Source organism: Toxorhynchites rutilus, chromosome 1 (assembly GCF_029784135.1).
Source record: "Toxorhynchites rutilus septentrionalis strain SRP chromosome 1, ASM2978413v1, whole genome shotgun sequence".
NCBI lineage: Eukaryota > Metazoa > Arthropoda > Insecta > Diptera > Culicidae > Toxorhynchites > Toxorhynchites rutilus.
In genome coordinates this window covers 44,062,582-44,117,652 of record NC_073744.1, presented here as the reverse complement: position 1 = coordinate 44,117,652, position 55,071 = coordinate 44,062,582, and the positions used below count along the sequence as shown (strand labels likewise).

The following is a 55,071-nucleotide window of genomic DNA, read 5'->3' as shown; positions in this document are numbered from 1 at the left end:
CTTCCTTACCACCGAGCCGGGGAGTTGAATTTTTCCACACACTCAATTCTAATTTTGGAAAAGCATAATGGCTGACAATACCGAAAGTGGAATTGGAAAATTGTGCCCTCACATGGCATACCGATGCATAACACATCCACGAGTGCACCAAAATTAATAATACCACTTTGGAAAACTAAAATGCATGAGAATGCTGTAACTATCCTGGCTCTGATCCTCTGTAACACCAATAATACCTGGAGTCCAACTGAGGCACGACCGAAAAAAATCGACTGATTTTTCCAACGATGAAAATCAGACTGTAACCAACGGTGGAGTAGAATGCGAGAGAGACCACATCAGTTATCGATCGGGAAAGCTTTTCCCCAACATCCACAACAACACCCACACGACTCTGCACACATAACGCGGAAAACATGTGACGTCAGAAAGATAACCGAAAAGCGCTGGATGAGGACAAGCAACCGTTTAATGAGCACATAAAACTGAATGAATGCTCGAGCCGAGCGTGCTTCACAGGAAAAGAAATGCTAGAGGGTTGGTCCTATTGAGGGGAGGAAGAATTGGTGTGATTTCCATGAGAGTTTCGTGTGGGTGGAAAATAACGGGAACGTGAGTGGGGTAACTCAATATATCGACATAATTAGAAGAGTAAGTATGCATATAAAAGTGAAGCAGACTTTAACTATTTTAAATATTTGAGATGATTTTTTCTGAGCATTTGAATACCAACCAATTTGTATTTTTTTTTTGTCCTGATCACGCAAAAGAACAGTCTCCAGTAGTTGAGTTGAATAGTACGAATATAATTTTTATTTATTATCTGATCGAATTTATATTCATTTGATAAGTACAACTATTTGTAGTTCAGTCTACCGTAGAGATGGTAATCATCCTGAAGAATATACAAGAAATATCATTATTTCTGACTGTTTCTTGAGATTCGCGAGATTTGTTAGATGTTGTGAAAATGTCCACGTTTGTTCACGGTGAGGGGCGAAGATAGTATCCACGTGGACACTAATACATTTTTTTAAAAAAGTCACAGGAGTGTTGTGTTCGAGACACGACCGCATAGTTGCCGTAGGATTCCGTTAGGCTATCTGTTGCATTCTGATTTTGGATATGTTTGAACAATTACACCGTTAAACACTTTGGTAATGATTTAGTAGCCCTGACATTGTAGTTCACATGCTTGTGAATCGAAAAGTGTTAACTGAAGCAGAGTTCTCTTGTTCTTGTTTTGTGTCATGATTCGTAGCAATAAACGAATGTTGCTGGGGAAAATGACTTCTGCAAATGACGAATTTCATGCCAACTCGACTGGTCGTTGGCAGCACCATCTCAGATAGCAGTGAAACGTTGTGGGTGTGAAGACATGGGTCATTTAAGCAACTTTGCATACTTCAAATATTCGAAAAATACTTAGACAACATTTTGGAAAAAGCAAAATTTTTTTTTCTTAAATTTTTACAAAAATTTATAACTTAAAAACTATGATACCTACAAAATTCATGTCAAAGGATGAAATGTTGGAAATTGTTTAAAGTCAAGATAAGTCAAGTTGATTTTGAACAAAATTAGGATAAGTTGTATTTTTTCGAAGAAAATATAATAAAGTTGTTGTTCGAAAAACTTTTTCCCTGTCAAAGTGCCCATCTTCCGATGTATGGACGACTTGTTGGAAATTTTAAGGACTATTCATATGTGTATTTTTGGGAATTTTAAAAAATTCGTTTTTGAGAAAAATGAAATTTTTAAAATAATTTTTTCGTCAGCGAAATTGTTTTCCAAGATTTTTTTGGTATTTTTTTGTGAAAATTTGAACAATTTCCTACATTTCATCTTTTGACAAGAATTTTGTAAGTATCATAGTTTTTAAGTTATAAATTTTTGTAAAAAATTAAGAAAAAAAAATTTGCTTTTTCCAAAAAGTAGTCTAATTGTTTTCCGAATATTTCAAGTAAAATTGCTTAAATGAACCATGTCTTTACACCCACAACGTTTCACTACTATCTGAGATGGTGCTGCCAACTCCTAAGACGAGTTGGCATGAAATTCGTCAAATGAGAGTCAGTTATTTAGTGAAACGTTCACTCGACAAACACTGTTCACACTAGTTACTACCCGAAAACTGATGGACTAGCACTAGGAACCTGATATCCGTATCCAAACCAACACAAATTGAGCGTAGGCTGCATAGAAAGGGCTCAAGCTATCAATTCAATCCTGAGACGAGACATGAAAATAAGGGACCGATTCCGGACCACTTTTTCTGTCGAACTCGGACCACTCACAACTCGGTTCCCTATTGGTTGTTGAGGAAAATAATTGATACAGACATATACGAGAGGGGGATTTCCAAACTGTTCTACAGTGTTGTCAAAAATACTGAAAATTGAATAATAGTTGCATTCACATTTCCATTTTTATTGAAAATTAATACTATCGATTCTTTGTATATTTTCGCTTCTTTTGCGTCCTCTGTTCTGTTCCCTGAAGAGAGGGAAACTTTGCATCGCAAGTTCCACCCCTACGTATTTTTGAGATTCTCCTGCCATCTAGCATAGAATAATAGCGGTGGCCTAGCAGAGAAGAACATTCAATTATCATCCAACAATCAAATTAGGAGCAAATAAAAACGAACAACCACGGCCGCAGAAAAACTATTAGAAAACTGAAAATCATATTGAAACCTAAATAAACATAAATAAATAATCATACATACCGTTCTGAATCATATTTCGGGTACTCTTTAAAAATAACTTGAAATACTTAATGCCCTGAAATATGATTCAGAACGGTACACACAAAAAAAAGTTGATGGGTCTGAGCCTAGGGGCACGGACGAGATCTTGACATAGGATTGTGATTGTGTGTAGTAATTGCATTTGAATTGAGTTTTTTCATTGTTCAAAATCTGTAATTCTTGCTCTTTTGATACATCAAAAGGAAAAAATCGTTTCCTGTATGAATTTGTATCCTTTAACGGATTAGATGAGATGAGTTGTAGAATCCGGAACCACATTAGGTTCAAAAATGTACAGAAAATACAATTAAAGCCATTACAATCCTTTTCTTCTGTTTATTCAATTATGCAGAAGAAGACAAAAAGTCAACATGTATCATTTTTAAACACAAATCTAAGCAGTTAAGATCTTCATAAATATAGGCCCAAGTCAAATAAATCTATTACTACAGAAATAAATTATAGATAAATATAGCATTTTCTTCTTCGTCTCCACGTTGTCCGGAACATTGTTTGTAAAAACTTTATACCCCGGTGATGTACGTATATTGAGTATTCAATGACCATGAGCGCTCTCTTGCGGAGTTCGTTTAGCTGCTGTAGTGAATTGATCTTATTGGGTGCTAAGTTCTGCTTATGTATAGGAAATGGAGAGGAGAATGGGCATGTGCATTCGCGGAAATGAAGCGGGTTTTTTAGGAACACATATTCGGGGAGCATAATATTAGGATTGCAACTTCTCGATCATAATCTAATATGCGTGAGTATACCCTTTCGGTCTTCTAAATCAGCAGCCAGTTAAATTCATTAATTGCATTTTTTACATAACCACACCCAAACTTGCGTTGGCAGAAAACATGTCATCTTTGGCAGAAAAGATGCCATTTCCTGTTCATGAGAGTCAAATGCGCAAATAATGAGCTATTTTAAAAGCTTAAAAATGGTTTGTGTGTATGCGAGCAGACATCTCTTTCTGTTTTCTTTTCTCTTTTCATTTGGGATTGTGCAAAAAAAAAGTCCATATGACGTCAATGGGGATCGAACTGCAGCTGGAATGCAAAGTTACTTTACACGACCACGCTATCCATATAGCTGCCAGCGCTATTATAAAGGAGGGTGATAATATTACACCTCATTATAAAATGAAGTTAGAAGGTGTTTTCTAAGACGATAAAGAAGAACATGAACGAGAATATATCTTTCTCTGTCTGGGCCGTGTATTTGGCAACTATACGTAATCTTTCATATGCTTTCATTTAAATGTGTCTCCTGTTTCGCTCCCTCATATTGGCTCTAGCATATATATTATATTAGTGCTCCCTTGGCCGAGTGGTTAGCGTCACAACTAACATGCCGGGTGTTCGGGTTCGATTCCCGTTCTGGTCGGGGGAATTTTTCGTCAAAGAAATTTCCTCCGACTTGCACTGTGATCACGCGTATTCTAGAGCTTGCCACTCAGAATGCATTCAAGGCGTGTTACTTGGCATAGAAATCTCAACTAAGTACTAATAAAAATGACGCAAGTAATACTACGTTGAGACGGCGAAGTTCCTCTAGGAACGTTAGTGCCATTGAAGAAGAAGAAGATATATATTATACAAATGATATACATGTATTGGGAAGTAGAACATTTTATGTTATCTTTCAGCTCATTTAATGTAATAAATCGGGATGCCAGAACATTTGCTAAAAATTAACTTTGGGTGTATATATTCGTCATATCTCTGATGATTGGAAAAGCTTAGGAGTCTTTCTTCGGCTCGATTTATTATAAGGTCGAACCATCTTGAAAGATCTTCTACGAAGCATGCATGCAGTCGTGAGAAGTTCCGGTTGATTTTCTGTTTCTGCATAAAATGTCAATACTGCGGTTACTGTACCATTGCAATATTTTGTTACATTGCACACCTCCATCTTATCTTATTTATTTTGTTACGTTTTAAATGTTACGCTCGCCAAAATTTTTTTTGTTGTTCTCATGGCTGTGGACTAGAGGGCTCTATATTTTTTAATATTTTTTCTTGAAAGCTGAGGATTTTTAACAAAACATATCCAAAATCAGAGATGTAATTTTTTTCGTTTTAAATTATAAATTTTCAAATTCAATCGATGGTTCAAAAAATCAAATTTTTACCCCTTTTCCGAAAAAGACTTTTTTTAAATCATAACTTTTGAACAACTGCACCGATTCGACATATCAAATTAAATTCAATGATCTAGTCTTCTTTGAAAAAATATTACCCTCTGGATTGGATTTTGGTTTAGGTTATTATTGATTGTGTTAGTTTTTGATAGTTTTCTTGGTTAAAGATAGAGGGCGTTATATTTTTTAATATTTTTTTTGAAAGTCATTTTTGGAAAAAAAGCAAAAAGTTACTTTTCGGATCATCAGTTGAATTTGAAAAATCATTACTTGAAAACGACAAAAATCACATCTCTGTGTTTTGGATATTTCATGTAAAAAAACCTCAGCTTTCAAGAAAAAAAACATAGCGTCCTCTAGCCTAAGCCATGAAAACATCAACAATCAAAAACAATCAATAATAACGAAAACTAAACCCAATTTGTTTGCAAGTGTAATATTTAAAAAAAATACCAACTAGTTGTCATTGATTTGATTTGTATATCATCCAAATCGATCCAGTTGTTCAAAAAGTAATGAATTTTTGAAAAAAGTCATTTTTTGGAGAGAAAAAAAAGGGGAAAAAATTTATTTCTCAAATCACCCTAAAATGAAAATTGGCACCCTAATGAAAAAATTAAAAATACGGGTCTAATATTTTGCAATGAACAACAATTCCACCACTTTTCACGAAAATCCGAGAGTCACTACATCGGTTTCACATGGAATGCTTGTAGGTGTAGTGGAGGCAAATTGGACATGGGGGACAAAGTAGTCACCTGTTTGTTTGGTAGTATAACTATTGACTACATATACCGCATTGATAGTTACCTAATGTTTGAGGATTTTCATGACTTTGTAGGCACCATGTACTTCAGTAGAACTGTCGCATGTCAAAATATAAATGAAAACAGAAATCGTTCTCTCGGTAGTCTCTCGGTCGTAGTTTTATGCACATCGTATTTAATGATATTCTCGTGAAAAGTAGTTTATTCGACCTGATGTCTTCGACAAATCATCAGTTTTGACGACTATTCACATATTCTAGGTGAGGTGGAGAAATACTTTGTTTATTTTCAGTGATTAATTCGCATAGGAATTACTTTGATGTTTTGGAGCAAAGTGGACAGTGGTGGATAACGACTTACAATGTTATGTTTGCTAAAGCTGATATACCTCATCACATTCTGTTTTTGAAGGGGTCCCTTCTGTGGAAAAATATGCCACCCCAACTAAACTAAGCCTCATTATGTGAAACGTTATGTGTTTCTTACTACGTTTTTGTATGTATGAGAAATTTCAATTACGACTCTAGGTGAATAGCTCAAGCTTATTTTATACATGTACCTACTATTTCAATAACGATTTAAACAAATTCGGACAAAAAACGCAATAAATCTATCCCATTTAGCATGATATGTGTGGGTGACCACTTTGCCCCCGATAGGTTACTTTTTTTCTAAAAATTAAATATATACTTTTTTTGATTTTTTACAGTAAAAACCGTGTGCTATCTTGAATAACAATAAGTTGAACTGAAATATTCTTCCTAAAACGAAGATTGAAGCGGTATGTGGGCGCAGGAAATGGGCATATTTCTTAAGGTGACCACTAAGCACCCACTTCCCCTATATTTGTTCTAGGATATGTTTGAGAATTAGCTTTGAGTACTCATGGAACATATTCACAAGTTTGGTTTGATGATAAAGTGTTGCACCTCTATCTCACTGCTAACACAGAAACGAATCCATTCTCGTCGAGTATTTTCATCTTTGGGGAACCGATAGAACATAATCTCAGGATGAGTATCTTTCCTTCGTCCACAATTTAAAGCTTCACACTTCATTTCTTTTTTTTCCGATTTTATCTTCCACTGTTATTTTGGTATGCAATATATGGATGGGGTACATCGATGGGATATTTGGTTAATGTGTATTGTAATATATACTGTTCCTTAGAAATTCATTAGTTTTGGCCACCATACGGTATTGCATAAACAAAAACGAAAGTTTCAGCGTTCCAAACTTTCAAACAGTGGAAGTTAAAATCGAAAAAAAAAAGAAATGGAGTGTGAAGCTTAAAATTGGGGACGAAGGAAAGACACCCATCTTGAGATTATGTTCTATCGGTTCCCCAAAGATGAAAATATTCGACGAGAATGGATTCGTTTCTGTGTTAGCAGTGAGATAGGGGTGCAACACTTTATCATCAAACCAAACTTGAGAATATGTTCCGTGAGTACTCAAAGCTAATTCCCAAACATATCCTAAAACAAATATAGAGGCATTCCATGTTAAACCGATATAGTGGCTCTCAGATTTTAGTGAAAAGTGGTAGATTTGTTCTTTCAAGCTCATCTTATGTAGCACATACACAAGAACATCTCGTAGGGCTGATGGATTTGTTATCAAAACGACGAGAGGAGTGTTCAACTCGAGTAGTGAGTAGTGAAGCCACATCCTCGTCAAATTCAACTTCAACTTCATCAACTTCATCGAGTCGTGTTTTCTTGTTTCTGTTGGCGCAGGTTTATGTCAATACAGTGAATTTTTGTGCGATTCGCGTTGACGGCGGAATGGTGTCGACATCTGGATACGACACTAGTTTGTATGAGGCCAACTATTCTCTATCTATTCTCTATTGAATTTCTTTGGTGAGATTGTTCCATATCATCAGATTTAACAGAAAAACATGCTCAATGAATAACGAAATAATCGTCGGGTTAAATTATTTCAGAAGAGTTCTCTTGGTTACCTTCTCAGGTTACCCGAAGACAACCCCCTGTCACCACGATTGGAGTAGATTCTACGGTAGAATAAGGACAACGTGCATTGAGCAACGGAATATATCACCGGTTCGATTAGTTTTAAATAAGTTTCTTCAGTTACCTTATGAGGTTTCCAACAGTTAACTCCCTCATCGCGGTTGGGTCTCAATGAAAAGTACGCGCGATAAATAATAGAATATATAGCACGATATATTCTATTATTCCTATTTTTCAAATAATTTCATGGTTTTCCATCGCAAGTTACCATGAAATCATTTCTCCCGCCTGTTGTGACATGAGATTTGCAGAATTTCGTTTCATCGAATCGTCGATAGTTCGCGTTTATGTAATCACATCACTTAACTCAGTGGATACTGGTTTTTACCTCTCCCCACTAACAACTATCCTTCCCATGACAATCGCTGAGAAACCACGCTATAGGGGCGACTCTTCGAGCGGCGAATATCATACTAACATTCCTCCCCTTCCCCTGGTGACTGTAAGGACGTGACCGGCGTCGTTATTGACTATTTAAAGCTCGAATCACCGAAAATTGCACAATGAGAATGATTTGCTACTCACAGGCGTCATTCAGTGTGTTCTTTGTGCAATTTCGCTGGTTCAGGTCAATCACCGAGAGCACCCACGCAGTGTACAGTCTACCCAAGCTCAAGCTCATCGAATTTTTATGAATTTTCGATATATTGAATTTCTGAATTATTTTGCGAATAGATTATCTCTATATAGGGATAAACGGCATGATCCGCAAATTTTGAAAGATAGTGATGTACTTGGAAAAGTTGTTGGAAATTATAAGCAAATTCATAAAATTTCGTGAACATGACGGTATAATACGATAAACTTATTAAAAGGGAATATTGACTATAAAAATGAAACTTTTTTTAAGTATCTCGAGAATGGCTGCATTTAGAAGGAGATTGATAATGGGGTTTTTTGTTTTAAATCACATCAGGATTCATAATTTGTGCCTAAAATTGATTGTTAAAATACAAAAAATCTATGTTTCGTAAGTTCATAAAAATTCGATGTTCCACAGAGTTCGTCAAAAATAGTAGACTCATTTTTTGAATTTTCTACATGACTTCTATTTTATATGAAAAAAATTAAAAAAATTAAAAAGTCACAGGAGGGTTGTGTCCAAGACACGACCGCATAGTTGACGTAGGATTCTGTTACGCTATTTGCTGCATGCTTATTTTGGATATGTTTGTTAAACTCTTCGATAATGATTTGGGTCCGTTTTGTCTGGTTGTTAGGTATGGTTTGATCACTCCACCAGTGTCCATAACTGAGTGATGATGATAGAAGGATGGTGATTGGTCATTAGATGGTGCGTATCACGTGCCAAAGCCGCCCTTTGTGGTCCTGGACGAGATGACTCCTGTGTTATGTATGGATGAAATAAAGAAAAAAAAGCTCATCAATGTAATATAAGATAATTATCATTATCGAACACAAGCCAGACATATAAAATTATACATATACAATTATACATATACAATTTTACAATTACAGTTGTGCTAAAAGTTCTACAATACATGATCGATTTTTGATATAAAATTTCACGAAGCAACCAACATAAAAGTTCCAAATTTAAATTTTATTTATATTCTATCAAGCATAAGTTCTATTCAGTTCATTGAAACATTATTCTTCAATCAAGCCATCGGAAGATCCTTACTGGAACGAAAAAAGTCACAGGAGGGTTGTGTCCAAGACACGACCGCATAGTTGACGTAGGATTCTGTTACGCTATTTGCTGCATGCTTATTTTGGATATGTTTGAAGAATTACATTGTTAAACTCTTCGATAATGATTTGGGTCCGTTTTGTCTGGTTGTTAGGTATGGTTTGTTCACTCCACCAATGTCCATAACCGAGTGATGATGATAGAAGGATGGTGATTGGTCATTAGATGGTGCGTATCACGTGCCAAAGCCGTCCTCTGTGGTCCTGGACGAGATGACTCCTGTGTTATGTATGGATGAAATAAAGAAAAAAAGCTCATCAATGTAATATAAGATAATTATCATTATTGAACACAAATCAGACATATACAATTATACATATACAATTTTACAATTACAGTTGTGCTAAAAGTTCTACAATACATGATCGATCTTTGATATAAAATTTCACGAAGCAACCAACATAAAAGTTCCAAATTTAAATTTTATTGATATTCTATCAAGCATAAGTTCTATTCAGTTCATTGAAACATTATTCTTCAATCAAGCCATCGGAAGATCCTTACTGGAACGAAAAAAACATTTGCTCATCGCTCCCAACTTATTCGCCAGCACGTATGCAATCAGCAATGCCCACGCTAGTTACAATGAGCACTATCCATTTGTGCACGTCGTCTGTTAAACTATCGACCACGACGGTATTTACATGCTGATTTCCCCCAGACACCTTGGATTTGAAATCTCTGTTAGGGAATACATGTCTGTGGGAAAAAAGCTCCCCCTACTTTCATGTATCTGCAATGCCAATTTCCCTCAGGCAGCTTGGTTTTGATGTCTCTGTTAGGTAAACTGACCAGACGTCCCGCGTTACGCGGGACAGTCTCGCATTTCAACAAAATGTCCCGCGTAAGATTACGTCCCGCATTTGGCAAAAGAAACGAAAATGTCCCGCGATATCAATATATTTCAATATTACAATTTGATCATGTCGATTTCATTAAATGCATGAACCTCAAAATAACTCTTATTTGGAGCTTCCAATGCATCCAAAGATTAATACGTTGAGCTGGTTTCATTGCACCGACAGTGGATTTTCTGTTTAGAGAGTGTCAAATGGAAACGACAGCAACAAAATTAGAAAATGATTCTTGTAAAAGTCCCCTATTGATCCGCAGGGAACAACGTGAGTCAGACGAAAAGATCATTTTTGGTCCCCTAGCTCGGTCAGGGCCTAACGTGTTAAATGAGCCGGAAGAACTAGTGTATACGGGACAGGAAGAGGCAGGGTTGTTTGATGAAGTATCGTAAATGAAGCGTTTGGCGGCCTTACGGAAGTTGGCCGGAACCTCAACCATGGCCGATGAAAAGATGTATGATGGCGTGTTCTTTCACCTTTTCGTGGCTTTGGTGGTCGGCTGTCTCTCCATTTTGGCCATTCGCCGAAAAGTTTTCTATTGGTGCGAAAAGAAGTTTTTCACTTCTTTCACCGGAAAGAAGTTCTTCACCAGTACCTTAAGCTACTCCTTCTGGGTGATTGCCTGCTGCGCGTCTCGTCTGAGGCTTTCGCATAAATATGTCCATTTTGGCCAGATTCTCCTTCACCATTTGGCTGGTTGCATCGATCTCCCGGCTTAAGGGGCGGCAGGGAGAGGGTGTTGTATTTACCAGATTGGCTATATCTGGCGGACACAAAGTGCCTCAGGATATCCAACTCCTTCGCTGTGAGGTGGAGCTGGCAGTATGAAAAAAATCATCAAATTTCTTCACAGTGCCGCTGCTACTGCGAATCAACAACCTTGGATCATTTTTGTTGTAGGCTTAATATACGTTAGATTTAAGGAAAATTTGTTCCATTAAATTATCTTCTGTAGTTTTTTTCATCGCCATCCGAAAGTAGTCCAATTTTTTTTAATGTATACGTTAACGCTAAAATCTTTGAAAAATGGATTGGAATTTTCGAGCACTCCATTCGATAATTGGAAGAAAATTGTGGAATTTGAATCGTGCTTGCCACACTTAAATGCCTTGACTGAGTGAGTGATTTTCAGGCGTAAACAAAATCTAAACCAGAGCAAAATCACAAGTGAGTAAAGATACTTATAAAAAAAAATAATACAGATCAGGTTTAATTGCAAGGACACATGTTGAGAGTTTCACGAATAAATGAGACTCTCTAAACTATGGTTTATGTTCACATAATGTATATACATAACGTTTTGTTTTTTGTGTCCCGCGTTAGACCTCTGACCATCTGGTCACTTTACTGTTAGAGAACACATTTCGATGGGAACAAAAGCTCCCCCTACTTTCAAGTGTAATCCCGATTTCCCCCAGGCAGCTTGGTTTTGATGTCTCTGTTAGGGACCCCGCCACATGTGTCGTCAATTTCGACCAATCAGAAGTGGGTATTTCCGTTAGGATAGGGGTTGAGATTTTTCAATTGTTCGATAGTTATTTGCATGACATATATTATTTTATTCAATGTAAAAAATTGTTATGGAGTGCCGAAATTGATTGACGCAAAAATCTCATCAATCCATCCTGAAATGACTGAGCAATAAGCATTTGAAATTGGACAATTTTCACGGTGCGCTCGATTTTCGATTTTCAATTTATACCCCAATATGTTCCCGAAAGACGTAATCCTACGTCAAAATTACATATTTTAGATATTGCAAATAATGTTTTTTTTCGTAAAAAAAAGTACTATTTTTTTCAGTTTATATGTTTTTCACGTTCAACATCAATACTCTATAACTCTTTCTAGGACACTTTTTCGGTACAACTCATAGTTTTTAGTTCATCAAAGATTCTTACTAATTGATACGACCTATTGAAAAGTTGCACTCGAGTCAAAATATTTTCAATAGCTGTGGAAAATTCATATTTCCTCTAACCCAAACGGAATTCAAGCTTTCATTCGAATCAAAAATACATGTTTTTAAATTCTGTATTTTTTGGATGATTTCATTTGGAATTGCTCGTGTTTCTCTGTTCTACTCACGAACCACAACCACTGCCAGGAAACACAGTAAAATAATCTTACTACAGTAATTTACATTTAATGCGACATGTCGAGGCACCACTCAGTGTCGCATTAGAAGAGACTGTGACCTGTAATTGGACATTCACGCTGACAGTGGTCAGTGTCGACGTCTGGTGGCGACTTTCAATTCGGGCTCCGAACTAGATAGTATAATCTCTATTAGATTAGAAGGCACGAATGCAGTTTTAAAATGTTAAAATTTGAATGAAAATTTCTACATTATGTTATTTAATTACTTGAAACACGTATTTTTTACTCTTATTTAACCGTTTGTCCATACATTTTTGATATTTTGACTGAAACTTTTCATTAAAATTGAAATTGTCTTCAAACACAATTTTCGTATGAGATATTTTCACCACCTGTAAAAAAAAGTGTATTTTATTTAAATAGAATGCTAATTCGATACGGATAGGTTAACTTTTATTCATAATTGTAATTTTGAATACGTGTTCATTCCGCCTGAAAATTATTTACTATCTTCGACGCTCCCGAAATCGTGGAACAAAGCTCAGTGCCGTCAACGCGAATATCAACAAACACAGCACAAACGAAAAACAGAATGTGAAAAACAAGTTAGAACCAGAAAAGAAAAACAGCAAAATGGACTCAATTTTCGTAGACATTGGTGAAGGATACATGCAAGGAGAATATTTAGATGAACATTTAGAAGATCTACTACCGGCCAACATTCATTCGAGCTGTTCTATTGCTTTAGAACAAATCACCGTCAGCGAAGCTAACAGCAAGCCTGATCAAAATGACCGTCCAGTGAAATACAAGAGACGAAAGTATAATGTCCTCACCATCAAAGATAAGAACATAGTCTGTGAAAGCCTTGCCTACAAAGTCATTGGTTAGTTCTAGCGAAAAAACTGCACCCGGACGCAAGTCGTTGAAGGAGAGACTGACAATTACACCTTGCAGCAATGCAAGTGGTAGCCACAAATTACCATTACAAGTGCTTGGCCGCGCATCAAATCCTAGGTGCTTTAAAACGCAAGGCGTGCCTGATGGGATACACTATTTTTCAAATAAGAAAGCGTGGCAAACTAGTGCGACGTTTACTGATTGGTCCTACTCCGTTTTCGTTCCTGAGATCAAACGGAAGGCAGCTGCACAGAATAGACCGACTAATGCGCTTCTAATTCTAGATAATTGCACCGCACATTGCAGTAAAGATAAGTTTCAAGTGGATGACGCAGAAATTCAGGTGATCTTTCTTCCTCCAAATGTGACAAGCTTTCTTCAGCCTATGGATCAAGGAATCATCAATGCTTTTAAGGGTAATAATGTCATTACATTTTCGAGTCCAAGTTAGTGAATATTATTTTTATTTTTTAGTTATCTATAAATCGAAATATGCGCCGTGTTCTGTTAGAAACTGACAGCGATCGCCCAGTTACAGAAGTTATCAAATCACTTAGCCTTTATGATGCTATTCAACTAGCGACTGATGCGTGGGCCACTGTAACTCCAGAAACGATTGCTAACTGTTGGCGCAATCTCTTAAGTCAAGATCAAAACTATAACTCGTTCAAGGATTTCACAATTTCTTCACCAACAAGTGACCCCCGCGTGTTGCTTTCTAAAGTAGTGCAACTCGTTGATCCAAACTACGAACTGACCGAAGAAGAAGTTCAAGAGTGGCTAAGCAACTCAGACAACATAGATGTAGCGCAAATATATACCGACGAGCAATTGGCCAAGCCTCTGGTGGTGACTTTTTCGAGGCCGACCATGAAGAGCAAGATTGCGATGCTAACGAAAATGCTGAGGGTGATCTTAGTACTTCGGTTATATGTACTCTTGGAGCAGTCAATCCGAAAAACGCAATGATTATAAGTAGGCTATCAGCATCATGGATGTACTCAAAAATGTTCTTATTGCTGTTGGTGATGACCGTAAATTAGTGGAAGCCGAAAAATGAAAAAAACGAATATGAAAATGAAATTATTCGCCTTCTTGACGAATAACAATAGTGAATTTTAATTAAGTATATGGCATGATAACAAAAATACAAAATGATTGATTGTAACACCATAAATTGTTTTGATTGCAAAAATGGTTGAAAATACTCCTAAAAATTTATCGTGTTGTAAAAACTCGCACAATGGTATATTCGTGTTGACGGCATTGATTCTTCACTTTTAAGTTTATCGAACTGTTCCTGATAATCGGGCTGCTCTCGGATTAGTATTGCGACTGTGCCTCATTTCACACCCACTGCTGCTCCCAAGTCTTCCGACTCGGCGTATAGCAATATGGGATATTGCGTTTCTCACAAACAGATGGCAAGTGACACATGATTTCCACTTTTCTGCAGCGAAAATGACAATCCTGTAAAAATTGAGATGCGAATTAGAGACTTCCGATTAGATATTTGACTTTATTCAACTTTTTTATAAATTGCAACCTCCATTTCAACACACAATATACACATTGCTTTCCCTGTTTCATTATTCCGCGGACGCACTTGAACATCCTTTAATCCATATCGTAAATAAGATTTGTGTTTTGATGCTGCAATTAATTAATATAGATAAGAACATGCGGAAATAACATTAAAATATCCATCTAAACCTTTTTTGATAAGTTTATGAATGTTCTTGGTTAATTTCTTCGGCGCCATGGGCTGAGTGATTGCATTCGTATTTTTAAGTTTCACATCATATTCTTCCTTAACGATAGTTGTGTCGATTTCGGCATCTGGTTTCTCTACCTTTATATTTCCTATTATTATCTCGAAATCAGGGGATAGTTTAGTTGACCAACGCCTTGCAATACCGCAATGCTATTTCTTGCTTCTCGATTCCGTAAACTGTCGACCGTGGAAGGCCCGTTTCGTCAGCCACTTGTAGAACACTCTCACCACGATTTATCAAAATGTTATTCTGAGTCCATTTTGATGTTTTTCTTGTCTGGTTCTAACTTGTTTTTCACATTCTGTTTTTCGTTTGTGCTGTGTTTGTTGATATTCGCGTTGACGGCACTGAGCTTCGTTTCATGATTTTGGGAGCGTCCAAGATAGTAATTAATTTTCAGGCGGAATGAACACGTTTTCAAAATTAAAATTATGAATAAAAATTAACTTATTCGTATCAAATTAGTATTCTATTTAAATGAAATACACTTTTTTTACATGGGGTAAAAAAACCTCATACGAAAATCGTGTTTGAGAACAATTTTATATTATATATAATGAAAGGCTTCAGTCAAAATATCAGAAGTGTATAGACAATCGATTAAATAAGAATCAAAAGTACGTGTTTCAAGTAATTAATTAACATGGTGTACAAATTTTCATTCAAATTTTATTATTTCAAAACTGGCTTCGTGCCTTCTAATCTGATATAGATTACACTATCGAGTTTTGTCCCAAATTGAAAGTCGCCACCAGACGTCGACACTAACCACTGTCAGTACGGATTCACCTCTGTCCAATTAGATGTAAACATGTCCAATTAAACGTGTCGCATTACAGGTATGTCCAATTAAAAAAATGTCGCATTAAATGTAAATTACTGTATATGATTTAATTATAAAGTAGGCAAAGTCCCAGGACCATCCTCCCCTATTTAGCAAAAGAAACGTCCATTACAAAATAAATGCTAAAATGACATCTGTGGGCAATATGTTGCACTTCAATGCAAAACAATGCTTTTTCCCCGTGACGCATGCTCTACTGAACTTTTACGTCAAAATCCGGGAATATTGCCGTCAGCCGCTGTGTCAAAACAAGAAAATTGTGCAAAACTTGTGCGGGTGTGTGCGTCTCCATACGGACGATGCGCGACAAGTATTTTTTGTCTCAGATTCTACTCCATCATTGTCGTTTTTGTGTGTGCGAGTTGATATCTAGGCGACACTCGCACTCAATACAAAGATCATAACGAGTCAGTAAATTGCGACGGTAGCGAAATTCGCGTGTGAAAAATTTGCAATAACTTTTGGAATTGGTGAAATTTGTTCGAACAATTGTGTTGAACTGCAAGCTGCAAAACGGAGCGATCAGGTTGTGTAGAAAAGTAAGTGACAGACGTAGTTAGAAGATGGGAAAAATCGCAATTGCGGTTGATCAGCCGATAAATTTTCTGGATGCAAAAAAAATAATGGCTACTTTGTTATTTTTCTTACAAGTTGTCCGGTACCGACAGAAACATCTTTTTTATTTTGCTGAAACTTTTGTGCTGAATGAGAAATGATTTGCAAGTTACTATCGGACTATGGTATGAAAGGCACGAATTTTCTACAAGCTTTTTAGCTCTCTAGTAAACATTAGGTTTTGTTATCTTTATAAATCATATAGAAAAGTGATCAAGGGCGCTGTCTTGTACGGTTTTCTTGAGATAGTGTCGTGAATCAAATTCTGAAAATGACCTCCCATGCAACATTCCAGAGAGACGGTACAATCGGTATGAGCAGTGCGCTGTCAACAGTGCTCCCAGGGACATACAAAGAATAGGGATGGTATAGACTTTTAAACATATAACTCGAAATAAACATTCGTGGTGATCTTGGGATAAGAGTCTGTTTACGATTTCTAGAATGATATTTTGATTTGTACGCGAAAGAATTGATATATATGGGTCAGAGTTAAGAAATCTGTATTAAATATTAGAGGTACGCTAATATTACATTATTTAATAGATGGATGTTGGACTTCATACGGATAACTGATTGTATATTTCTGATATATTGGCTTCAATCTGAAAAGTTCGTTCGCCTCTAGTTTTGAAAAGGCTAACTAGAAGGTCAATGAAAGTAGGGTCTTGCAACTGAACACACGATCATCCACTTAGGAAGCAGACACACAATCATTTGGCTACCAAACTCTCTTGTCACTGATGGGAATTCTGTTAACCCGTTCACTATCACTATTTCTGGAAAATGCCGTTTTGCTGATCTTGAACCGAATCCGTATTTCTTCAATTCCAATTGGAGACCTCCGTAGCCTCAATGTTTCCGCGCTCGTTTATTAAGCGAATAACCGTGAGGTTAATCCCCGGATCCTCCATTGGTTGGTCATCTAAGAGACCGGCTAGACCGGCGAATGAACTTTGTAGTTTGAAGACGACCGATTTTGACGCAACCCACACCGATTTAACATACCGGTGAGAGATGTGTTGGTTCAGTTAGACCTTCACTATATGTCCCAAAATGTATGTTTTCCTTAATGCTATCGATCTTCGAGTGTGATTGTCTTTATATCTATATATTCTCCATTTCCTTTTCCTTCGTGAGAAACCAAATCCCTTCTTACTAACAATAGAATAAGATGAAATGTAAATACATATTAGATATAAAATAGGCTTAACAATTGAGTGTGAATATTGTCAACATATCCTTATATACCTTCCTTTCTCTGAAAAAAATATGCTACCCTTCTAAACTCGAGCAGACCGCGAGTAATCGGTTTTCTACATCGTTAACATTAGAGTTAAGGAAAAATGTTTATATATACTTGTAACAATACAGATAGAAGTTTGGCTCTTTTAAACTTATGTAACTGAGCCTGTGAAAATGAACGATTTAAAAAAAATACGGTGTCAGGTACCAAAAATTACAATTTTCATTATCATATGACAAATTTTAATTATAATTGATTTTTCATGAGGGCGTATGCAAAAAAAATATTTTTTTTTTACAAAAAATCTTAACAAATCAAAAAGTTGATTAAAATACGACGTACGGCAAAGTTAACGGAAAATAAGTGAACTATTTAGGAAAAATAATATTTTAAAAGAACTTTTAAAAGATATTACTCAAAAATTCATTCTAATGTTGAAAACTTTGGTAACGGGTATTTCAATAGGGACGCTACAAAAGTAGACCGATAGGAACAGCAAACGACGCCATATTTTGTTCCGCTCTCTTGACATTTCTCTTCAGTAAGGTTTGCCATTTCATAATGGAAAGATATACGATTCAACAACGAGTCGAGATTATCAAAATTTACTATCGAAATTCAGAGTCAATGGCCTCGACTTTAAGAGCGCTACGTCCAATTTGTGGTCGTCATAATCGTCCTGCCAGATCAACAATTGAGCGTCTAGTGGAAAAAAATTATCCACAGGCACAGTACAAAATGTTCCCGTGCCAGTGAGACAAAGAAGTGCCCGTGATGTCGAGAATATTGCTGCCGCTAGCGCATCAATTGTGGAAAACCCAAACCAGTCTGTCACACGTCGTTCTCAAGCATTGGGCATCTCTGTGACGTTGTTTTGCGAAAAGATCTTGGCTTACATCCTCAATCATCAATTTGACGCAAGTACTGAAGCCGCTTGACCACCAGAAGCGTAGTATGTTCGTGAATTGGGCTGAGCAACAATTTGAAAATGATTCTTATGTTCATCGAAAAATCATCTTCAGCGATGAGGCTCATTTCTGGCTGAATGGATTCGTCAATAAGCAAAATATGCGTTATTGGTCAGGCAGCAATCCACACGTACTCCATGAGTCACCATTGAATCCGGAAAAAAATACGGTTTAGTGCGGTTTAAGGTCCGGCGGCGAACGTGAAATTACAGCAGTATCGGCCGATTTATGCTAGAAAACCGTCGAAAATTGGGTTCAGCGCCTGGGCCTTTGCAAGCGTGCAAAAGAAATCGAGTTCCATATATAATGGCATCAAATGTACCTTCACATGAATGAAGAATTTCATTGATATCCAAAACTGTTTTTGTTTTATTTAAAGAAAAAACTTTTGTAGCGCTCTTATTAAAAAACCCGATAAACCCGAAGACTCACCCCACCTGTATTTTGTATTATATTTTTATTAGAAAACTCATTTAATTCAACATATTTTTACATACAGTAGTGCAGTGTCGCTTTCCTCTAATTGGAGTGATGATTTTCCAAAATAACCAAAAGCTATATATAACGTTTTATCCTAGAATAACTGTTTTCGATTTTTGATCAATTTTATAAAATGAAAATCATGTTCGTGAAAAAATATAGAATACATACTACTGCTTGACATTACGACTGAGGTTCCGACACTGTATAGAAATTTCACAAACATTAATTGTATTGAATGAAATTGGTCATATCTCGTGAACAGTTAGTCTTAGGATAAAACGTTATTTTTCATATAGAAGCAAATGTAGATTCCAAAACCTGGGCAAAATCACATCTCTCTCTCAGCTCAAATTTCTTCTTCATGCTCCTTCAGAGCATATGACGGTAGTCAGTACTTGCGAAATTACGAAATTAGTACCGCACTTTATCGCGATGCTTACATAGATTTTAGGTGACCTGGTTTTTATCTACGCGGATTTTCCAATTAACGCGTTCTTTTTACGCGGATTTTCCAATTAATGCGGGTTTTTACGCGGATTTCGAATAAACGCGGTTTTCTTACGCAGATTTTCCAGTTGACGCGGATTTTTTACGAGGTACGTATCCCCCGCGTAAAATAAAACCTGGGTGTACAAAAGTTTTTGACATTAAAATAAATTTTTGAGTAATATTTTTTAATTGTGTATTTAAAATATTATTTCTCTTAACACTCCTATACTCGCGCATTGGTCTGTCAGACCGAGAAATCAATAATTCGATCATTTCTCAGAAAATATCAACACTACGACTTTGCGATTCTCTCTAGCTTCGTTTTTCGTCGTTCGTCATCGTTTAGCGTATCGCATGTGTTGGTGCAAAGGGGACGTGTGCCACTTTTTTAACACTTTCGGTCTGACACACCGACGCGAGTATAGGAGTAACTTTTTTGGACAAGTGCCTTTTTCATATTCTAGAATATTGTTGAATGAAATGTATAAATTAATGTTAGTGGCGTGGAATATTTATTGAATATAATGCAGAAGATCATTACCGGACTATTCTTATTTGATTTCAGTCCCTTTTGTAACTGGATTGAACGGATCCATATATTAACTATTCGTCGTTAGATTCATACGTTCAAAAGCAAAATATAAATGTTTGACTTTCGTATAGTTATTCGCTAAATATAATGGTCATACATCTACACACTTGTGAAAGAATTTTACTTGTGGAAGAATTGTAAACAGTAAACTATAAACTAATCGGTAGCTTATGGTAATTTTTAACACTTACAGTTTCGGGGACACTTTTCTATAATGAACAATATCGACAAGAAAACAAGAAAAAGAAAAGGAAGTTCCTAGAAATCCTTTTATATCATCTTTTTATGCCCCATCTAGAAAAAGGCATTAATTCTTAGTTTACCAAGAAAACGGAGACAAAGAATATTAGAAATATGCAAACTTTATATTCCAGAACCTTTATCATCTGGTAATTATCTAGAAGGTCGTTATAAAAAAATGATGATGATGGTCCCGCCTCCTTCCCCTACAGAGATTTGAGCAAAACGAGTTATCTAAAAGATAATTTAGTAATTTTTTTTAGCATTGAAATCAGTTAGGCAAACAAAAAAAAACGAACTGATTTTATTTACAGATATAAGTTCAAAAAAATTGCAATGTCAAATGACTAGCCAATACTCGGTCATGTCCGCAACAGAGCCGATACGGTCCCGACGAGGCCCTTGCAGCCGAGTGGTCCACCAGAGCACAAGCCCAACCGCCAGCCTTGTATTGGATTGACTATGAATATCCTCATCCAGAGAAATCGAGAAAATTTCCTTAACGAAAAATTTCTAGACCGGCACTTAGAAAACTTTCAATTTAATATCCTTTATATCTGTGTTACGCGCGCGACGCTCAAACTTATGTAGACTACTTTTATTTTTTTAACTAATATAATATAAAACAACAAAATAAAAATAAAAATAGTCCATCATCACCAGGATCATGACGGACATAATAGAGAGGACATAAATACAAATTAAAAAAAAGATAATTTAAAAAATTAAGTAGTTTGCAAAATATAATCCGTTCAAAAAAAAACTTCGTCAGGTTAATTGAAAATATTAAAAACAAACTGCAAAAAAATCCCACATTAAATTATCCGTTCGTATAAAACTTCGTCAGTAACAATCTTCGTCATAAAATTTAAAAATATATCGGTCGGCTGTTAATGAAACACAGCTTTCACGTGTGAAATACAGTGCCTCTTAAATTCTGTAAGTGTTGTTGCACGTTTAATATGTCTTGGCATCGAGTTGAACACATTTATACCTTTGAAATACAACGAATTTTGTGAAGCACATGTCAAGAAATTGGGTGTTCTCAATTCATTCGCGTTTCTTGTGTTATAACTGTGAAAGTCACTTCTTCTTTCAACTCGATGACACAAATATCGAGGCAGCAAACCTTTAACTACTTTGAAAATGAACACCATAGTTAAATAAACAATCCTTTGCTTCACGAATAACCATTGCAGAGCGTCCAACTTTAAAGATGAGGAAGTGAATCTGTTACATTTTAGTATCAACCGCATTATTTTATTTTGCAAACGCTGTAATCTCGATATTTGTGTTTCATTGGCCAGAAATTAAAATGGAAGAGCAAAAGTCTAAATGAGGAGAGATGATTGATTTGTATAGCTGTATTTTGCTGCATATAGTTAAATCGTTTTTCAATCGGCATAAGATTCCATACTTCTTGGCAATTTTCTTGATGACATTGTCAACGTGAGTGTTGAACTTGAGTTTGTCATCAATAATCACGCCAAGATATTTAATTTCCCGAACGCGATCAATAGTCTCATCATCAATAACAATAGAGACGTTTTCATTTGAACGATTTCGCGAGATTACCATGTATTTCGTTTTACTTATGTTCAATTTTAATTGCTTATACTTCAACCATCTACTTAAAGAATGCAAATCTCCATTTAAATGTGACGCGACCTGGTTTAAATCATTAGCTGCAATGAATAATACAGTATCATCTGCAAAAAGATTGATATCACAAAATCGTAAAACTCGTCGCATGTCATTAATGTACATAATAAATATTATACATTCTTCTCTTCCATAAAAGACCCGAAATACACCCAACAACTGCATGAAATGTAAAAAAATATGTTTGTTTCGAGCATGCAGTTATGCTATGTTCTGATTCTTACTCCAATGTCTCATTCGATGTCATCAATCGATTAATACGTTTTTATGTTATTTTATAGCTCTTTATACTTCCATGAATTATATTCAGTTGCTTACTTTTAATGAACAACAGTGAAAAATTCAAATTTCGATATTTATGTTGAAGTATCAAACAATACTCTACTTTAAAGGAGGCTGAATCAGATGACAATTAAAACATAATAAAGACGAAGAAAACATATTTTTTGGAGTTTTTTCATTCAATCATACCCTCTTTCTCAAATGAATGCCAATAAAGCCTGAAAAATACACAATGGCAACATTACAGAGAAGTTCAATTTTCGGTCTGTGACACCGTGCGCGAGTATACGTGTTATGATTTTGCACGCGAGTACAGGAGGGTTAAATACACTCAACCAAAAAAACAGGAAGTGGGTTATATCTATGGTATAACCGCAAGGGTGACGTAGGACTATCGTTGATTTAGAGATCATTTGTTCGAAGTTGAATCTAAATCCATTCTGAATGAATGAATAAATGAATATTTGGGGGACTTCGAAAACGAGAGCGTTACGTTGGAGGCACAAGGTTTTATGCATCCAATATAGGATACGAAAAACCTTGTTCTGAAGAATAATCTTCAGAAGCTAACCTGCTAACTGTACTTGATTGACAAATCACAAACCCAAATGTATTATATGGATATTTTATGGATAGAAAACATTAAAATAAACTCTTTCGCTTGAATGTAATTTTCAATTCCAAGGGGAACTGGCAGATTATTTTCCAGCAACGATTAGATATTTCCACATTTTCCTCGATACTGGAAGCCCACCAGTGGTTAATGCTAATTCGATAACCACCTGTTAATAGCACTTGATTGAAACATATTTGGTCACAGTGTTACATGGATAGACATTCAAATAAACTCTTTCACATGAATGTATTTTTAAATTCCCAGAGGAACTGGCAGATTATTTTCAGTAACGATTAGATATTTCCATATTTTCCTCGATACTGGAAGCCCACCAGTGGTTAATGCTAATTCGATAACCACCTGTTAATAGCACTTGATTGATACATATTTGGTCACAGTGTTACATGGATAGAAAACATTCAAATAAACTCTTTCACATGAATGTATTTTTAAATTCCCAGAGGAACTGGCAGATTATTTTCAGTAACGATTAGATATTTCCACATTTTCCTCGATACTGGAAGCCCACCAGTGGTTAATGCTAATTCGATAACCACCTGTTAATAGCACTTGATTGAAACATATTTGATCACAGTGTTACATGGATAGAAAACATTCAAATAAACTCTTTCACATGAATGTATTTTTAAATTCCCAGAGGAACTGGCAGATTATTTTCAGTAACGATTAGATATTTCCACATTTTCCTCGATACTGGAAGCCCACCAGTGGTTAATGCTAATTCGATAACCACCTGTTAATAGCACTTGATTGAAACATATTTGGTCACAGTGTTACATGGATAGAAAACATTCAAATAAACTCTTTCACATGAATGTATTTTTGAATTCCCAGAGGAACTGACAGATTATTTTCCAGCAATGATTAGATCTTTCCGGAACTTTCTGGATGCTGAATGGCATCCAAACGGAAAGAATTCTGCGCGTGTATGTGTCGATCCTTCGCCTTCCACCTCCTCCAGCACGTTAGGCAACGATGTTGTCTTGTCGATGTCCTCACGAAAAATGAATGTGTCTCACCACCAGAATATCGCTTAAGTATCTATTTTGTGTGTGATTGAATCGAGAGAAGGTGTGGTTTACGATGGCAATTTGGAAGGCAAACTAGAGGGGAATGAACTCTCTGAGCTCGGAACTTTCGGCGACTGAGCAATAATCGATTGCGGGCGCATACAATATTGGATACGGAAATATCCTACTGATGGGGAAGAATAATCTTCTGAAGCTATCCTGTTAATTGCGATTGATTGAAAAATCACAAAACCAAATGTATTTGGTCTCAGTGTTACATGGATAGAAAACATTCAAATAAACTCTTTCACATGAATGTGAAAGTGGTTAATACTAACTCGATAACAACCTGTTAATAGTACTTGATTGAAAAATATTTGGTCACAGTGTTACATGGATAGAAAACATTAAAATAAACTCTTTCACATAAATGTATTTTTAAATTCCCACAGGGAACTGGCAGATTATTTTCCGGATCTTTCTCGATACTGAATGGCATCCAAACGGAAAGAATTCCGCGCCTGTATGTGTGTGTGTTTGTAGCGGCTGCTTCGAGATCTTCCCGAGGAACCGTTTGTGGCATCACTCTCCTCCTGATGGATTCCCTTCTGGCCTAAGGTGCACAAACAGGCTCTTGGTGACACCGTTCATCCGCGCTTTCATGATAAACGAAGAGCTTCACCACAACAGCGACAACATGCTCCAATCGCTGTTCAATTTGAACTGAGTGGATTTCCGAGCGGCGCTCGCTTATATACCGATTGGTGATTTCAATAGCCTGTTTTGAAAGCAATTTTAAGACTATTGAAACAAGTTTTTGGATCAGAAAGTAACAAGTATAGAACGCGTAGACATTTTATCTTTCGAATGAAGTGTTTATCATACCATTTCGTTCAGTTGTTTAGGAGCTATTAACGCTCAAAATCTCGGTCTCCGGCGTAACGCTTTCGTTTTCGAAACTTTGATTTTACACCCCGGTATAGAAATGGAAGACGTAGTCCTACGTCAATAAGAGGAACAGAGTGCGAGGTTGAAAATTTTAAGTGATTTTTGACATGCTGTAACTTCGTGAAAAATCAACGCATATCGATGGGATGTGCATCATTTGGAAGTTACAACTTTCAGGTATTAGAATATTCTAAAGGGTGTGTCACATCAAATTGCATCACGGAAAAAACGCTGTAGAAATTTGCCCAGTAGACCGATCCTTTTGAAAATTTTAGACAGTAAAATAAAAACTATTAAACAACTTTTGGCATTTTCTTTTTATTCATACTTCGAGCCCAAGCCCGTATGCTCGCACCTTCCTCTTTACCCCGTCCATAAGGTTCTGTACAACGTCAGGTTGTATTTTTTTGGAACAGAAATCCATTTTCTCTTGAACTCCGCCTACGATTTGACAACTTTTGGGTTCTTCCGGAGGGCCTGCTTCATAATCGCCCATTATTTCTCTATTGGGCGAAGCTCTGGCGCGTTGGGCGGGTTCATTTCCTTTGGCACGAAGGTGACCCCGTTGGCTTCGTACCACTCCAACACGTCCTTTGAATAGTGGCACGAAGCGAGATCCGGCCAGAAGATGGTCGGGCCCTCGTGCTGCTTCAATAGTGGTAGTAAGCGCTTCTGTAGGCACTCCTTAAGGTAAACCTGCCCGTTTACCGTGCCGTTCATCACGAAGGGGGCGCTCCGCTTTCCGCAAGAGCAGATCGCTTGCCACACCATGTACTTTTTGGCAAACTTGGATAGTTTGTTTTGCCTTTCGTCGCGGTTAGGAGCCTTCTGAACCCAGTATGTACGCAGGCCCTCCCGCTGCTTGGTTCGCTGGACGAATGAACTTGACAAATTCAGCTTATTGGCGACATCCCGGACCGAACTTCTCGGATCACGTCTAAACTGCTTAACTACGCGCTTGTGATCTTTTTCACTGACGGAGCATCCATTTTTGTCGTTCTTCACCTTCTGGTCGATGGTTAGGTTCTCGAAGTATCGTTTTAGTACTCTGCTGACAGTGGATTGGACGATTCCCAGCATCTTACCGATGTCCCGATATGACAACTCCGGATTCTCGAAATGAGTGCGCACGCATAATTCACGACGCTCTTTTTCGTTCGACGACATTTTTCCAAATTTACGAAAAATTGACAGTGAAGCATGGCCAACGTGATCTATACACTCTTATCTGATTATAAGCGAAAGCTGAAGATATAATTCCTAAGAATTAAATTTTTACAGCGTTTTTTCCGTGATGCAATTTGATGTGACACACCCTTTACGTACATATTTTTATCTTGGTGTGTGTCGGTATATGAGGCAACAATATCGGGAAGTAATGACAAATCGATTTTTCTTTGTTTTTTTCAAGAATATTCTGGACTAACACAATTTTTTGCCAACCAACTCAACAGCAAATACAATTAACCCGATCAACCAGCTTTCATTTGGTTCCAAGAACGTTTCTGTAGGATCTTCTTAAACAGATATTTCAGTTTGAATGAAAAATTAATAATTCAATAAACAACCATTGCACCGCAAATCGAAAGGCAGTTTCGAAAACTCCAATAAATTCTGCACAAGGTTGATTTGTTACTTTGTCGAAAAAAAAAAAAATGTTGTTGCATCGATTCCAAAAAAGTGCCAAAGGCAGGATTTTTATAGTGCTTTACTAAATCCACTGTAATTCTGCAAATATCGCAGTAAGTTCTAAAGTTTGCAGGCAAATTTTTACCCTAGTGTATTCCCTATACATCCGTGAACGTTTCATATTGATACGTTTAGCCGTTTTTTCAAAGTTTGGAGTAAATTAGAGAAGCATTTAATCGCAAATCGTACCAGAAGTATATAATCATACGCGACTCTCAGAATGAACGATTCGTAACTTTCGTCTTTATGAGTTTGTGGGCGAAGAGTGCGTGTATGTGTGGAAATGCGTTTGAATATGTGTGAGTATTGTTAAATTGTTATGAACATGAAAAATCAATCGTGATTAAAATTGGTCATATTTTTTCCAAAAACGTTTATCAATCAGTTTATTAACTTTATCGTCTAACATTTACAGAGTCAAATTCCACCTCACAATAAAACTTATTTTCTATATAATTAAGGCTAACAATTTAAAAATAACTGAATCTAAAACTAAATTGATTGGACAGGATTAGGATTTAGGGCTAGGATGGTGCGAGTGAGGTAATTTGGGAAGGACGGAGGAAATCAAACAGTGATATATTTTTTTTGAGAAACTGGTAAAGAGGAAGCATTAGGTTGAGGTCGCGCCTAGCTATGATGTCTCTAACTGATAAGTCAGATGTGAGTGATCCCAATCAGGGTTTGCCATTTAATTCTGTGCAATTCCAAATGAAGTCGAACTAAAAATGCAGATTTTAAAAACTTGTATTTTTGATTCGAACGAAAGTTTGTATTCCGTTTGGGTTGGAGGAAATATGAGTTTTCCACAGCATTTGCGAATTTTTTGACTCAAGTATAACTTTTGAAAAGGGCGTATCGATTTTAGTAAGAGAAATCTTTGATAATTTATATCTCAAAAATTATGAGTCGTACCGAAATAGTGTCATAGAAAGAGTTATAAAGTATTGATCATGAAACGTGAAAAAATATACACTGAGAAAAACAATCAGTATGTTTTTTATTTACAAAAAAAAACTTTAATTTATTAAGTTAATTAAGATCCTTTTTTTTCATTTTTTTTCATATAAAATAGAAGTCATGTAGAAAATTTAAAAAAAAGAGTCCACGATGGTAAAACCATTTTTGACGAACTTTGTGAAACATCGATTTTTTATGAATTTTCGAAACCTCGAATTTTTGTATGCTAACAATCATTTCTAGTCACAAATTATGAATTCCGATGTTATTTAAAACAAAAAAGCTCTTCACCGATCTCCTCCTAAATGCAGCCATTCTCGGGATATTTGAAAAAACATTTCTAATTTATTGTTTTTTTAATTTTAATTTTTTTTAAATTACATCTGCATTTTTTATTTTTTTTTCAATATTTCCATATAAAATAAAAGTCATGTAGAAAATTGCAACCGTAATGCTCCTAGCAAATGCTCGCTAGGAGCTAGATCGGAGCGTCTCCTGTGTATCAAACAAACCGGGAAATCGGTGGAACATAGGTTTGCTGGCGAGAGGTCGCCCTTTCCGACGTTGGGTCGACGGCCGACTCAGATTGCGTCATTGCGGCTTGGAGCAACGTCGGTTAGATAGAAACTTGCCCCAATAAACTTACCTCGGAATAAATTTTATTACGAAATTTCTGATACTTACGTATGAATGCCACCCAGAGTGCAATTTTTATTATGAATTTAATAAAAATTGCGCTCTGGGTGGCATTCATACGTAAGTATCAGAAATTTTCATCTCGCGTATACCAAAGGACAATATGCAATTTCCTCAATTGCAATCTGATAAGCCCAGATAAAAAGACAGATAACTGTAACTGATAACTGTTACTCATTATCACTATGAAGTTTCTGTGACAAAATCGAAAAGACTTCATCATGACCGGCAAATTAATCATCCGATAAGAAATTGTATTCTCAGTATACATGAGTGTGTATCCATTACACAGGCGCTGCCACTCAATTTTCCATTCTGCTTACAAATAGAAACCGAATTATTCATCTGTTGATACTGCGACATTACCTTGCACTAAGTGAAAGAAAAGAAAGAACGGAACAGGGGAAAAACCTTCGGTTTCGTCATGATTTTGTTCCAACTCGTATGCAAACACACGATGATTATTGAAGGTGTGTCGTTTGTTTCAGCGTTGCCAGGAGGGGTTATTTTTATGAATGAAAATATATATTGATAGAAGCATATTCAATACTTATTTTTCATTTCTCCCATTCACAGAACTCACTAGCATTTGACCTCGTCTAGCACCTTTTTTCCCCTCTAAAAGCACTCCTGTGCCATACGATGAGCGAGTTTCGCGGTGGTGCTAGCAGTCATGTAGGCCTGACAGGTGGAGGTGGCGGTGGTGGTTCAGCTTTAGCTGCCAGCCATAACTTCGAGGGGAGCATAGAGGATATTGATCGGCAGCTGGAAGCGCTAGATCAGGAAAGTGATTCCGATTCTGAATCGCTCGAGGAACTCGAAGCGTGCGAGAAGATAGAGGTCGTGAACAGAGCGAGCGGTACGACAGAGGATGATCCGTCCGGGTCCGCACTGGATGTTACAGTGCGCTATACGGTTTGCCTGTTTTGCAAGAAACCCTTCCAACTCAAGAAAGAGTTGAAGAAACATCTATTTGAGCACATGAAAAATTTGAAGCCAATGAAGGAGAAAAAGATTGTCGAAAAGAAGTTCAAATGTCACAAATGTTTCAAAACCTACACCGAGAAGGCACGTGCCGAAAAGCACATGACTAAGTGCAAGAAGGTTTCCAAGCTATTGCTGGATATGAGTAATACAACTCCAGACGGAAACCGAATATTGGGTGGTGGTGTTGACTATGAAGGCAGTGGTGGTGGCGGAGTCAAAAAGAAGAGTGGCAAATTCCGAGAACCTACCTCACCGAGATCGTTGGTCTTCGACCCGGAATCGGACCAGGACGAGAGGTGGGAGCAACGCGAAAGGAACCCGGTGGTGCATTTTGACGAGAGAACCATGGCTCGGGGAGGAAGCACAGATGAATCGCCAACTTCACCGCCAGCGGTCAGTAGAGGCACAGGAAGCGGTGGTGGTGGTGGTGGCGGTGGAAGTGGATCATACTATAAACAGTACCAAAGGTGTAAGTAACATGTCGTGTAAGTGATTTTATGTCCGGGGTAATGGAGTGTATATTTTTGGATGGTTTAAGGAGAAACAAATATTCTTGTTGGCACAGATCAACACAGCTCTCCTGTATCTGGTAATACTCCAATTTTTTGAGAGCAGCTAGAAATGTGCGATAATAATTTGGGAGTCATTGTTATGAAGAAAAGTTCTGTACTGTCAGCTCTCTATTTAGGATCTACTATGTGAGATCATGCAATTTTTTCAATAACATAAATGATGTATTTAATGAAAAATTCAAATTTTCAATTTTTGCACTAGAAACACAGTGTTTTGTGGGTTAACGGGCAGTGGAAAATATATTGGCACCATTTCTTCAACTGTGTATGTCGGGGTTAGCCAACTAGTACACGAGCATACAGACTTACCTTAAGCACTCAGGGACGGCCTAGCGATTATGATGGTCCTTGTCCCACCGGTGTGAATAGCTCCTTTGGGTACTCGCGTCAATTCCAAGCGGTTTTTTTTTGCGGCCACGTGACCTCTGCGCTATCGTTTCGCGAGACACTAGATTCGCTTTTTTGGAACCAGCGATTAACTCTTCGTTTCTTTTCGCGTTCAAATTATTTATTTCACTCGCGATTATAAATTAGGCACACAAGTGGAATAATACGACGTTTATTCCGCAGGGATAGCAATCGCGTTACTTCGTCCGAATAATTAGTATGTCCGTCTCGGCCAGTGGTTGAGAAACTAGAGAGCGAGCCCTCTTTTTTAAGCGCACCAGGGAGTTCCCGAGTATCACCCTCGGAAGCTTTTTCTGCGTTTTTGAGAAAGCCTCAGCGCACTCAATGCGTTTTGTTACGCGTTGTGTTTCGATGGACGATTTTTGAATAAAACTACATATTTTCCCTATTTCCTGTTTTCCGTTCCCTTTTTTAAACATGTTTATGGGTATGTGACAATTCGTTTGTTACAACTGTTTCAATAGTTTAGTTTTTATAAAAGGTAAATATGTATTCTTCCTCATGTAAGGATTATATGTTTTACTGAAGTTTGAGTCGATTCCTTGTCTAATCTGGTCTTTTGCAGCAATATCTCAGATTACAGAGAAGTGTTTTAAGTGTAAAAACACTGGTTATTTAAGCAACTTTGCATACTTGAAATATTAAAAAAAAAATTATACTGCTTTTTAATGTTTTCCTTTTAAAAAAAACGTATAGTAGAAAAATAGTAGTATCATAAAAAAATCGTACGATGACAGGAAATTTCTCTGGGAAAACCATTTTCATCAAAATCGGATGGAAAGTTACTGAGGTAGAACTCCCACCAGTTTGCAAAACATGGTTTCGAAAAAAACGCATTTTAAATGTTATATACATTTATTTCGTTTATTTTATATCGTATCCTCAGTCTGCAATCTCTGGACCATAAAACTGTCCTTCTTGTACTGACTGTTTTTATTAGCATCCCTAGTTGTTTTTACTATAGTAGGCATGAACTAGGATGGTTACTATTAGCAACGTGATTTTTCACTTCAGTTAGTTTGAGCTGAGCACGAAATAAAGATAGACACTTTTACTTAACACGTGTTCTTTTCAATTGCAACAAATTTTGGCGACGAGGACAAAGTGAAAATCGGAGTCAATAGAAGCTTACATCATCTAAAATGGCAAGCGGAGGAGGAGAACCAGCCGGAGAAGCGATCCAGGACATGCAATCGGCGATTTTGCAAATCACCCAACTCTTGCAGCGGTTTGCAGTTCCCAGGCAGCCAAATCCGGAACACACGTTGGAAGTCCTTTCTTCCAACATCAGCGAGTTTTCATTCAAACCAGAAAATGGCGTCACATTCAAGAAATGGTTCGCACGCTATACCGACCTTTTCGAGAGCGACGCGCAGCATTTGGATGATGCAGCCAAGGTTCGGCTGTTGCTGCGAAAATTGGACACCACTTCCCACAGTCGGTATTTGAATTACATCCTTCCAAGGCTCCCTAAGGATGTTACGTTCAAGGACACCGTGGAAACGTTAATCAAAATTTTCAGAGAACAAACCTCACTTTTCCGACGCCGATTCCAGTGTCTCCAACTGGCGAAAAGCGAAGGAGACGACATCATAACCTACGGCGGAAAGGTAAACCGAGCGTGTGAAGATTTCGATTTTGCGAACCTAACAATCGACCAGTTCAAATGTCTGGTTTCCGTGACCGGACTGAAGGCATCCAAGCACGCTGATATTCGGACGAGATTGCTCACCCGGATGGAAAACGAGAGACCGGACGCACCAGTGACTCTTCAAACTCTCATCGACGAGTTCCAGCAGCTCGTTAATCTGAAAGCAGACACCAGCTTGATTGAGCATCCAGCCAGCTCGAAAGCAGCAGTACACGCCATCAGTGAGAAGAAGAGACCATCAGAAGTTCCCAAGCCCTCGTTTAAACCGGAAGCCAAATCTCCAAAGACGCCGTGCAGGCAATGCGGCCAGATGCACTTCGTGAAGGATTGCACATACAGCAGCCATCTGTGCAAATCTTGCAAACCGTGTGGGACACAAGGAAGGGTACTGCGGATGCTTCACCAAGACTTCAAACGCGCCTGCTGGGGATAATTCCAACCAAAAAGGTAAGAAGAACCAGAAGAAGAAGCCCAAGTACCAAGCCAACATCGTTCACACTGTAAACCACACCGGTAATCTCACCCGTTTCGTCACGACAATGATGAACGGACGTCAAGCCACACTGCAACTCGACAGTGGATCACCAATCACCATCATCAGTGAAGAGACCTGGAGGAAGGTTGGATCACCTGCACTCAAGCCATCGTCCTGTGAAGCACTTTCTGCAACCAAAGATCCTCTGCCGCTGCTGGGGGAATTTACCTGTCTCGTAGGAGTCAATGACGTCATCAAGCCTGGACTATGCCGAGTAACGTCAGTCAAGGGACTCAACCTGTTCGGCTCGGAATGGATGGACCTCTTCGAGATGTGGACGAAACCATTGTCATCGTTCATTAATCAAGTGAATCAATCCAATTCAAATTCCTTTTCTGGAAAGCATTTCCTCATGCGGTTTCCCGAAGTTTTTCAGGACACTCTTGGGCATTGCCAGAAAGCTCAAATAAGTCTTCACCTGAAGCCAGCTCACCTACAGGTTGAAGTCGACGATGCATCGAAGCGACTCCTCACCATCAACACCTACCGGGGCCTATTCAACTTCAACAGGCTGGCTCCTGGTGTAAAGTCAGCACCCGGTGCTTTCCAACAGCTTATGCACACCATGATTGCTGGGATTTCCGGTGTTGAGGTGTTCCTGGATGACTTCATCATCTTCAGCAAAAACGAGGAGCAACACTATCAGACGTTGTGCACCCTGTTCAGTTGCCTCCAAGAATATGGGTTCCATCTGAAGCTGGAAAAGTGTCATTTCTATCAGCGGGAAATCAAATATCTGGGGCACATCGTCGACGCAAATGGCCTACGGCCGGATCCGGAGAAAACAGCAGCAATTTCCTCGATGCCACGTCCAACCGATATTTCCACACTGCGATCGTTCTTGGGCGCAGTGAATTTTTACGGAAAATTCATCCGTGAAATGCATCAACGCCGAAGACCGCTGGATCAACTTCTGAAAAAAGATGCTAAATTCATTTGGAGTGCCGAATGCCAACAAGCCTTCACCGACATCAAGCAAGTTCTTCAGTCGGACCTATTACTTACCCACTATGACCCAGCGTTGGAGATCATCGTGGCGGGTGATGCATCCAACACCGGCATTGGAGCGATCATCATGCATCGTTTCCCGGACGGTCGTATCAAGGCAGTCGCTCATGCGTCCAAGACTCTGTCGTCGGCTGAACAAAACTACGGACAAATCGAAAAGGAGGCGCTCGTTCTGGTCTTTGCTGTCACCAAGTTCCACCGCATGCTGTTGGGACGAAGGTTCAAGCTACAGACTGACCACCAGCCACTGGTGAAAGTCTTTGGATCGAAGAAAGGAGTTCCCATCCACACGGCAAATCGGTTGAAGCGTTGGGCACTTACACTGCTTGGGTACGATTTCGATATCGAGTTCGTCCAACAACGTCTACCAACAATTTCGGCTATGCGGATGTACTATCGAGGCTCATCAGCAGCCACGAGCGACCAGAGGAAGAATTTGTGGTGGCAAGTGTCAACATCGAGCCCGATCAGCAGTGCATTCTGAACAGCACCATCGAACACCTACCAGTCACATTCGATATGGTGCAGAAAACTACGTCAGCAGACCCAATGTTGCAGTGACTCATCCAGTACATCAACTCCGGCTGGCCCAAGAACGGAAAATCGATTCAGAATGTAGCATTGCAGACGTTTTTCCATCGGCGTGAATCATTATACGTTGTACAAGGTTGCGTGATGATGATGGAACGGTTGGTGATTCCGGAGTGTTTCCGGAAGAAACTATTGAAGCAGCTACATCGAGGTCATCCCGCAATCGAACGAGTCAAAGCCATCGCTCGGAGCATCATCTACTGGCCGAAGATCGATGACGACATCACTGAGTACATTCGAAGCTGTACCAGCTGTCCGAATGCGAAAAAATCTCCACCACAAGCAGAGCCACATCCGTGGCAGACCGCAGAAGGTCCATGGGAACGTATTCATGTGGACTATGCCGGACCGATCGACGGGTTCAGCTATCTGGTCATCGATTCCTTTTCCAAATGGCCAGAGATGTTCCAGACGAAATCAACGACAGCTTCTTCGACGATCGGGTTCCTCACTGAGAGCTTTGCCAGATTTGGCGTACCGAAGGTAATTGTTTCTGATAATGGAACCCAGTTCACTGGATTCGAATTTCGTTCCTTCTGCGAAAAGCTGGGCATCATCCATTTCCGCACCGCACCGTTCCACCCCCAATCGAATGGTCAAGCGGAAAGATTCGTCGACACGCTTAAGAGGTCACTGCGCAAAATCCAAGAGGGGGAAGGATTACGAGCATCTGCAGCACTACAAACCTTTCTGCAGGTGTATCGAGCAACTCCGTCCAATCTGCTCGAGGGCAAATCCCCTTCGGAAGTGCTGAACGGCAGAAAAATGCGGACAACATTGGATTTGCTGAAGCCTTCAAACATACTTCCACAACCACCGGTAGCAGCCAAGCCTTGCCAAGCACGGAAACTTGCAGCCGGATCACTGGTATTCGCGAAGGTGCACAAAAACAACACCACCTGGAAGTGGCAATCTGGAGTCATCATTGAGGCGAATGGGAATGTACATTACAATGTACTTCTTGATGCACAATCCGGACGGAAGCGGCTAATTCGTTCTCACATCGATCAACTTCGGACCAACGACTCTGGAAAACAAGAAAAAACAGAAATTGAACTACCGCTGAGCATTCTTTTGGGCGATTTCGGAATGACAACAAATGCGGAGTTTCCCGACGAAAATTCTTCTTTTGTTTCAGCACAAGAATTACCTGACCTTCCGGACAATCCGGAACTTCCAGACGATCCTGAACTGCCGGACGATGAACCGGAGCCTATTCAACCTGGACCATTTCCTGCAGTACATGGTTCTACGCTGGCACGATCAAAGCCAAAACGAAACATCAACCCTCCACAACGTTTTCAAGACTATGTTCTTTCTTAGGGAGGAGATATTAGCATCCCTAGTTGTTTTTACTATAGTAGGCATGAACTAGGATGGTTACCATTAGCAACGTGATTTTTCACTTCAGTTAGTTTGAGCTGAGCACGAAATAAAGATAGACGCTTTTACTTAACACGTGTTCTTTTCAATTGCAACAGTTTTGTTGCCAAATTGGACATGCGGGCTTCTCTAGCTGCCTCTGACGTCCGCATCTCTGCTCTTTCGATTCGTTCCTTATCCGATTTTTCGCAGAAATTGTTGCACTCCGGTCCAATTTCAATATATTATATTGAAAAAAAAACCATGATATTGAATGAAGGTAACCGGTTATTACTAATGGTATTATCTAACAATACAAGTCACTATGGAAAAGTTCATGTTATAGAATCTTTCTTAGTTTTTTATGTTCGTTATTTCGTCATACTACATCTTCCTTTTCTGCCCTGGGTATGAACTGTAAGTCTCGAAAACGATGGAGTTACGTTCGAAGTACAAGATTTTAAACATTAATATCTCTCTATTCCATAGTAATGTTATGGACTTTCCCGGAATTTATCAGTGAGGTGTAGGATTTTGCATTTTTGTTTTGGTCATGACTTTCACATCATTTGACTTCTGGTGTACACAACCTTATAGATGAATAGTTTAATGATTCCTTTATTGATAAAATATAGTTATCATGCTAAAATATTGCGTTTGCATCTCTTTTTTGATCATTTGATCATTTATCATTTATTGGATAATCGGGGTTCTACTGTATTTGAACAGACCGCAAGGCCGCAGACTAAGCCAAAGGAAAACAAAATATCCATTCATCCATTTATTGAGAATTGTTTTAGATACAATTTTAAACAAATTATTACTAAGTCAATGGTAGTCCTACGTTAATCTTGCGGTTATATAACAGATATATCCCACCACTAGTTTTTTTTTTTCGTTTTGAGTGGTAAATGCTGCATATTTGAATAACGACATTTTTCAACAAGAAAGGTCAGGGTTTAGTTTTCATGAAGTCCCGTTCGCAAGCTATCGACCGCGCCACCATGTCAGGATCAAATCAAAGAGTTCAGGTTTTGTTGAGAAATCAAAACAAAAAATGCGTATCCATAGGGTTTGTAGACAACTCTTTGGGCTTTTGAGGGCAACATGATTTTGCTAAAAATCTACAGTGTGTGACATTTTTAGAATTGTTTAATCTGTTTACCCGTTTATCGCAGTTTTAACTGATCGCTGAGAAATGTCTCTGAACCACATAGGTGTGTTGTTGAAAGATTGTCGCAAACTCGACGGAGTGCTCTTTATAATGCTGTTAAACCAATTTATAGGCTGATCACAGCCACTGGAGTATTATGTGACTCCAATACTGAATCAAGTGCACGGTCCCTCCTACCAGAATTTTATGATAAATATCGGTAATTCTGATACGTTGTACTACAAATTTCCCTAGTGTCTACCCCTTTAATCGGCATCCTGAAATATCAAGAGGGGTGCAAGCGTATAAGTCACATGTCTCATATGACACGATGCAGCTATGCACGAAAAAAAACATAATCCTGGTTTGTCTTCCACCAAATTCCACTCAAATCACTCAGTCGCTGGACGTCAGCTTTTTCCGACCACTCAAAAACTTTTGAAATGAAGTTCTGGTAGAAGGCGGATCGAAAATTACGGTGAGTTACCTCCGATGAAAGATATTGCAAGCTGTGAATAGAATAACGAACCTACAATCGACATTGATCAACGGTTTCCGGCGATGTTGATTGTATCCGTTAGATCCTGATGCTGTTAATTACTCAGGTATTAATGCGAAATCCAGTGAAGTAAGCTGTGTTGCCAACAATGCAATGGAAATTAATCGAACAGCGGAAGTTAATGATGAGTGCAACAACGAATTGTTTGTGAAGCGTCGAATCGTTCTTATCATCGGATCAGTGGAGGATTTTCGAAAGTTGTCGATCCATTAGAGAGTGGCAAGGGGCTGTAGTTTATACAAATCTTTATCATGTATGGGAAAACAGTGACTGAAAATGAAAATGTTATCCGGAAAAAAAGATCTCATCACTTGATGGATACAAATGAAACACAAAATTCTGCATTACTCGAGAATTATTCAAGCAAATGAAACCAAATTAGGCATCTGGAGGTTTCAGAATGCAATAAATGATTCTATAGTGGTTAGGTACACCTCCCCCCTCTCTTAGGGGAGAGCTGCCATACGAATGAAACACAAATTTCTGCATTACTCGAGAATTAATCAAGCAAATGAAACGAAACTTGGCATGTGGAGGTTTTAGGGTGCAATAAATGTTTATGATGGTTAGGCACTCTACCCCCCCCCCCCCCCTCTCTAAGAAGGGGCTGCATACAAATGAAACACAAATTTCTGCATTACTCGAGAATTATTCAAGCAAATGTAACCAAATTAGGCACCTGGAGGTTTTAGGATGCAATAAATGATTCTATAGTGGTTAGATACACCTGCCCCCTCTCTTAGGGGGGGCTGCCATACAAATGAAACCCAAATTTCTGCATTACTCGAGAATTAATCAAGCAAATGAAACGAAATTTGGCATGTGGAAGTTTTAGGGTGCAATAAATGTTTCTATGGTGGTTCGACACTTCACCCACTCTCTCTAAGGGGGGCTGCCATACAAATGAAACTCAAATTTCTGCTTTACTCGAGAATTAATAAAGCAGACGGAACCAAATTTGGCATGTGAAAGTTTTAGGATGCAATAAATGTTTTCACGGTGGTTAGATACTCCTTCCCCCTCTAAGGAGCGGGGCTGCCATACAAATGAAACACAAATTTCTGCATTAATCGAGAATTAATCAAGCAAACGAATCCAAATTTGGCATGTGGAGGTTTAAGGGTGCAATAAATGATTCTATGGTGGTTAGATACTCCTACTCCCTCTCTTAGGAGGGAGGGGGTTTAGAGGGCACGAAACGTGTCTATGGTGAATAGACACTCCCCCCCCCCGCTCTCTAAGGGGAAAAGAGGAGAGAGGTCTTTGTTCTAGCATATTTTCTGTATCAAACATTTATTCCATGTAACGGAGAAACATGCTATTTGCAAGTGGTTGAAAAATATTGAACGAGAATTATGTCTGAAAATAATATGATATTATAATGATGAGTTTTGGTAGAAGTACTAGGAATTTTTCAGTAAAAGGTAAATTCAACGGGGTCGATTAGAAGATCAATCAATGAACAGTTCAGGATTATGAACGCTTAGTAAGAAAACGTGAATGTATGAAGGTATTGATAACAAAAAACTAATTTAGGGCGGGACGAAGTTTGCCGGGTCAGCTAGTATATTATATAAAACGATTCATTGTTATAACAATTTGGTGACTGGAATAAGGAACACTGTAGCGGTCAGCACTATAAAATATTTTTAGGGCAAAACATACTCTCATATGTATTTGCCCTAAGTTAGATAACAACGCAGATGGGCTGAGTCGATCTTCAAACGACGTAAAGCGTTTTATCTTAACTTCAGGAGAGAGCCTGGGAGAGATTCCCACGTTATAGAGTTCAGGGAAGCTGCTAAGTATGGAAGGGGAGAGTGAAGGTTGGAATATGGTTTTCGAAATCAGAATGATTCGGCCAATGCCAATCTTCAGATTTCCGAGGATAGCCGACAAGATTTTGGGAAATGACGTACTTCCTGTAAGTACGTTTGATTTCACTTTCCCTGATCTGAGGATGTCTAGGCGCGCTTACTTTGTTCGTGACTGCGGAAAATAGTGGAAGTGCGCGTGCTCGTTTGATTAATTCCAAAAAGGTAGTTAAGTTTAAGGCAGCATAAAACTCGTTCCTTTTTTCAAAATCTTTGTTCGTTAGGTCTATGTTAAAACGAGAGGCAGTGATTAGGAAGTAACGTGTTGTGCGTGTGTGTGCTTACGAATCACAGGTGATTTGAACCTTTTTTTACGTTGGCGATCAAATGTGCTATGTGCTAATATTCCATCGCACAGCTACCTATTCTCCCGCAGGCAGTAAGGAATAGCCACTTCATCGCGAAGATAATTCGCTGACTCGGAGAGCCCGTCATCAACATCCGCAGCAGGGACAACAATATCGCCCGTAGGAAACTGATCATCAGCAGCAGTCAACAATTTCAAATCAATAGCTGGTGAGTCCGTTTCAAGCTAGCTTTTGTACGGAGGGTGACGTCCGGTGAGGACGTCACGGAGTTTTTTATCTATTGCCCTAAGTCGGGATGAACCGGACGACGTGAAGAAGATCGCGTCCGAGATTTTTTTGTCAAAAGCCAAATGCAATTGCTGGGCGTCATTGTTGACCCCTCCACACAAAGCGCTAAATAGAATCAAAAGACCCCGGGGCAACAAAAGCTCAATTTCACGCACACACCTCTCATAGAAAGCTTTCAAGCTATAATTCGAATGGAAGATAATAGGATAGCAGGATTAATCGAATAAATGCATGTTACAATACCATTTATGTAATGTTTAATAAAACGGTGTTAAAATGCAAAGATATCTAGTTATCGAATGTTAGTACAAACTGAAGCTTTGATACTGTGAAAGTCTTTTATGTTGCACATTGTAAATTGTATCGCGATCGTTTTTCGTTTTATGTGGGACAATAAGTCTTTCCAGTGTTTTTGGCGCTCTCTATGGACAGGTAGCAGCCTGGCCTATGATGAGAATTAATCGGGTATGAGTGAATTCTACCGATTTCTTTGAAGCTTGAATTCGATTGATGGGGGTCTAATTGAATGTTTCGTTTTGGTTAGAGTTCCGTGGCCTGGCTGGAGCGATCCGTACTTCTATTTCGGAAGTAGAATACCTGAACTCGCCCTTACAGGGAGTCTCAACCGGGCAAAATCGATCTTGGCGGGCAGTCTCCTTCGGGAGTTGCGCTTAAGCTGCGCGCTTTTAGAGGATCGGCCAGCCCACGGCTACAACACTAATTCACGGAATTAGGAAAATGATGTTTTTGCCGGTTGGAATTAGAACCAAAAGATGCAAAATGTTTTCCATCATTATACACTGCGTTTCACAACTATAGAACCACTCATTTTTTCTGAGTTTCCAGAGATATGTAAGAAGTCGGTTGAATTGAAGTATATAGTGTAGAATACATATCTATCTTCATTTATAAGACTGGCCATTTCAACTTTATTGTTGTGTTTAGGCGCGAAACGTGCAAAAAATAAAATTCAGTGTTTCATAACTATAGAACCAGATAGAAAAACTCTCATTCCTTTACAAAGTTAACACCAATTTAACATGAATTACGATAAATTTCTAATTCGTAGGTCATCTTTAGTCACTTTTTTTTTGCAAATAATGAAATGTAGGAAATAATTCAAATTTTCATGGAATAATACACAAATTTCTTGAAAATTTCACTGAAAAACAAATTATTTTCGAAATTGAAATTCATTTTTCTCAAAAACGTTTGTCAAAAAAATTCTAACTTTACATAAAAAAAAATTAAAGAATTACCAAACCCAAAACCAAAAATAACAGTACATACTTTCTTCAGTTTATGAGAGACTTATTTCATTCATATAATTTTCGTTGAGATTTTTTTTAATTATGTTTCGATAAAAAGAGTTTTAACTTCCATTTTTTTTTTGAAAATTCGTTCTGTATTTTTCAATGAAAGCTTGAACAATATACTTCTATATTTCATTGTCTGACAACAATTCTGTAGTTCTCATAGTTTTTGAGTTGGAATTTTTTGAAATTTCAAATTTTTAGAACTTTTTTCGAAAAAAACAACTTCTTTTTTCTTAAAAATATATATTTTTTAAATCCTATACGTTCATACAACTACCAACCAGTCTCCCATATATTATTTATTAACTCTACCTAAACAGCATCACAATAAAGTAATATGAGCTGTTTCTGAGTTCTTCATTATGCTTCAATATAACGTACCATTCGATACAACGTACGATATTGAAAGTGAAATGTACGTTATATTGAAGTTTCCCTTGTTAATTGCACTTATCCTGTTGCTCAACTTTTTCTAAGCCCTGATTTCTCTAACTTCCTTGCTTCGTAGATCATTGGCTTTGGAAATTTGGTAGGTTAATGCCAAAAGAACACATTGCGAATCTGTCCAAAAATATATTCAATTACCCTTTTCTGTTTACAATTTTGTTATCATGTAATAAATGTTTCAGATGACCCACGGAAGGACGAGTGATTGGAGCTTTTCGCAACTAGAATGAAAAGTCGCTACTTTTAGGAATCCGTACAGTATAGCATTGTAAGTTATTATTTATAAGTGATAATATGTAGCATACAATGTTTGAGCGCGAAAGCGCCGTCGCATAAATCGCTATTACATTGATGACTGAGCTGAGAGCTGGAGAGAATGGCGATAATATTCACAAAATACTGCAGAACAAAGGACTCAGGATTTTAAAATCACACACACACACACACATAATTGATGTAAGCAGCAACGAGAAACGTAAAAACTGAAGCAAAAAATAAAGTATAACAACACACAAAATATGCAGCTACAAGTCAGTTTTGTAAACGTAGAATATGGTATATACATCCTATTAGTGGTTGGTTGAAAAATGCCAAGGAATGAGCTAAAAGAGATATATTATTAATTTTAATTTATTCAAAACCGGATGTAAGGATTGTGATACTTGCCACATACTATTAATGTTTATATATTTTTTTTGCATTTTTGTACTGTTCGGAGTTTGAGTCTTCGTCTATCGAATGAGTCACGACCCAACAAAATGTTATGACGAAATGTGACACAATCACGTTCATGAAAATCGTCTCACATCCGCGGCAAGACACAACCATGTTCCCCAAACACACTTGAAACAATAACACATTATTATACACACATATAAACAACCAATTCTCCAATCAATCGTTTTGATCAATCTTTTTCAAAGTAAAGTGCTAAGCTCTAAAATATAAATTACTAGATGATTGAGGAGCGCGATTGAAATGAGCCGCGTGAACTGAAAAGTGGAAACAGTTCTCTGTGTGCACCTACAATGGCCTAAACAAATAGCAAATCACATAATCAACCTTCGATGCGAACGATGGATAGTTGTGCAAACAATGAAAAATCGACCTCGTCATTCTCATAGCATTCTTCCAAATTTCTCTCGAAGAATTTTCCATGTATTACATACGTGAAGCTCCTTCGCTCGTGGTCTGTACTGGTCACGCATCGACCCACAGTGGGCATTTCGTTTGAAGAGCGTCCATTTTCCTGCCAACTGGGCATTTGGAATTGTAGTAAATTCACTTTCCATTGCTAGTTGAATACACCTCAGCAGTGGCGTCGACTGGGGGTGCGGAGGGAGAGTACCTCCTTAAGGGTCCCCATCATACCAGTCGTTTCTGCCGATCAGTACCTCGACTCCACAGTGTATTCGTCCCTGATGGCTGTGCGAATTTTGCACCAACCATCTTCACGAGATGTTGCTCGTAGTCTTTCGCAGCTTGGGGGTTCCGTAGCCGCTGGGTTCAGCTCTATCGCACCTGATAAACAGTCGACAGGTTTGAGCGCATACAAACCGCTACTAGATAGTGATCCGAGTTGATATCCGCACCTCGGAAGGTGCATACGTTGGTGACGTCTTTTTTTAAATAGATTAGAAAATGCTCTACCAACCTTATCTGGGACGGCTTAACCCAGACTTCGTGTGGGACTCACACCCACTAAAACATCAACATCGACTACACAGCCACCCTCGCGGGGTTTCTCTTCCCAATGATGCGCCGATTAGGTAGTGCCCTCCAACATGACGCGCACTCCGTCACATATTCCCGTAGGATACCATCCAGCACAACAGCCCTCGCAGTTGTTCCCCTTCCGTTTATCTTTGTGATCACGAACTCTCGCGAGACCACGAGACTACCTCCTGAATGGGATATCGGCACATGTCTTCAATGGCGGCCTTTACCCGTCACCCAATTGCCGTTACCGGAGGAAACGAGATACGGCTTCGCGATGATTGCTACATCACAGTTTGTTTCTGTCGCTGACAGTCGCAACATTTGCTGTGCGGTGTCACAATTGTTGTGATTAATTTGGCTTATCTTCATCACTGTTGGTTTGCCTTTGCCTGTTTGTACACAGGGCAATTGAAGCCTCCGTCGTTTGGTCATAACTGACCTTTTTTTTGCAGAGCATACACCTTAGTTGCCCCTTGCAGTCGCTGGCAAAGTGACCTTACATTCCACATTTTCTGTACAGGTTGGATCTATCTGGCCCCAAGCAGTCTTTCGCCAGGTGTCCGAAGTTTAAACACCTGAAGCACCTCTCCAGTTGTTGGGGAACAGAAGGAATGATTCTAAAACGACCCACAGCCCAGCAGACGTTCATGCTCTCTAACTTCAGCAACTTGTTCGCTGCGTCCGTCGAGAGACGAGTCGTTGCGATCTGCGTCCCGCGATACGCCTTACTTAATTGGATTTTTATCGAAACTTTGCCCACGATGTTCTCCTCCTCCAACTTCTGACGCAGATCCATCTCAGTGGTAAATAGACTGAGGCTCCTGCATTCTATCGATGACTCGGAGGATAAAGCCCTTACATTCGCTCCGTCGCCGAGAACCCTTTCGACAAGATCCTTGAATGCTAAGCTCCTGATTTCCGGCTCTCTCTTCAGCTCGAACAGCATTTCGCCATTCTGGGTGCGCCTGGACTTCACCACGCTCTGCTTCAGTTTCTCGAAGCCAGGGTCCTCTCGTTCTTTTTTTATGTCTGCGTATGATACGTCGCCCTTGGTTTCGACGATGAGTGCATCGCCTTTGTCTCTCGCCCACCGAGGATTAGACTTCTTGTCATTTGGCCCCTGCCTCTTTTCATTCTCTTTCTTCTTTTTTCCACTTGTCCACTCTCTTTTTCCTCGTTCCTTACTTTTTCTTGTTTCTGTTCACGACCGTACTCCAGTCGTTGCTCTTGTTATCGGTGTCGCTCTGGTCGTCACTGTCGCCCTGGGCGGCACTATCGCCTTGATCGTCGTTGTCGTGGTCGTCCCTGCGTTTTAGAGCATTTCTACTTCTGTTGGTTCGAGGTTTCGAGGAATCCAGCCAGTCAGCCCTCCTTCCTGGATTAAACTAGCGCTGGACTTTGGCAGGAACAGAGGATTGATCCCCCGACTTTGTTGAACCTCAGATACTCCTCAATTAATGCCACTAGAACCTTGTGTTTCCACTTGGTTGAGTATTGGCGATCGCATCAGCATTCTACTATTAGCGAACGCGTTGGCTTGGTCACCTGTCGTATCCATCAAACTACTTCTTCGTTATTCATTGTTTTTGTTGGTTGTCTTCATTTTGGTTGGGTCCCAACTCCGGGCCGCTATCTCCGCTCGTTGTACATAGTCGTCTTTTTGTGATCCCATGGTTATCTATACAAGCAGTGAGGCCATGCGAGGGTTGACACGAACCTTCATAGAGACCGTGTTCAAAGCCGGCTCAGCGCAAGTCCGGCATGTGACATCTGAGCCTAGTACCTAGTGCCAAAGCCTAGACGAGCATCGAACGTACCCGAAGACTTGCCAAGTTATTACCGGGACGTGGGCAACCGCACTCATTATTTCAGGACCAACCCCACACATTATTTCAGGACCAAGAGTTAATCTTAAACACTAAACTTTACTTAAAAAAAAACAATTTCTTCTTTTCGAGCACACGATGTGCATCTATTCACTATTCAAATTTAACTCTAACCTTACATTCATTGTCCCTGCTTATATATATCAATGATTTGTGTTTACAACATCTTGAATGTGGGAATGTTTATTCATGGCATCAGCGCGATGTTGATATCGATTCTTGTGAACGGTTGATTGTTTATTCTTGGTCTCCGGGTGGTCCGATAAGTTGTGATTGTTGATGATGATGCAGCTGGATGGTGATTCGGATGTTTATATTCCGCTTATCGGCTATGCGGTCTCGATTTGTGCTAACTGTGCTAACTCCTCCCCTCTTGATTGCTTTGTCCTCAAAGTTTACTTTTGGATGGTGCGTAATGGTGTTGGTGCATCAAAGAATGCTTGAAGTTGTTTTTTTCTTTCGTCTGATAATTCCTCTGTGTTGTTGGTGTCAGGTTTAATTTCCGTTGTTTTTGGTGGCTCATTTATTAGGATGGTCTCAGCGTTTTTGTCGAAGTGGACTGTTATGTTGGCCTTTTGTTTACGTCTGGAAAGGAATCGAAGAATTGCAAATGTGCTTGCGATTAGAATTATTGTTGATAGTCCAAATGATCCAAAGATATTGAGTTTCCAACTCAAGGAATGATTTTGCAGGTTTAATAGTTCCAATTTTTCGCGATGTTCAAGGGTTAAATTCTGAAGGTATTCCACAGGTGGTGCGTCTATGATATGAATTTCGTTAACACGAAGTCCAGTGGTAGGATCATATGTTTTTGCAGGAATAGTTGTTTCATAATTGGAATATTGTTCGCCGTTGATATGAAGATTGCATTGGCTGAATTGTATTAAAAACGATCCATATAGGGGTTGACTGGAATTGGTACAATTTGATGAGACTTCTGCACCAGCGTCATTGATCAAAATTGTTGCATCGTTGATTCGTTTTACGAGTCCCTTTGAATATACCTTTTCAAAGGTGCAATTTGAATGTTTCCCTGTAGTAAGTTTATATATGCATTCATTTGCATGTTCTATTTGAGAATTATCGCATAAGAAATAGTCATCATATAATAATTCCAAAAGAACATTCTTTACATCAGAAATGGCCTTTGACTTAATTGGTTTCATTTTGAGATATTTTGAAAATTTGTCAAGTGAGGATATAAAAAGGAAATTGGCATTGTAACAAAATATATCGAGATGTATGATCTCGCCAGGATAATTAGGGATTGGAGTTCTTACGGGGATAAATTTCTGAGGTTGTCGTTCATATTTTTCCATTTTGCAAATTTCACAAGTTCTTATATATTTCTGGAAAAGTTTATGTATTCCTGGGAAAAAGTATTTCTTTATGAGTTGAAGTGAGTTTTCCTTTGCATTCCGATGAGCGAAATTATGCACATTCTTGATTGTTTCTAACTGTTGTTCTTCATCTTGAATATCTTCTACTTTTGTTTGCGAAAATCTCACTTTCAAAATTTTTGAATTATAGTTTGTTTTATAAATTTCTTGTATAATTCCCATGGTTCGTTCATCTGTCATAATTCCGTTCAATATTCCTGGGTTGAGAAATTGTTGTAGTTTGTCCTTTAGAAAGTTTATATCAAAATTTGGTTCAACAAAAGTGTGTCTGTTGTATTTTTCAAAAAGAACATTAAATTCATAGGATGAATTAGGCCCAATCTGAAAAATTAATTGGTTCCGAAAAACGTTAATGGGAGCCTCAGTTGAGGGTATATAGGAACTGTCATCTTCTTCTGCCGAATGTTGAGTAGGGGTTAATGAATTTATTTGGATGCGTGAAAGTGCGTCAGCTACTACGTTGGATTTCCCTGGTTTATAGAACATTTCATAATCATGTTCCTCAAGGAAAGCTTTCCATCGTTTTAGCTTTGCATTATTGTTTTTGGGTGATAATGTGAATGTGAGTGGGAGATGATCTGTGTAAATTTTTAGTTTTGCTCCGTAGATAAAATTCCTTAAGTTGTGAAGAGCCCATACGACTCCAAGCATCTCTTTTTCGTTTGTTGCGTAGTTTTCTTCGGTCCTGGAAAGAGTTCGAGAAATAAATGTTATTGGTCGTTCGCCGTCCTGGAATTGCTGTGATAACACTGCTCCTATTGCTTTATCTGATGCGTCTGTGGTGAGAATGAAGGTTTTTTTCAAAATCTGGAAATGTTAAAACGTCTTTAGAAGATAAAATTTCTTTAAGAGTATTAAATGAATTTCGTGCATCATCATCTAGATTGATGATTGTGTTTTTTGACTGATTTTTCAGAATTTGGCGATGGCCATCCAGACAGTCCTAGAAATGCGCGTAAATCTTTCAGAGTTTTTGGTTCAGGGTATTTACGAATACATTCAACCTTCTTATCGTTTGGTTTTAGACCTTCTTTTGAAACAATAAAGCCAAGAAATTCGACTTCGGTCCTTAAAAATTCTGATTTGTCAGGTTGAATTTTGAAATTAGCTTCTCTTAATGTTTCCAAAATTGTTCTTAAATTTTTCAAATGTTCATCAAGTGTTTTACCGAATATTATGATGTCATCTATATAGACATGACATATTTTTCCTAAGTGTTCTCTTAAAACTTTTTCAGACATTGGGATTTGATGAAATCCTGATGCCAAATCTGTTGGGTGTGTCTGCCTCAATATTTAGTTCACGCATCTCTGCAGCAAGATCCTTGTCACAAGCGACAGGTGACACTTCTGTCTCGCCGGATGCTTCTGATCTAAGATCTTCCCTGTAGATGTACTGGGTCCAGCCTGATTTAGAGTCGAAAAATTTGGTGTTTCGCCTGGATCAACCAATGTGGTAAAAAATTTGTTTTCTCCTAAGTTAGATAGGACTGTGGATGTATCCGGAATTGGATATCTGTCACTAATTGTTTTTGAATTTAATTTTCGGTAATCTATAACCATTCTGTATTTCTTTTCTTTAGAAGCATCCTGTTTCTTTGGTACTATCCAAACTGGTGAGTTGTAAGGGGATCGTGATGGTCTAATAATTCCATCATGTAAAAGTTTTTCTAATTGTTTATTAACTTCAGATTTTAAAGCTTGAGGATAAGGATAAGTTTTGCTATAGACTGCATTTTCGTCAGTAGTTCTGATATCGGCTTTGACCTTTGTAGTAAATGGTAATTTTTCATCCGGAGGTTGAAATAAATCTTGAAAATCTTTTAAAACTTTTCCGAGTCTGTCTTTTTGTTGCTTGTCTAGGTGATCATCTCGAATATTTATTTTGTTGATTTCCTGTAGTTTGTATTGTAGTAGAGGAATAATGAATTTGTTTTCTAAAATTAATTTTTCATTTGAAGTATCTATTACTGCTTTCAATTCTTTTAATGTGTCGTGTCCTATGATTGCATCAAAAGATTTTAATTCATTTAAATGAAAGAATTTAATCAAAACATTAGAATATGGTTTGAATAATTTTCCGCTGGAATATTTATTAATTTTTATATCTCCGCCTACTGAAGATACATAAAAAGGTTTTTTTATTTTGTGGCTGATACTTGCGTATCGAGGGTGAATGAAATTTTTGTTTGATCCTGTGTCAATTAGAATTTTTAGTGGTTCTTTTGCCTTACCAAAATAAAGAAAGTATGGTAGGGCAGATTTTAATCTAAAAAATTTAGTTCTGCTTTTTCTATGTCTTCTTCTTCAGGTGTTTCCCGTTCTTGTGTGTCAATTGTTTTCATATATCGTTCATATTGAGATGATTCTTCGGTTTGTTCCTCTTCATTATATTCGTTATCTATGCATGGATAATCGTGATCATTGGGATTAATTTCAACGAAATTTTGGGGATCTTCATATTGGCCGGTTTTAATGTTGAAGAGTCTTGGTCTCTTCATTGGGTTTACCTGAGTTGTATTTTGAGGTCTATTGCCGTAATTTATTTGTCTAGTCCTAATGGATGGATCTACTTCCATAGGTTCTGGTGGATGAAAAAAATCCTGAAATGAGGTTAATATTGCAGCAAGTTTATGTTTTTCTTTGGTGTTTAGATGTTCGTTTCTAATGTGAATTTTATTGATTTGCTGAAAATTATGTTGTAAAAGTGGAATAATATTATTGTTTGGTATAATATTTTTTTTCTTCAGAGACATCGATGATTGCTTTAAGTTCTTGCAGAGTATCATGACCTACAACTGCGTCAAATGTTTTTAATTCATGCATGTGGTGAAATTTTATTATTTTGTCGGAGTATGGTTTGAAGAATTTTCCTTGAGAGAATTTACTGATGGTTATGTTTCTTCTTATTGAAGAAACTGAAAAGGGTTTTGCTACATTGTGTGATATTTTTGTGAATGTGGGATGTAATGGTGGTTTTTGGAAAGAATTTTGTGGGAATGGTTGATTAAATTATGTCATAATAGTAGCAATTTTACACATGTTGCTGAATTAATATGTACAAAAGAAATTTTTATTTTAATTATTTGCCTTCTAAGGGTAACCATGTAATTGGGTCGTCCCCAGGCAAATTTTTGATTCTTTCAATAAGTTCTTCCCATGTTTTTGGGTCTGGTGTATATTTTCCTTTTAATGGAGCAAAAGGTTCCGGAGCTTTACCACTTTCAACCACATCTAAAAATTCTAAAAACTCATTTAATTCTTTATCATCCATTTTTTTATTTAGTTGTTTGATCTTGTAAAAAAAAAAAAAAAATGTTTTCGTGAAAAAATTGTTTAATAAAAATAAATGTTTGTTTTAAAAATAATTGTTTCACAAAAAGTTTTATCCTAAAAATATTGTTGGAAAATTATCAAAAAATTTTAACCTTACCTGAAAAAGAATTAGTATATATATATATTTTTTTTTTTTTTTAAATAATATGATTATTTTCAATGAATATTTTGGAAATTACCTTTATTTTTTTCTGAAATTAATTGTTTTGTTATTTTATTTAATTAATTAATTGTCACACTATATTTTGGAATTATACAATTATTTGCACTACTTGTATTTGAATCTTTGTTAAATTATTCACTTTATTTCACTTTGTGATATTTCTGTTTTTGTTTTTAGTACTTACATGTAAATCCTGAACATCTTGTGGGAACACCACAAGACTGCGGAACAACGTACTTTCGGATGTCAATCCTCTTTCAGTGACGTCTCGAAAAGCTTCGGTGCGCGTGTCCAGTACTTTTGTCTCGATGTCCTATTATCACCTTTTGATTTATCCAACCGCTGGCGGGTTCAGCGAGACTGGTTGGTCGGGATCCTTGAAGTGTCTTCCTTCCTTCCCAGTGTGGCGGCAAATTCCTGTTCGGTCCACAAGCGAGCTCCTAACTGTTGTGGCTACTGAGGGGCTCTTCCACACGGCTGCAGAGGTCCTGCGGTCCAGAGAGGCTTCGTGCGTTCGGATATTTTTTCGGATAGTGTGGGTGGTAACTCTATCGTTCACCCTATCACTTCACTTGTCTCACTTCCTTGGCACTACTTTCACTTGGCAAGGTCCCTATTCGGGCGCCAGTTAATCTTAAACACTAAACTTTACTTAAAAAAAAACAATTTCTTCTTTTCGAGCACACGATGTGCATCTATTCACTATTCAAATTTAACTCTAACCTTACATTCATTGTCCCTGCTTATATATATCAATGATTTGTGTTTACAACATCTTGAATGTGGGAATGTTTATTCATGGCATCAGCGCGATGTTGATATCGATTCTTGTGAACGGTTGATTGTTTATTCTTGGTCTCCGGGTGGTCCGATAAGTTGTGATTGTTGATGATGATGCAGCTGGATGGTGATTCGGATGTTTATATTCCGCTTATCGGCTATGCGGTCTCGATTTGTGCTAACTGTGCTAACTCAAGACCCGAAGTGCGTTTCTAGGCCGGCATGTCCACAGTTCGGTTGGTGATGTCTGAGAGAAACCGTCCGTCGATGAGATCATGATCAATTTGGTTTGCCGTTCGTTGATCAGGTCATCTCCATGTGGCTTTGTGGATGTCCTTGCGGAGAAAGAAGATAATTTGGACTACCGGTCCTCGAGAGGCTACAAAGCTTACGCATCGTTGGCCGTTGTCGTTCGTCTCGGTGCGCAGACTGTCATGTCCGATCACTGGTTTGTACATGGCTTCCTTTCAGATCTGAGCGTTCATATCGCCGATGACAATCTTGATATCTCGACGCGAAAAACTGTCTTAGACATACTCTAGCTGCGCGTAGAAAGCTTCTTCCATGCTGGCAGCGCACATCGATGATGCTGTAGTTGTAAAACCGGCCTTTTAACCTCAATACACACATCCTGCCTACAATAAAGCCGGTACCCAGCTCGTTTGATGTGTCGCCACTCTGATAGTATTAGGCCCTGCGACTACACATCTTTCGTATGTTCTATCCTTTCCAGCAAGGCTCCTGCAGTGCTATATACGATTAGAATCCTGTCGCAACCCAGGATATTCAGCGATCTACAGTTCTAAGTACCGAGCTTCCAATCGTCGTTCTTTATTCGTTGCCGATTGTTCCGATCCGAATTTCCTTCTCGATTGTTCGTAGTAACTTGTTTCTCACTATGCTACATAACTAGGGTAGCGATGGCTAACCACGTATAATATCTCACGCCCGTTGAAAGTTTGTGAGTTGACAATTGTCGATCATATTAGGTGATGTTATAGAGAATTCCTTTTTTTTTTTGTTGATTTGAATACCCATACCGCCGTTACTTTTTAGTGAAAATAACCCCAATAATCACATCGAGATTATGTATTCATATGTCATATAAATATCAAATGTTGTTTTCTAACGTTTTTCAAATTAAATTCCTGAATAATCTTATATCCAACGAATATCGAACGATGTTCCGAAAAATTTAGATGAACTACGATGTTTTTTGTCAAATTGAAGAACACACCCTAAATCTAATTTTCACAGCGGGTCGATTCCACTTTTCTGCTCTTTAATAAGATGACTAGAACACAATAATTAAAACTAGGAAGCCACTGTCCAATAATACTACAATTAATACCTAACTATTCAATGTAACTCGATGGAAATCTATCTAATCCTTACTTCGTTGCAACATAAAGCAAACAGGCGAGACACATTCACACATATTGATATAACGTGGAAAGATATATGATAACAGCTTAACGAAAAAAAAACATTAAATGCTAATGTGGACAACTACAGAGCAGCTATAGCCAATAGCCGGATAAACTAACTAACTAAAGTCAATATTATGAACAAAATAAATGCAAAGCGCGTGAATAAGAAACACAAAATGGGATATAAGCAAAACAATAAGCAAAATCTGTGTCTGTATAGTTGTAGGTAGAGGATATGAAAATACGCAAAACCTAAGGAAGTTTCAATTGGAGGTAGCGATTGAAAATGATTAATATATAACCAGAAGACGATCTACAGTCATTTTCTGTCTTAGAGAAGTATATGTTTGAATGTGGCATAAGTCTGCTGCGCGTGCGTTTGGTTGTGTGCTGAATGTGTAATCAATGGATGAGAGACAGGACCAGTGCGCGACTGTTTTAGAGATATATTATAAACTATCGGTACTAATATCTACGCTCTGATCCAATTATCCGGAGTAAGTCCCTTCCCAATCCAATCAACAGTTCCCCCGCTGTCATGCCCACTAATTGCTAGAACGTATATTTTATAGAGTTAGTTTTTTCTATCGTCGCAGAGAAAGCTTTTCTTGGAGGAAATTTTCTGATTTGATTGATGTCTATCGATACCAACAAGATTGTATAGAATTATTATGATTTTACGTGATGTAAACAAATTGCAATTGAAAATGAAACCCAATCAACCAAAATGTTAATGTTGAAAAATCCAAACTAAATAAAAAAAATGTTTGCGTGTAGAATTAAACAACACTGTTATTCTGAAAAGAACAAAATTTCAAATATACCAATGCAAATTATCTCGCTACGGAGAAGAACAATGACTTTTTAAAGGAATGTTAATCGTGCTCATCTAGTTTTTCCGAAATTATGACTAAGTTGAAAAGGTGAACTTTGCAAAATACACACAAAATGCAGATCAATGAAGACATGCATAATTTTCCGTACTCAGTCCAATTTAATATGAAATCCTTTTGCTCGAATGTATTCTATAAATAAAACATATAAATTCAAACAAGACTCAGCTGCTGTGCGTTTTCAATCCACAAAAGGAAATTCTATTAGCAATACAAACCTTTGACTTCTTGAAACCAAACGCTTTGCTTCGTTTCTTGAGGAATTAAATGTAAAGAAGCAAGGAGTTATGGGGATGAATTGCTAAACTTAATGCTAACTAAAACTCCGATGAACATTATCATATCCATTAGATGTTTCGTTTGGTACCGCTGAACCCAAATACGAAGATAGCAACTTATCGCTCACCACATCCATCGAAAGTAGCGAGCCACAGAAAATCTACGGGGTTGGAAAGGGAACACAAGTAACCCCGTCTTCTTTACTGAAACACGGCTCAATAACAATACACGATCGCAACATTTGTTTGGATCTTGTGACATATAGCGAATTCGTTTTTGTTCAGTTTCAATTTCAGTTCCAACTAACTGCTGTTAAAACGTTTTTTTATTCACTCAGTTTCAACCTAGTTTCGCACTAGGTTCAACCCGAAAGCTGTTGGGTTCACACGAGATGTTCCACGGGTTCGCACTCGGGTTCACCAATACAACTTTACTGAACTGTCAAGTTCCGAGTATTTTTTTGGAAAATCTAAAAATAAAGACTATGAAAATACACTGTCTCACTGTCTCATGTGTACAAGTGTGTTTTTTACAGTCCTGTTTACTTACGTTTTTCTACGTGTTTTTTATCCCGTTCGTTCTCGTTTCCGTACTTGCGAAGCTTCATTAGCGGTCCTGTGTTGTATATGTGCTTCTGTATCTCATCCAGTTGTGCCGTTGTGATATATTAGCACTTCTCGCGCGTGTTGTGTTTTTTGTTTTGATTTGCAAATCAACAAAAGCGCACTACTCTCCACGCCGATTTTTCTGTCCGAAGCGACATCTACCGTGAAAAATTCCAAACCGATACTCTAAAGCTTGCATCTTGCTATAAACCGCTAATACACTCGCCGGTCACCTAACTGTAGGCGCATAAGTATTAATTCACGCGAAAACCTATATATTAGCGAATTACGATGGCAAAGCAATGCAAGAAGTGCTCTGAAGCGATAACCGGTATCGACATGGTTGTCTGCCGTGGTTACTGTGGAGCATTTTTTCACATGATCACCTGCTCTGGAGTATCGCGCGCACTTCATTCTTATTTTACATCCAACAACAAAAACTTATTCTGGATGTGCGACGATTGCGCAAATTTGTTTGAAAACTCGCATTTTCGTATTATTTCAAACAATATCGATAGGGAATCGCCGTTGAATTCTCTTTCAACGGCAATTTCCGAACTACGAACAGAGATAATGCAGCTCAATTCGAAGCCAACTGCTCAATACATTCCAACTAATAGCTCTACTTGGCCAACTATCGATCAACGAAGGGGCGCAAAACGTCCTCGTACTATGGAAATAACTGCACGTCCCGAACCATGCAATATTGGCAGCAAACCCACTCAGGATACTGTGGCATCTGTTCCTATTTTCAAAGCTGATGAGGATAGGAAATTTTGGCTATATCTTTCTCGGATTCGTCCTGATGTCTCCGAAGACGCAGTACGGACCATGACGAAAGCTAATCTGGAAATCGAATGTGACCCTCCAGTAGTTAGGCTGGTTCCCAGAGGAAAGGACATCAACACGCTCTCATTCGTGTCATTTAAGATTGGAATTGATAAATCACTTAAAAGCAAAGCTCTTGATCCAGCAACATGGCCAGAAGGACTAATGTTTCGAGAGTTTGAGGACATTGCATCAGAAAAATTTCGACACCCGCTTCCTCCCCGGGACGCAATAAACTAAGCACAATGGAAGCCCCTTATCCCCCCTTCACAGTCGAGCTCCTCCCGTCTACGAT

The 55,071-nt window shown here is 38.2% G+C and overlaps 2 protein-coding genes and 1 long non-coding RNA gene across 5 annotated transcripts in view; 1 reads left to right on the top strand and 2 right to left on the bottom strand.

The window, feature by feature from the left end:
* Window positions 1-312, bottom strand: part of LOC129766022 (high-affinity choline transporter 1) — a 58,973-nt gene extending 58,661 nt beyond the window's left edge. For both annotated transcript variants that reach the window (XM_055766485.1, XM_055766487.1), the window contains exon 1: window positions 1-312. This exon is cut by the window's left edge. The gene's annotated coding sequence lies outside the window, so the exon portion shown is untranslated.
* A 14,247-nt stretch (window positions 313-14,559) lies between these two features.
* On the bottom strand, window positions 14,560-15,641 carry LOC129762663 (uncharacterized). The gene is made up of 3 exons (XR_008740690.1): window positions 14,977-15,641; window positions 14,792-14,916; window positions 14,560-14,733 (listed from the first exon to the last, which is right to left on the bottom strand). It is a non-coding gene; the product is annotated as an uncharacterized LOC129762663 (long non-coding RNA).
* Window positions 15,642-16,218: 577 nt separating this feature from the next.
* Window positions 16,219-53,227, top strand: LOC129764349 (uncharacterized). 2 transcript variants are annotated; one of them, XM_055763341.1, is made up of 3 exons: window positions 16,219-16,421; window positions 28,976-29,855; window positions 41,641-53,227. In XM_055763341.1, the coding sequence occupies exons 2-3, from the start codon at window positions 29,042-29,044 to the stop codon at window positions 41,661-41,663; spliced, it is 837 nt and encodes a 278-aa protein (XP_055619316.1). In that variant the 5' UTR covers window positions 16,219-16,421; window positions 28,976-29,041; the 3' UTR covers window positions 41,664-53,227. The 2 variants fall into 2 exon arrangements, with proteins under 2 accessions (XP_055619316.1, XP_055619323.1); XM_055763348.1 differs by having other exon boundaries at window positions 28,976-29,871.
* Window positions 53,228-55,071: the final 1,844 nt, after the last annotated feature.

What these genes read in the sequence shown, in the direction of transcription:
- LOC129764349 (XM_055763341.1), top strand. Translation starts at nt 29,042, where the DNA reads ATGAGCGAGTTTCGCGGTGGTGCTAGCAGTCATGTAGGCCTGACAGGT. An exon ending in CTATAAACAGTACCAAAGGT is followed by an intron (nt 29,856 to 41,640) that starts GTAAGTAACATG and finishes TAAATGTTTCAG; the next exon opens with ATGACCCACGGAAGGACGAG.